The 72089-nt window shown below is 34.0% G+C and overlaps 1 protein-coding gene across 2 annotated transcripts; it reads right to left on the bottom strand.

The window, feature by feature from the left end:
- Positions 1–18552: 18552 nt before the first annotated feature.
- Positions 18553–69613, bottom strand: LOC105219382 (zinc finger protein 423 homolog). 2 transcript variants are annotated; one of them, XM_054234695.1, is made up of 5 exons: positions 69425–69613; positions 25935–26452; positions 22330–22472; positions 19851–22190; positions 18553–19794 (listed from the first exon to the last, which is right to left on the bottom strand). In XM_054234695.1, the coding sequence occupies exons 1-5, from the start codon at positions 69534–69536 to the stop codon at positions 19083–19085; spliced, it is 3825 nt and encodes a 1274-aa protein (XP_054090670.1). In that variant the 5' UTR covers positions 69537–69613; the 3' UTR covers positions 18553–19082. The 2 variants fall into 2 exon arrangements, with proteins under 2 accessions (XP_054090670.1, XP_011193784.1); XM_011195482.3 differs by lacking the exon at positions 69425–69613 and adding an exon at positions 34983–35589.
- Positions 69614–72089: the final 2476 nt, after the last annotated feature.

Raw genomic sequence — 72089 nt, 5'->3', positions numbered from 1 at the left:
TGTATAAATTCGCCTGGGAAATTGACTTTCGGCAATGTGCTCAATTTACAGTTTATTTAGCAAGGAGAATATCCGTAAATTGTGAAAGATGCTTTTCATTAAAATTTACGAGCGCGTTTCAAAGCATTTTTCACCACGTCATGCAGGTGGTCTTGCGAAATAACGAGTAAAAATGCGAATATGTGCAAATGGAGATTGATTGATGTTATGCATTCACCCTCATTCCTATGGGAAAATCTTTTGTGGATGATGGGTTGAGGAAGAGTTTTACGTACATTATTCCCAATATCCTACTTGAGATAAATGTTTGACATTGTGCATTTTGTTTTAATTTACTACTTGTGTTCGTACTAAAGCCTGGCTTTGTCGCTCTCTTTTGAATATGCTGGAGTCCTTCAATATACAAAAGTTTGCAAGTCAACGTTCCCATGTCATTTGATACAAAATTTGAGGGACACAAACATACATACGTGTACATAGTAGATACATGTGTATGCATTTAGGTGGATAGCGATGACGATTCATAGAATTATTTTAGGATATGAACCTATTTTAATTATTTATTTATTTATTAAAAATATATTATGTTTATTAAGTAAAAACCACATACCTTACAACTAGGACAAACTAATCCTGGCTTTGCTTGCTTCCTCTTTTTATACTCTCGCAACATAGTTACTAAGAAATAAAAGAGGGGGTAAGAAGAGATATGGGGTTATATACATATATGTATATACATGATCAGTATGACGAGTGGAGTTGTAATTCGGATGTCTGTCCATCCGTCGGTAAGTGCAAGCGATAACTTGAGTAAAAATTGAGATATCTTAATAAAACTTGGTAGACATATGCCTTGGCACCATGAGAAGGTATTGAAAATGGGAGAAGTCGGACCACTGCCACTATCTAGAGTCGTTTCGTTTAGCCACTTAGCGTATAAAAATACAGTCCAAAAAAAGAAGAAGTCGGATCATAACCTCGCCTACCTGCCTTATAAAGGTTATGTTGAAAACTACTAAAAATGCTTTAATTCAGTAAGGAAAAACACCAGAAACCAAAATTAGTACAAATATGGTCAAGGTGGTACAGAAGAGCTACATTCAAATTGGTGTACAAAATTTTAAATGGGTTAAATTTGGTTCAAAACATTTTTCTGGCTTTCCCAATAATATGTTTTGAAAATGGACAAAATCGGCTTACAACCACGCCTACTTTCCATATATGTGCTTTACAATATATAAAATAATTAAAAGAGAAGATATCGAAACAAAACTTGGTACAAATTCTGCATTTATAGTGTGGCATCGTCCTTCTAAAAATCTTCGAATTCGGACGATAAGTTTTCAAGGCCCATGTATCGAACATGAGGATCTCTGTGCTTCTAATAAATTTTTTAACGAAAAAATAGGTAAGTCTCTCAGATATTTTGAAGAAATTGAGAGGGAATATTTTTCTTCTAATAATATGTCTCCGTGCCAAAAATGAGTGAAATCAGGTCATAACTTCCCCTAGCTCCCATATACCTAATATTAGGGGTTATGTGAGATATATCAGCATTATTTAGCTCCTATATACTACATATACTGATTTTGTTTTCTAATGGCCGCACTTTTCTTGGAATTAAAAAAGAAAAGCAAAATTTCCGCAAATGTCGAGAATTTGGGTCAAAAAGTGACATTTTCAGTTGAGAATAAGTTTGGGATGCAAACAGATCACTACAAAATTTTGTTGGGTTAATGTTGACACAAATGTCGAAGATCGATACAAAAAAAATCGATTTAATCGACCACTGCTTGACCCTAGAGACATCTATTGGAAAACGGCGGAAGCAAAGTTGTAGACCTAATATAAATATATATTTATAAAATTAAATAAATAAATTGCGAGAGTATAAAATGTTCGGTTACACCCGAACTTAGCTTGTTTTAAACTATTTTTATTACACAATAGTAAATGTGGTCCCCTTAACGGTTTTGTGTAACGTGTTAAACTGAGCAAGACAGACATAGAGTTAAATGTCCAAATATCTAAAAATATCATGTAAATATCGGGAAACACCAATTACAGGAAAATACTATACTGGTTTCTTAAATGAACGGAAAGGATGGTCACTGGTGCGATGTTAATTAAAACACTTTTTAAAAATAAATGTATATGGGTCCCCCGTCAAATTCGTAACCAGCGACTCCGAAAACCCCAAGTAACGATTTAAACTCGATGATTTTTTAAAAAAATCGACCGCTATATTGGATCCGCCATTTTGAAAAACCGACAACGGATTCGTAATACATGACCCCGGTAACCCCTGAGTAGCTGTTCGCCATATTGCTTTTTATGGGATAAAATCTGATCTAATGGGGTTAAATGGACCTCGTATTCGGATTCAGCGACCCCAAAAACAAAAGGCACTCATATAAGACCCCAGGTCAGAAACAATTTTTTTGTTTGGCTTTGTTATTATAGTTATTTGCATTAAATTATGGTATTTGTTAACCAATAAAGTTATTCTTTTTTATTACATTAAAATGTTGTGACATTGACATTGTTGTAAGTCATAACTTTGAAGTGGTAGATGATTTCGTCTACCTTGGAACCAACATCAGCCTCGTAATCCAATGAGGAATAACTCTTGCCTACAGGTGCTACTATAGACTGAGCAGGCAATTGAAAAGTAAAGTCCTCTCTCGACGGACAAAACCAAACTCTACAAGTCCTTTATCATTCCCATCCTGTCTGAGCAGAAGAATGGAAGATGCCAACATACGATAAAACGGCACTAGGAGGGTTTAAGAGAAAGGTTTTGCGCAAGATTTATGGTCCTCTGAACATTGGCAACGGCGAATACCGCAGACGATGGAACGATGAACTGTACGAGTTATACGACGACATTGACGTGGTACAGCGTCATGTTGTCCGAATGGACTAAAGCATTTTAGTTTTTACAGTGATCGATGTAGTACCCGTTGGTGGAAGCAGAGGATGAGGAAGACGAATCACTATTAATGTCGAATTTTAAAAGTTGCTCACGCTTATTGTCAAATAGCACCTCCGCCTACAATTCGCACCAAATTGGTTTTGCACGGTCGGAACGAACACGGGTTCCTTTCAAAATGTTCTGAGCGTGTATTTAACACACCTTCGAATGTATTGAAAAGTATTTCATTACATAATGGGAGAAGGATGCCAAATGCTTTTTTATTTGTCTTGTTGATTTGTTAAATAATGAGAACAATTAATCGTAATTCATAACAAATAAACGACAACTATAATACCTTCACCACATAACTACAATACGGACATACATTTATTTGTATGTACATAAGTTCATACATAAGTATGTTTAACAAACTCGCATGCACAATAGCAGAAATTAAGAAATTAAGAACGTTCAAAATCATTTCGATGCAGAACACGATAGCGTACACAAATCTAAAGGCCAGCAGTAAGAGAGGCACTAAGACTATATTGTTTTCTTTACTATCTCATGTTAAGATCAAATTTCATATCGCTTCGGATAATCAAAAGAATTTAGAGGGTACTGAAGTGGCAGTCACAACCATTGAATAACCATAGTGGTTGTATAAAACTGCATATATGCGAAGTATGTTTCCATACCTATACATATTATATATTCACGTACACCTAGATCTGTACATTCGTATCTACCGTACAGTGAAGCATCAAATTCGTCAGAACTAAGGCCAATTCTACACTATAATTTCCAAACAAATCGAACTGGAGCTTCAAACTTATGCAAAATATCCAAGGGTTAGATTCGAAAGTTATCTTAATTTTTTCAAATTAAATATAACGGTCTACTTCGAATTCGTATTAACTTACTATACATATACTCGTATCTTGTCGAATTCTAACAGTTGAAATCTATGGCGGATGCTACACGTTCAGTATTCAGTATTTATTTAAAATATTTAAATATTTTGAAATCCAGATCGTAGATAGTGGATCGCCCGCGACTGCTAGAGGTTCAATGTATATTACGTCAATATTTATACGATGTTGTTAGTGTTTTCACAAGAAATTTTTTTTTAAATGTATTTGTTTAGTTTTGTATAAATAATCGGAAGAAAACCGATGAAAATAATGTTTGGCTCAATTCATTATATGCATCCAATTTTTGGACGTTATCAAAGAAACCTTTGGCATAGCTCTGGCAAATATTCTACTGTAAACATTATAATTCATGTTCATTTTATTAGAATAAAGTTGATTTTAAAATTTTGGAACTGTTGTCTTTCACCAATTTTGGCTTGTAAATCAAGCGTTCAATATTTATCTCGCAATCCACGATCTGCGATCTGGATTTCAAAATATTTCAATATTGTGATATGGATCGTGATCCATCAATATTGCATGCTAAACGTTCTAAACGTGTAGCAGGCGCCTTATACGCTGGACAGACGGCAAAGTTATTCCCGATTAACTGCGCTTTTAATCAGTTCCAATTTTGTGGGTGACAGACTGCAGTAAAGCGAGTTATAAACTCCCATAACAACTGATTGGCAATAATATTTCCATTTTGGTGAAATAAAATTGGATAGAAAACAATTATTGCGGTTGTTAGCCGCACAAATAGTACAAAATCACTAATTATTAAAAAAATATATATAAATACGTTATTATTATTACTTCTATTTTAGAAAAAATTAACATGCGTATGTTTTTGTTTACATTTAATAGAAAAACATCTGTCAGTATTGGATATTTTCATTCACAATAGATAAAAAGCGGCCATGTTTAACAATGTTGCCAACGAAAATGCCACGAACTCCCACTAACTCTCTAAAATTTTGAGGATTAAATGGGAGTTAGCAAACGGAGTTAACTGAGATAACTCTCAAATTAACCCCGATTAAAGCAGTTATTCCGAGTTAACGCCGCCGTCTGTCAGGGGTATTAGAAATAAAATTCTTCTGAACGTGTTTATGTCACTGAACTCCCCCTAAATGGCTGGACCGATTTGAATAAAATTTTTTGTTAGTCTTCGGATGGATTCGAGAATGGCTAATAGGCACTATTCGGTCCAATTTAAATAGTAAATTTAAATAGTTTTAAATTTTGGTTTTGATGTTCCATATTTGCCAAAAACTGTACTGAAACCGCTTAAAGGAATAAAAAATATATAACACTTTTTGATAGAAAGAGCTGATTTTTTTTTTAATTTGAACTTGTTGTAAGGAAAGTTCAAACAGGATAAAAAATTAACATGGACGTGAAAATGTAAATTAATTGCTGGCTAATTACACAGCCACACAAAAAAAAAAGTGTAATGCCCTGTCGCTCTTACTATGTGTACAATATATTTTTGTTCTGAATCCGAGGTCCATCTAATCCCATCATATCAGGGTTTTGAGATAACCATAGACAAAAAATATGGCGGACAGTGATTTTTAAAATTCATCTGATTCGCTTGAAACTCGCTATAAGAAATACCCTTTGGAAGTACCACCCATCAGGCTAGGTCAGTATGAAAGTAAAACTTTAAACCCCATTGTTTTTTTATTAGAACTATTTTTCCGACCCAATATATGAAAATTTGATCAAAAACCTTTTTCGAGTTTTCAGAATTTGTTAATACAAATTTCACAAAATATTGTTTAAATATGTATCTTTGAACTGCTTAAATGAAATATAAGATTGTATTTATTTAAAAAAAAAAAAATTTTAATACCCTTGTTTTTAGCCTCATCGAAATACTCCAAAACCACTAATACTTTTATGATTTGCTTCCTTACGTTTAGTTAAAGCAGACAGTACATTATCAATAATGACAATAAACACCTGAATTTCAAAACGTTGTCCACTGTCCGCTGAAATTGTCGTACTTTGTATTCCGTTTACTTCGCCTTGAAGTTTGTTGCTGATAATATTCACAGCCGGTCAAAACTTTGGCTTTTGTCTCAATATCTGAAAATGTGGATCGTATTGCTTGGAGGTAATCATTTCCTGTATTAAGGTCTTGATCAGACGACTGAGAATATATTCCAAAACATAGTGATAAAACCATATACAAGCGCCTTCGTAGCATCAGATCGGGCTGACTACCACCGATAACATATTCAAATTCGGAATTTTTTAAGTAGAATCTTTCAAAGCTTTCCTAAGAAGACCCCATCGATAGGTAGGAACCGAAATAAATGTAGAGGAGATTTTCAACGAAATCGAAGTAAGTAATCTGTACAGCAGTCTACAGCTCACTTAGCAACCAAATTTAATGAATGTGTTGTTGGCATTATCGTAGCTTTGTTTACGACAATCTTTGATATCAATGCCATATTCACTTAAGAAAACTAGTAAATTTTGGGCGAGTTTTTCATGTTCAAGAACTTAACGAATATTTCTACTGGTCCAGATGGTAGAACATAATGCATTACCAGAGTCAGATGGTCTACATTCTACTATTTGGAGTAAAATCTAATGAAACTGAGTAGTATTAGTTTCACTTAATTTAGCAAATAATTTGATCCAGTACGCTTGATGCAATCAGATGAATGAATTCCTCATAAGTTGTTTTTGATAAATATGACGTATGTATGTCCTTTTCCTTTATTAGCACGACTTTGAATATGTTGAGCCATAAAATCGTCAATTTTCATTACTACCCTGAAACGCGAGACAGGAGCAGACTTAAATTTTTACGATAAATTGATATTTTGTAAGATCGGACAGATGTTGGACCGCGGAGCCTCCGTAGTCGCGTGGTCCGTAGCATTAGCTACTCTTGCTACGTGACTAATCCAGAACTGTCAATAAAGGACGAAACTTAATATGGGGTATTTAAAAGAAAAGTGAACTAGAGAGGCGAAAATAATAATGATAGAGGTGTGAGGACCTACTAAATCCTATAGCTCACATAGCACAGAAATTTCACTTATATGGCGATGATGCGCAAAAAAATCATAGTCGGTGCGTCAAAACTTTCACTAATGCTTTGTAAAAATTAAGAAAGCAGAAAAAAATCTGAATATTATTTGTTATAGTTTCCACCCACAGAGAGAGATAACGTTGACTTATCCTTCTTTCCAAGATTTCTTAGCCCAGTTTTAATGAGTTTGAACATAAGAATAGTGAATTCACAGGGCACTAGTATTTTGACAGAAAATCGTGAGAGGAAATTTTTGATTTTTGGCCTATTGGCGGAACCACAGTGCAATGTTTTGAGAGATTTTATCATTATATTCACTTATATTGAGGTATTGTATTAGGATACCAAATTGAACCCTTCAAGTTGGCATTAAGTCCACTAGGATATATATAATTATATATGGTAAACATATAATATAATTCCAGGGCCATAACGACCAGATACATTGTATCCAACTTATCTTAATTTTGCTAAGATAATTTGCATGTTAACCAATATATACGAAATAAAGCCCACTAGAGTTTGAAAAACATAATCTTAGAAATTCAGAAGCCAAAAATTGATAAATTAGGTTAGGTAAATACTTCATCTAGCTCCACATGTCTAATGCCACATGGATTAAAATTTCCGGTGAGCTTTGTACCGTATATATCGGTTAATATTTGTGAAGTATTTACAGAATTGAGTAAACGTATAATCTTGGATGTAATGTAGCTCGTTGGTGAAATTGATTGAAATCGATTCAGGAATTACCACACTCATATGCAATGTACACACATATTTGCATGTATATGTATGTATAATGATTTTCGTTATTCGAGTGAACTTGATGCCATATACATGTATGTGTTTGGGTCAAATTGTGTGTTATCTGAATAAAAATAAAGAAACTAATTGCGACAGTATAAAATGTCCTTCCTTACCTGTTATATATGTATTTTTAATACACGGCTGATAAGATTGGTAACTAAATTTACTGTGGCAGTTTGTTCAGTTAACTGAGACACACCTACCATGCAGTTTGAGCAAACAATAGACGTTGTGGCTACTAATATATGCCGCCCATGGTTGTCAATTGTCAAGTTTCAAATGATTGACAAAAACGGTTAATCCCTACATGCTAGTTTCTGCGTATTGATGCCATAATAATCCATATATCCGCTTTTATAAAGGTAGACCGACAGCAACAAATTCAATGGTATGTTATGCCAACAAGAAAACTCGCACTTACTGACAAGTGAAGCCACATTTTGCCGCTTTAGCCGCAAACATTAATGACAACAAAAGCAGCCACCGCCGCGTTTTAACAAAAAGCCGCCAACTGTAGCGCAAATATTCGAAATTACCCGCATACCGCATACCGGGCGGTATCAACATCACCAAACTAGCTGCGATAATGGAAGATACAGTAGCATCATCAACTGCTATAACAACTATTTATGTGCCAATAAGTACACATGCAACCAAACCAGCGATGAAGCGCATGGGGCTTCGATTTTTCATAATCGATGGTATTGGTGCTGTTGCGGTTTCTTTTTACTATGGATTACAGGCTTACTCATTGCATGGCTACCCCACGAGAATCGCTTCAAGAAATATTGTAAAGTTGTACGCTGAAAATGCGAAGAACTCCTTGAAATTGAACTCTATCTGTCCACAAATATAATGAATCCACAGTTTATAATACTGTCAGGGGACCCGACACGCGTTGTTCTGTACACATGTCTTAAATTGGTATGATATGAATATTTGTATTAAAAAGTTATTTCAATATCTGAGGTCTTTGCATGTACATTTATCACAATTCGGCCATTCGCTACGATTCAGTATGTGTATACTTTGGCCTAAGTGAATTGAAAATGTTGTTTTTACATTTTACATTACAGGCCGTGAGAGCACGAATTTTGTATAATTTAAAAATTTTAACTATTGTAACTTTTTAATGTGCATTAATTGAATAACGAAAAACGCTAGAAGCATTGCAAAAAAAGGGTGTGGTAAGAAAAGATTTAAATTCTTGGTCTCCATACAACTATAATAATAAAGTTCAACCAATACCTGAGAATATTTCCAGACCTTCGTGGCTTTCAAATTGCCACTTAGCACTTCCTTACACGTTCGTATTTCTATTTACTAGAGGGACTTCGTTAATAGGATCATTGAGGAATTAAGAAGAATAAATGTTCCAAGAAAGCGGAAATCTATGAGAACCCTCTTAAATGTATAAGTGTATCAGTATCGAATGGACGAGGTGCGGAATCAACTTGTGAGCGTAAATATTTGTAGCTACATACGTATGTACATAGTAGGTGTCTTCAGAATCTGCCTTATTAGGAAACCTGAACTTTAAGTTTTAAATTGTTTGCGCAAGCCCGTTCGCAAATACATGTGCACGCGAAATTATATAGATAAGCGTTTAACGTATGTAATTGAATTGCAATTGATTTGCTTAGTTAACGCGATATCTATACACAGCGATTGAAGCAAAATTACTAGTCTCACCTATGTGTTTATTTCTCTGCATATGTATAATATGTCATATGAGAATTGGTAGGAAAGTTCACCAACAATTTTTTACCGATCTTCAAGCATCAAAATAGTAGAAATTACTAATTGGCTTATTGTAGTTTTGAGACCTGGGTGAAATATGTGAAACTCCAATGACCCTAGTCTTTCTTCATTAATTAGTGTTCAAGAAATCTCTTTTTCATGTGGGTGTTGTCAATGGAGGACGAATTCCGATTCTCCGAATCATATTTCTAAAATCAGTTATATTATAACATTTATGTATGTTTGAGGCTGATGGAGACACAACAAAAATATAGCAAATCAAACACAAATAAAATGGAACAGAACTGCTTCAAGTTTTTCACTAAAATAAGTTACTAATTTTTATACTCTCAACAAGTTGCAAAGTGAGTATAATAGTTTTGTTCACATAACGGTTGCTTGTAAGTCCAAAAGCTAAACGAGTTAGATATCGAATTATTAATATCAAAGTGATTAGGGTGGTGTGTAGAGTTGAAATCTGGATGTCTGTCTCTCAGTCCGTATGTGCAAGCGAAAACTTCAGTAAAACTTGAGATATCTTAATGCAACATGTATACTTTTCATGGTACAATGAGAGAGTTGGTATTGCAGATGGGCGATCATAGCTCACAAAATTAAGTGAATATAATCTAGCTTGATTGTGAAAATGAGTGAAATCGATTCAGAAATTATCTCAGCCTTCATATGAGTATACTATATATAATGATTTTCGTTATTCTAGTGGACTTTATGTCGAATATATGTATGTATACAATTGTGAGTTCTCAATAGCATTATGATTATAAATGTAAATTCTTCGAAAATTAAAATAGCACATCTCAAAAACGGTGTTTAATAGTAGTTTTCGAAAACTTTCAGCATTTTAGTTTTGTCAAACGTTTTTCTCTAGTTGAAGCCTTCACAAAGCAGGTGTTCGGTAATTTTAATTCGTATATAATGCTTAAAGAAAACACTTTTTATACCATTAAAACTTATCAACTGATTACACACAAAATTCCAATTTGGTACAAAGGATCAAAGTAGAAAGTGATCTACAACGGATTAAAAATATTTCAAAAAAATAAAACAATAATAGAAACATTTACAGTATTAATCCAAAATAATGAATATTTGTTATAACGAATACCGCTTCTAACGATTAGCAAATTTGTTGCATTTGGTATCGTAAAAACGAAAAATGAGGATTGGTCAGCACTCGGGTTATCGTAGGATTTAAAGAAAAGTGTGAATCCGTTTCCCAAAACAAGGTGGCGAGCCTTTTATAAAAACGTTCATGGACCCACTAATACAGCCAATAGGGTAAAATGCTTTTTTTTTTGCAAATAAGCATTAAGAAGTGATTGCACTTTTGAAAGGCATTTTTATTTTATGATGGAATTTCATGATCCCCATGAGATTGATGATGAAGTGGAAAAGAATGCCAAAATTGAAAACGTAATACCAAAAACATGAACATAAACATGAAGATGCAGTGAAATATTTCGAACAATATAGAAGTCACCAAATATTACTATGGTATTTCAATGAAACAAACGACGAGTAACCAAATGTTTAAATAGCTATAGAAACTTATATTATTTATGTACTAAAATTTTGATCTAATAAATTTAGACATCACAGCAAATATAAAAAACGATTTTTTTAAGAAGTCAATAACACTGTCCAACAGCATTTTTGGAACAGAATAGCGACCCCATAATTCTGAAAGGGTATGTTGAGTAGATCATTTTTGTAGAACAAACTTATGGTCCAGCACGTCTGAGTTTTTTTTTACAGTGGGTCAAAGTTTTCATTTTTTGGTCTAAGGGAGCATTATACAATATGAAAAAAATGTTGTAAGTTAATGTCTGAGAGAATTCTTATGGTCAGAGTTGTATTGTGGAATTGTATGAGGATTATTTTTGTGGAAGATCTTAACCCACTAACTGGTTTCTTTATGGGTCAATTTGACCCTTTTTTCGAGAAAATCAAAAAATATCCTTTAAAAAATGACATTTAAGGATTAAAATATTCTAAGAAAATGTTTGGCGGAAAATTTCAGTGGGGGTCACCAAAGACACCATTGTTGTAAATAAAGCTCTTTACGATTGATAAAAAAAATATAATTTTATTTTAATAATGGTTTATTATAGTATGTACATATTTATTTTTTTAATTCAGCAGTAGTAGGACAATGGATTAAAGATTAAACTTAATATGTGTATGTGATTGGCGTTGCAACCGTTTAGCCGGTTATAGCCGAATCGACGATAGTGCGCCATCTCTCTCTCTCCTTCGCAGTTCGGCGCCAGTTGGAGATCCCAAGTGTAACCAGGTCGCTCTCCACCTGGTCCCTCCAACGGAGTGGAGGCCTTCCCCTTCCCCCGTACAGCTCATCGTTCCATCGTCTGCGGTATTCGCCGTTGCCAATGTTCTTAGGACCATAAATCTTGCGCAAAATTTTCCTCTCGAAAACTCCTAGTGTCGTCTCATCTGATGTTGACATCGTCCAAGCTTCTGCACCGTAGAGCAGGACGGGAATTATAAGCGACTTGTAGAGCTTGATTTTGGTTCGTCGAGAGAGGACTTTACTGTTCAATTGCCTACTCAGTCCAAAGTAGCACCTGTTGGCAAGAGTTATTCTGCGCTGGATTTCGAGGCTGACATTGTTCGTATTGTTGATGCTGGTTCCCAGGTATACGAAATTATCTACGACCTTGAAGTTATGACTGTCAACAGTGACGTGGGAGCCAAGGCGCGAATGCGCCGACTGTTTGTTTGATGACAGGAGATATTTCGTCTTGTCCTCATTCACCTCCAGACCCATTCGCTTCGCCTCCTTATCCATGCGGGAAAAAGCAGAACAAACGGCGCGGTTGTTGCTTCCGATGATATCAATATCATCGGCGTACGCCAGGAGCTGTACACTCTTGTAGAAGATTGTACCTTCTCGGTTTAGCTCTGCAGCTCTTATAATTTTTTCCAGCATCAGGTTAAAGAAGTCGCACGATAGTGAGTCACCTTGTCTGAAACCTCGTTTGGTATCGAACGGCTCGGAGAGGTCCTTCCCAATCATGACGGAGCTTTTGGTGTTGCTCAACGTCAATTTACACACAAACTTAATATGCTTTCCTGTATTTAGCTTGACGTGAATGTTCCGATGTGTCAAGGTTTCTGTACAAGCCCCATACGTATTCAGCAAGCATTACAGTTTGGGATTTTCCTTTGAATCTTTCTTTCAATACCTTTATATCGTGTTGAAACCTTTCACCGTGTTCATCTGAAACCGCTCCAAGGTTTTCTTTAAAAAAAATTGAGATGAGAGTGCAGAAAATGCAGCTTTAGTGACATTTTAACGCCAATATTGTTAAAACCGATTAGCATGCTTTCAATATTTTCTGCATAGTTTTGTGCTTTTGAGTTTCCAAGGAATTCTGATATAACCAGCTGCATAAAGTCAAATGCTGTCTTTTGCATATCCGACAGATGACCATAAAATTCTTAATCTTGTAATAATTTTCTTATATCGGGTCCAACGAGCATTCCTAAAAAAGGTAGTTTACATTAAATGAAATAAATTATTTCTTAAAACCGTATTTTACCTACTTTTAATTTTGCTGCAGATAATCTGGGGAAAATTGTTTGAATGTGTTTGAAAGCATATCCTTGTGCATTTAAGCTTTTAATAAAATTTTTTACCACGCCCAACTTAATATGCAGCGGTGTAAGTATGACCTCATCTTTTGGGACAAGAGATTCATGGATTACATTAAAGTCACCAATAATATTTTCTTTATGTTCTTCGAAATATTTAATATGATAATGGCTACTGGTAGCACGTGAATCCCATTTACAAAGAAAGCACATATATTTTGTGTATCCTGTTTGCATTCCAGTCAATATTGCAATCATTTTGAAGTCTGCGCATACTTCCCATTTATATTTATAGTATTCAATTTTATTTAAGAGATTTGAAATATTTGCGTATGTTTCCTCCTTTTTTGTGGAATACGCAACCGGTATTGATGGATGCTGATTTCCATTGTGCAGTAAAACTGCTTTTAAGCTGTGTTTTGAACTATCTATAAATAGTCGCGGTAGAGTCCAGTGGAAGCTTTAGATATTTTAGAACCTCTTCAATACTGCAACAGTATACAAATTCTTCTGATTTTTTAAAATAACTTTCCAAATCGGCGTGTCTTTTTCTTGGCGATGTAATTTATGTTTAAACCACCAGGAGGCAAGTAACTTATATCTGATATGTTTTCAACCGCCGCTGTTATTTCTGTATTGGAGTATGTCATATTGGCCGAAAATGTATGTGTAGGCGGTTGAGGCACCGGAACACCTTCACAGCGCACTTCTGGTAAAATGACATTATTTGTTGCTTCGTATGTCATTATCGCGTCGTGCCTTTGGCTTCTACCAAATTTGTAATTTACGCAGAAATAGCATGTATCTTATTTGTGATCTTCAGGTTCAATCCATATATTAGGCGCAGAAAATGGCAGCGCCTTAGTACCGCCTTTGTACCAGGTCAAAAGACCACTTTCGCAAGTAGTACATACAGTTTTTGGTATCCAAGCTTCACATAAAAATCGTATTCCAAAGAAAAGAAAAAATGGTTCTTCAATTGTAGGGAATATCTTTCTTCTGCTTTGAAGGTGCGTAAAATATCCACAAATAAAACAAAACCAATCTCTTAATTTGCAAACAGAATCCTGCATGCTTATTTGAGCTTTAATTGTTCTTTTTTTATATTAATTTTAGTAAAAATCACACCCGATATGTACTGCTTAGTAAGTCAATTATGCTTAATTTTATCACACCCGATTTGTAAGTCACAGCTGACTAGACGCGAGAACTTAGTGTTTGGCCTGTCCGAACTTGACGATGTTTTCACCTACTTTGTATATGTTGGCGTGTAATTTTGCCAATTAATCGTAAAGAGTTTTATTTACAACAATGGTGTCTTTGGTGACCCCCACTGAAATTTTCCGCCAAACATTTTCGTAGAATATTTTAATCCTTAAATGTCCTTTTTTAAAGGATATTTTTTGATTTTCTCGAAAAAAAGGGTCAAATTGACCCATAAAGAAACCAGTTAGAGGGTTAAGATCTTCCACAAAAATAATCCTCATACAATTCCACTACACAACTCTGACCATAAGAATTCTCTCAGACATTAACTTACAACATTTTTTTCATATAGTATAATGCTCCCTTAGACCAAAAAATGAAAACTTTGACCCACTGTAAAAAAAAACTCAGACGTGCTGGACCATAAGTTTGTTCTACAAAACTGATCTACTCAACATACCCTTTCAGAATTATGGGGTCGCTATTCTGTTCCATTCAAAAAGTTTTATTTGTTGGACAGTGTAATTATTCCATGTAATTGGGACCTCTCCAAATTAATCAAAATAAAATAATATATGTGCAGTTGAACTTTCATTAATCGAACTTCCAGCATGCTATCATCAGACCAACCTAATTTTGCTGGCACACACCAATTGTTCGAGAGCTATTTTATGCACGTGTCTTTTGAAGATAAGGTCTAACACATGGCTAATTTTTAGTTCCGCTTTATGACTGTATGAAAATTTTCGGGTAAGGAGTTTCTTGGGAAATGAAATGGGGTTTAAACGCAGCCTTAATTTTCATTTTGTTTCATTATTATCTCTTTTATGAACGATTTGCTTAAAACAAATTCTATGTTATATTGCCTGCTAGGGTAACGGGAGTTTGTTTGTAGTGCAAAAACCTATGTTCGTTCCTAGATTTCATGCGATTTTTCTAATTATATGATAAAAACGAGGAAGACATTTGTTTAAACGCATCAACTAGATGTGTCATATTTTCATATTTATTAAGTTTTCATTAATTAATTGATGTAGCATTTTTATATTCTCGCAACAAAAGTTGCTAAAGAGAGTATTATAGTTTTGTCCACATAACGGTTGTTTGTAAGTCCTAAAACTAAACGAGTTAGATATAGGGTTATATATACCAAAGTGATCAGGGTGATGAGTAAAATTCAAATCCGGATGTGTGTCTGTCCGTCCGTCCGTCTGTCCGTCTGTCCGTCCGTGCAAGCTGTAACTTGAGTAAAAATGGAGATATCTTAATGAAACTTGGAACACGTGTTCCTTGGCACCATAAGAAAGTTAAGTTCAAAGATGGGCGGAATCGGACCACTGGCACGCCCACAAAATGGCGATAACCAAAAACACATAAAGAGCTATAACTAAGCCATAAATAAAGTTATGAAAATAAAATTTGGAACATAGGATCGCATTAGGGAGGGGCACATTTTAATGTAATTTTTTTGGAAAAGTGGGCGTGACCCCGCCCCCAAATAGGTTTTTTGTATATATCTTGCAAACCAATAAAGCTACATAAACCAAACTTTCTGCAGTCGTTTCTTCTAGCCGTTTCCTTATACAGTCTAAAAATGAAAGAAATCGGATAATAACCACGCCCTCCTCCCATACAAAGGTTAGGTAGAAAATGACTAAAAGTGCGTTAACTCACTAACGAGAAACGTCAGAAACACCAAATTTTAGATAAGAAATGGCAGATGAAAGCTGCACTCAGATTTTTTTACAAAATGAAAAATGGGCGTGGCGTCGCCCACTTATGGGTCAAAAACCATATCTCAGGAACTACTCGACCGATTTCAATGAAATTCGGTATATAACATGACACTGGTGGAATATGAGCGAAATCGGTTCACAACTACGTCTACTTCCCATATAACTCAATTTTGAATCCTTCTGATTCGTTCACTTTATATTGTATACATAAAGAACCGATAAAGATAGCGAAATAAAACTTTACACAAATACTGTATTTAAGCTGTGACATCACTTGTGGAAAAATTGTCAAAATCGAACCATGACTTTTCAAGGCCCCTGATATCAAACATGAAGAACTCAGTGCCTAAGGGTAATTTTTCACCGAAAATATAGGTAAATCTCTAAATAAATTGCGAGAGTATAAAATGTTCGGTTGCACCCGAACTTAGCCCTTCCTTACTTGTTATTAATAAATAATATATTTTGTGTCCATTTTCGGCGACAAAAAGGATAATTTTGCTTTACCTCTCTATTAAAATGCCTCCAAAACCATAACGCTGCCACCACCAAAGTTTATTTTTGACAAATCGTGTCAGCAACAACTGTAAAAGTCTGGACCATCTAAATTTAATATTTTTTCATCGAAAACATAACATCATCCATCTCATCTGTCCACAGCATGGGTTTCTGGGTGAAGTCTAAGTGCACTTGTTGGAATGAGGCTTCAACCAGGCTTGCACACCGGTTTCTTCCATTCTAACTAATTTCTGTTATGTAAAATATGAGCAATATGCCTGGTTGTCATTGGAAACCCAAATTACCTTTTATTTTTTGTTCAGTTCAAAATTTTTCCTTATGGTAAATATTGATTTGAGCTTTGTTAAGTCACCGAGGTATTTTCCCTCTGGAATCGTGATATAATCTTAAACATGTATATAATTATAACACAATTTTACTCTTTAATTAACCAAAAAATACCAATTATTTATTTTACGTAGCAATCCAGTTGTTTTTTTTTTCTTTTCAATCAAAAAAATGCTTTCGCTTTCTTTGCCAAGGTGCGTTTAAACAAATGTCTCCTCTTTTTTTATCATATTATTGAAAAAAAAATGCAATAAATATAACAACAAGAACGAACCTAGGTTTTTGCACTACAAACAAACTCCCGTTAGCCTGGCAAGCAATATAATATAGAATTTGTTTTAAGCAAGTCATTGATAAAAGAGAGAGAATGAAGCAAAATGAAAAATAAGGCTGCGTTTAAACGAATGTCTGTCACTGTATAAAACAATTGCTTTTTAATGAATTACATTAGGGGTGTGACTTTTTAGAAATATGATATCTGAAGAAAGTTGTGAAATGAATGTATCCAAATCTTATACAATGAATGTAATATTTTGGATGTAGCATAATAAAAATCACATCACGTTTTATAGCCGTTTATCGAAGTAGATTCATTATTATCTTCAATCTTCAGATTGAAGAAATAGGTGGAGCTGGAGTTACCGTAGAAGAAGGTATCTACGTAACAATGTTTTGAAACTACGTAGCACTTTTGTAATTTGAATTCTTTACAACAAAAACCACATTTTCTTCAAATGTTAAAATTAAAGAGTTTTTATGATATAAGAAGTTTTCTAATAATATGCTAAAAAATATTTACCAAAACTCTTGTTAAACGAGTCAAGTAGCAAAAAAAAGTATTTTCTTCGTATTATATTCATTTTAAGAATAACTTAAATATCGAGCTTGACACGAGTGTTTGTATCAATTTTACTTTGTCTAAATTTCACATGTAAATGTGTTCACTCCAGAAGACATAAAATGATTGGCCTAGCACCTTTTAGGAATGGATCGATTGATTGGAGTCTAAATTCTAAACTGATAACAGCTCGCTGAAACCGCTCTATTGACACTGGGACCAAAGTTATTGTCAAACTGGTTTCATTTGAAAATGTCAGAGATAAAACAAATATGCATTATGCTCTAAATAAACAACTGAAAAGGTCATACCTCTATTTTATATTTTTAACAGAATATGCATTTGTATGTAGGTTTAAACTTTATATAAAACTGTCATAAAAAGTTCGGCTAATTTCCAAGAGGAGTCAATGGTTTTCATAAGAAGCATAAACACTCACCTTTTTATTGTCACTACGTGAAAACAGCGGCAATGCGAGGTAAAGCGTTAACTATAGTCTGCTATGTGTCAACCGGCCGTTCCAGCTGACCAGTATTTGGTGCCATGCACACATACATATGTATGTACGTAGGTAAGTATGAGGATATCTGCTTTAGGTAGGGTCGACAATTATCGTTGCGCTGATTAACTCCTCAGAGAAGATCGCAAAGGCATGTGTGAAATGTGTACGTTTGTCTATAAGTACATACATACATACGTATTTATCTGATTAAAATAAAAATGAAATATGAGGTGCAGCGAAGCAATTGAAACCGCATACATACATGCATATATGTATGTATGTACATACATATGTATGTATATCATGAGTAGTGAAACAAGTTTGTTATAATTTTTTTACTAGTTCATAGTCACACTATTATATATTTGTTTGTTGTTGTTAAAAGTTTCATTAATACATATTTATAGGTTTCCTATATTGTATGTTGTATGCTGGTTTAAATGTTTAATAGCCGTACGTTTATGCTTACTGTTTCTAGATCTAGTTACGAATCATTTTTAAGTTGCGAAAAAATTAATTGGCTACAATTGACCTAAAGCTATCAATAATAATCGACGAAATGATAAAAATTTGCTTAAATTTGAACTTACATATTTTTAACTGTTTTACAAATATCTTCTTACATATTTTAAATCTGCCTAACTTTAGATTCCGGAATATTAACTTGCGTTTTTATACCAAAATCACCAAAACTTAAACAATATTAATGTTACCACTTGTGCAACGAATTTATAACTTCGGCTAAACTGTTAAAATAACTAACTGAACCATAAACGAAACAATAATAGGCTGTATATATAATTATTATTTTATGTTACACATATTTTCTAATAGGCATTAGGAGTACACAACTTGAAATTATTAAATACTGTTTTCTTCGGCACACTTTTACTCCAGTTCCGCCATTGGTAGACCTTCTTTATATGTGGCATAAGTTGGCTGTGGATTATTATATGCGTGCTGGACATCAGTAACATTTTCAATTTCGATGTACTCGTCCTCTTCTCCTGCGGTGTTTTTATCATCGACCGGCAATATTTCCTTTTTAACCTCAGTTAGATAGGACGCGGAGTTATCGTCTGCTTTTAGGAACGATAATTTATCTTTAGATTTTTCTTTATTTTTGGACTCAACCAACAAGGACTCCTGCTTCTCATGGGTTAGTAAATGATGTTCCAGTTCCGCACGGAAAAAGAACTTATCGCTACATAGATTACAGTCGTAGGGCCTGCTCTGCAGCCCATGTTCATGCATGTGGGATAGTAAGCCACTTGGCGCCGTAAATACAGCTGAGCATATGTAACAATTAAAGCCCCGCTCTTCACAACCAGCAAATGTATGTTCAACCAAGTGTTCTTGGAGTTTCTGAGGGCGTGGTAAGATCAATTTGCAGATATTACAACGACTTTCCAACTTCAATGTGCTTCGGCAAGATTCGGGGGCTCGTTCATAGAGGTCGTTACGTAAGCGTTTTACGCCAAGTTTGTGCTTCCGGCAGCATTTGTCACAAACCTTTGCTTCGCCGTTAATTGGATTCGGTATAGACTCCAAGCAAAGCGCACAGACGCTTTCGAGATTGTTTGAAGATTTAGTATGGAATCTAAAAAAAAAATAACTTATAATTTATATTTCAAAACAATTTAGTTATATCATTACTGTGCATGTAAGCTGATCTCGAAATCGGAGTGCAGCGATTGTCGGCAGCAGATACATTGCATTGGCAGCTGACTCTCATTATTGTGCTCGCTAAGATGTGCCTTAAATGCCACAATATCGTCCAAAGGTTTGCTGCAGTGCGAACACTTCCCGGATTGACCGACTTTAGAGTGTTGCAACTTGTGCTCTGCCAATATGGCTGGTGAGGGGAATATTTCATCGCAAATGAGACATTTGTGTTTTCCCGTAGAATTATGACAAGTCTTCATGTGGTGTTCCAACTCACTGCGTGACTTAAAATTTCCTGAGCAATAAGCGCAACGTAGACTAACGCCCGTCTTCATGTTATGCACTATTTTACGATGTGAGTTAACCTCTCCTTCCGAGCGGAAATCATTGCGTTCGCAAATATCACAGCTGTAACCCATTGAAGAGTTCGAAACAACAGTTGTTGGATTGTTTGACTCGACTGACGAACGAACTTGATTTAGCTCAGCTTGGGACTTTAAATGCTGTGCTTTTGGGCTGCTGTAATAGTTTTCCGCAATGGTTGGTTTCTCTATTCTCTGCTGCGCATACATCTCTATTAAAGTTCGGCTTGTGTCGAAATATCGGCGACTAAGGCCGTACATAAGACCAGGATGCTTCACTGTTCCTGTATCGACTTGCAATGAATTGTAAAACTTATCATCAGTCAAGATCGTTGCCACCGCATTAGGTCCAGGGAGAAGGCTCTTATTGAGGTGTGCCGCAAATGCAGTGTTGTAGTCAAGAACGCTAGTGTTGTTATTTTGAGCTGAAACCGGCATTTGCGGCGTTTTGCTAATCAAGGCATTCATATAAAGTGTGTTCATTTGACTTGGCATATTTGATGGCGTAGACACCTCTTCGTATGCAGCTTTCGAAGGTAGTGTTGACCTGTTATTACCTGTGTGATGATTTTGCATGTGCCGATCCAACAGAAATTCTACATGAAATGTTTCCGGGCATGATGGGCACTGGAATTGGCGAGCGTGTGCGGCTAAATGGAAATGCATCTCCAATTCATTTGAGCAGACAGTGCGGCAAAACATGCATTGAAGGGAATTTGGTATCGGCCCATTTAGTCCGGGATGATGTGATTTGACGTGTACACTGAACTCATTCTCCGAACGACACTCTGCCATACACGCTGAACAGCGAAATATTTTCGTTTCAATGGAATGTGTACAAGCAAAATGCAGCTGAATTGCCATTTTCGACTCAAGGAGTTCCGAGCATATAGCACACTTGAACATAGGAATTGCGTGCTGCTCCAACATGTGAGCCTGAAGCTCCTCGGGCTTTGACAACGATTTGTCACATTTATTACCCGCACAGTTATATTCAGAGCTCGTTATTAAATAATGTGAGATGACATGTCGTTCGTGTTCCGATTGTTCTTGTGATGCCAGACCACAATGGTGGCATATGAGATTTATGTCTTGCGTTATATGTGTTTTTAAATGGTTCCGAAACTTATCGAAATCAGGTAATCCAGCATTACATTGATTGCAAAAAAACATATCAGGCTGAGGTGACTCTTCTGGCAGTGGCACCGGCGTTGTTGAACGTCGTTTATTTTGACTAAGATCAGTGGGCTCATCTTCCTGCTTTTCAGCATGTACACTTCCCGTAGGTAAATGCTGTTCCAGCTTTATATTGCTCACATTTGTTACGTTATCTTCTCTTACAACTGGCTTGTCACTCACGAGACGAGGACTAAAAGTACCGGATGCAGCCAAACGATTGAAGTGCTCAAAATATGAATTGGGACTGGCCAAACGGTCGACATGTGCGAGGCGTATGTGTTGAAATAATGCGGGAAGATTTCCAAACTGCATAGTACAATATTCACAATGTAATTTGAACGGGTTCATATCCGAAATAGTGTTACTAGCAGAGAGCTGTGGCGTCTGTTTCTTTGGCGAAAATACATCTTGATCATGCTTTGAGTGAATATGTTCATTAAGCTGCTCGATCGTTTTAAACTCAGAATTGGTGCAATAATTACATGTCAATTGGTTGACAGTGCGTGGTCGTTTCGGCTGATCCAATCGATTTGTTTTACTATCAGCTGGAGCTAATGAAGTGCCATATCGCCTTTTATGGAAACTTCCACCACTGGATACGGAACCATTTGAGCGGGGACTGTAATTAAGTGATTGCGGATTCCCCCCTGCCGCTAAAATAGCAGCCTGTTTCTTATGGTTTTGCATATGCGAAGTTAATGCTGCCGCAGTATTGTAACCACGGTTGCACACAGTACATTGGAATGGTTTCTGATTATCATGCGTTTTCATATGGATTTTGAGATGATCGCTAAAATTAAAAATATTATACATATAAAAACATAATAGATACTATATATAATAAGGTAAATATTCAATCATAAACGCCCATAAATAGAGTACTAGAATACGTTTTACCTACTCAAATTCAAATTCTATATCTCTATTACCTTCGAGAGAAAGCTGCCTCGCAATGTGGACAGCGGTAACGACGATCTCCAGTATGCAGTTTGGTGTGGCGATCTCTGGACCTCTTGTGTTTAAATAGTCTAGCGCAATATTCGCATTTAAAAGGTAGATGTTCGGCATGACTCTAAAAGAATCCAATTTAACACAACCATGTAGCAATTGATACGATCTAGTTGTCTATGTAATCAATATAAGTACATATATAAGTCTATAGGAAACATGACCTTCGTATCCCTTCAGTTTTATATAGAGGAAATAATTCGTAAGCTCATGCATCATCACTCATTTTTAATGATTTTCTTCTTCCAAAGTTTTCATTAAAAATGGCTGAATTAATAATAAGAAATTAAAATTGTGTTTAAGAAGATTTGGGATTTGGGAGGATTCTACACTGCTGTTTTACATTTGAAAATTTAGTGAATCTTCCTTTAAATTATGTTAATTGCGACAATCTAATTTTACACTTTAAAAAATTAGACTTATAATTATAAAGTTGATAAACGTATTATAGAATATTTCAACTCAAAAGTTGTGAAATAACTTACTTACATATTATATTTATGTGTATGCGGTCATATACATACATATATACACATAATATTTACTTCTGTATGTATTACTCAAATACAAATTATGGAGCACATGTATAAATTCTTATATTTCGACTAATACTTTAGTATGCACCTCAGCAAAACTAAGCTTAAAGACACCACCGTATGCACGTGGTGAATCACAGTTTCAGCAGCAGTTCTAAGCGGCATTTTCGCTTTGAACAGTGTGGAGACCAGCTAAAGCTGACACTGCGAACGCCTTACGTACTCGCAAAATGAGCCAATTTGTATGCAGATTCATAACGCATATTGCACCATATGAACAAGTTATCGTGTTGGTTATGGTTTTTTAAACTGCTCACCAAATCATCAAGACATGAACATAAATACAGAAAATATTGCTGAGACAAATGGTAGTAGCAACGGAGGTGCTGTCGGCTAGTCAAAACAAACACAAACAGGTAACAAGTGATGAATTACATCAAAAGTTGACAGTGCAAAAATTTCAAAATGATAAGAATCTCGCACACTTTACTGCTGTCGTTCCAACATAACTATGGCACCAAGAAACGCTGTTTATGCAGTTGAACCCAATTGCGATCCCATGCCATTAACTACGCTGCCAACAACAAAGCAAGTTTCTGTAGAAGCAAAGATGATCGTTTTTATTAAACAAGTAAATATTTTTGCCCAGAGTTTGGCTTTTTTGTATATATGCCAATGTATATATTTCAAACGTAATTTCATTAGACTTGGTGAAGCGACGGTGCATCTCATGCTTATACTTATTATGCGTACGCATTGTATGCCTTGTTCATGATATTCTATATTTACTTAGTGAAAAGAAGTATTTTACTGTCCGATTTTATTTCGTTTGATTGAATTAACTTCGACTTTCAGACTTTTTGTAGTAAAGTACATGATAACCTTCAACAAAAAAATATGTACAGTGAAACCTCCCACAACTGGATACTGACGGTGTTTTGTGTATATACATATTTATATGTGCAAGAGTTTTGAAAAAATATTCTGTTTTATGAATCAATTTTCAAATTGACTTTCCATGTTCTGGCGTACTGGAATCCAGTAAAGTCTACACTTAACATTTTTAAATTTAATTTAATTTGACCCGCGTCGTGGGCACATTATTCCTTTATGTCCTTGTTCCTATATCAGATAGTACCTCAGTAACATGGCGACATTATTTTTTTTATTAACAATTTAGACGATTAACAAAATGTCGTCCGAATACTGACTTTATTGATTTTCATTTAAAGGTTTTATTAAAGCCGATAATGTTTTCAAATTTCACTCGCACTTTTGTGAAAAACAGTTTTTAATTTACGTCAAGTCTTAGTAAAACATACAATGTTCAAAATATAAAATGTTTTTGAATTTTTTTATTGAAATGTCTTCTACTCTTATCAAAATATGTGTGATAATATTACATCTGTAGTAAAATGGTATATAATGCCCTGATCGAGGGACAAATAGGTGTTCTATTAGCAGGTAGAAAGATCAACTTTAATTTATTCTCCAGAGTGGGTTGTTAAAATATTGAAATTTTTCTTTTCTGAAAGCCAATTTTTATCAAGCTTTAGCAGCCACTCGCACATAATTCCACGAGACATCCAAGCTTTCAGAATTAGTTACTCTACTTATTTCAATTATTGTTCTTCCTTGTCGGTAAATTAGAGCTTCACGTCCCCATATCAGAGATTTTTACCGTTTTCTTTACACTTACGTTCAGTAATTCAAGTTTGTAGTCCGTAATCGAGAGGTCCGCGTCCGCTTATGAGAGGTAATGAAAATAAAAGATAATGTTAGAGTGGAATTTGTTCTAAAAACACAACATAAAACGAGGTTCCTCAATTTTTCGGTTAATAAAAGGGTCCGCTTATTGAATGTGTCCCCAAGTAGAGCTTTCACTGCATAAGTTTTGTGTATTTGCATAAGCATCTAGAGTCTAGACATTTTAACTTAGACACCATAGATAGTATGATATTAAGAAGTTTTCCAACTTTGGTAGCTCTTCTCAATATCGGTTATTTTTACAAATTTTAAAAGTTTGATTTTAATGCCAAATATAAATTTTTGTAGTAAATCGGCTCTTATACTATGAAATGGTTACTTTGTGATTCTGATATATATTTTATCTTATACATATGTATACACTCAATGCCTCGTTCTTTGATAATACTATTCCTAAGAAATTCTGTAATTTTTCTCGTTAGTTGAAGTACATATGCATGTATGTAAGAAATTATTAAACTAATTCTTTTTTATAATATAATTAAGCATATTTCACGTTAATGAGAGAAGCGTGTTTATAACTTGAGACTATCAAATGGGATCACCTAACTAGGAACTTATGACATAAAATAACAGTTTTAATTAAATTATTAGTAATTACACTCTATTAAAGTAATGGTATATGTTGAAATTAAGATTACATATATTCGTTATTGAAATAATTGATATTCTAATTATCAACATTTTCATATTTTTAAAGGTATCTCAAAACGAAAATGTCAGTAAAACGAACTCCAGACTATCCAGTATTCTCAAGAACTCAAAAGCAATTAATAGACCTCAGAATTTAAGAGTAATTCGAGCTGAATGAAGTGAATGAGTGAAGCGAGTGATAGTATCTTTATAACAAATAACATTACCTATTACTGGCGCATTATAAGTATTGAAGTTTAGTAAACTTACAATTTTACATTCATGTTTTTTATTTACTGATTTTTTAAATATTGCTATTTTTTCTGGGTTAAAGTAATCCTAAGAAGTTTATATTTAGAGAAGAAGAAGTTCATATTGATCCCTGAAAAAATTGCTAATTCTCAACATACGTATTAATCAATCAAGGGATTAAAAAACATCAATTATGAATAAGTCCACAATTCAAGCAAATGTTCAAGTAATAAGAAGATGATTGAAGACATCTATGTCGAAATTTACAAGATATAGGTAATTGAAATTCTTTCATAATGTAAATAATTGATTAATACCTCTTCATTCCGTGCACTCACCTGTTCGTGTTTTTTTAAATAGCCAAGCCGCGGAAATGATTTTTCACAGAACTGACATTGATAAGACCCATCAACGCTGCTTCCCTTAATGCCGTCTCCTGTCAACTTATCAAACTTTGACGCGACTCTTTCAATTTTTCTCAGTTTGGTAACAAGTTTCTCACTGTTATACTCTCCATGGTGGTAAAGGTGCTGCCGATGAAAACGCGCTTGTCTCTTGTGTTGTATATCCGCGATAACATTGCCTTCTTCAAGTTTCGTTATGTCAAGTGTCTCCACCGAACTTTTTTCATTTGTTTTGCCATCTCCTTTACCACCCACTTCATTGCCGTCAATATTTACTTGTTTAGTTTGGTTTTCATTCCGACTAACATCTGCGTGCTGTGGAAAGTATTGCATAGTCTGTAGGTTAGCAAGATATGGCATCGTGTGTTCATGACTTTTTAATGAGTTTGGCGTTAAGGTGCCATCCGACACAGACGGCGAATAGTTTGAAGATGTATGTGTTGAGTACATATCTGCAAAAAAATATCAAATATTTCATTATGAAACTCACAAAATTTTTCAGAAATATTTTTGGTCGATTGGTTGGACATTTGACAGAGAACAAAGCATATGAACTTAGCAGTCAAAAGTATTTACAAACCGCAATTTAGCCTTTATCCTTGGATTTGGTTTGAGTAAAATATTAATAAATAAAATGCCGAAAAGGAATTGTCGATTGTAATTAGATCGGAACCCTTTACTAATTTTAAGACTCGTGTTTTTGCTTCGGAGTTCGTTAAAATTTATAGAATTTCAAGGATAATTTAATTAAAAAGAAGGAGACAAAAAATTTCGTGGACAGTTAAAAGTGAACTGAGCGGAAGCCTGCGATAAATCAAAGAAAATGTAGAAGACTAATAAGGATTGTTGTACAAAAGCACACAATAAGTCCTGTTAATATTGCAGCAACATCGAACCATCACATTGCAATAATAGTTAATGAAGCTATATTGCCTAGAACATTAAAATAAATTAACATAAATACCTACGAAGTGCATAAAGTGGTCAATATTGCCGAAACCAAAAAGCAATATGTCTCCCATTTGCCTTAAATTCAATCCTATAGCCTGTCGTGGACATATGTATAAGGCTAAATTTTAGTTCCAGTGCTTGGTCAGTAAACCCATTATGCATTTACCACGTGTGAAGAAGAATAATGGAGCTTAGACGCTAAACAGAGTCGGATGATGATTTTTTGGGGAAGTTTTCCTTACTTCAATTTTGAATATTTGGTACTAATATATATATATATATATATCAGAATTCACAAGACCATGCCATTGTAGTGGTTATTCGGTGTTTTCCAACTATTGACTACATTTCACAACAGGAAAATGCTCAATTTCAAGTGGGCTGCGCAGAGCCTCGACCTTAATATTATTGAAAATGTTTGGACTTTCGTTAAATATTAGAGTACAATGGATATAATGACCGCAAACGCAACAATTACTGTAATTTGGTATAAATTAACAGTTAACATAGCTTATTTTTTAAATACTACGAAATATGACAATTACCGTTAACTTTCTTTTTATTACTTTTAAGACCGCTGTAACCGAGTGGTGATGAAGGTTCATGCCATTAAAGCTCACGATTAAGAAAAACACAATTAGATTTTTTAATTAGATCTGTTCTTCAACAATAAATATATCCAACTTTATAATGTCCTTAATGGATACAATAACATCTTAACTAGAGGTATGGAGAAACCTGAAACCTTCATATTTTACATATGTTTCTAATATACAGTAATCCTCGCTTTTGTACCCCTTCTTAACATACAAGACTTTTAAGACACTTATAGGCTAGACAGACGGCAGAGTTATTCCCGATTAACTGCGCTTTTAATCAGTTCCAATTTTGTGGGTGACAGACAGCAGCAAAGCAAGTTATAAAGTCCCATAACAGCTGATTGGCAATAATATTTCTATTTTGGTGAAATAAAATTGGATAGAAAGCAAATATTTCGGTTGTTAGCCGCAAAACTAGTACAAAATCACTAATTATTAAAAAAATATACATAAATACGTTATTATTAGAACTTCCATTTTAGAAAAAAATTTCATGCGTATGTTTTTGTTTACATTTAATTGAAAAACAGCTGTCAGTATGCGGCCATGTTTAACAATGTTGCCAACGAAAATGCCACGAACTCCCACTAACTCTCTAAAATTTTGAGGATTAAATGGGAGTTAGCAAAAGAGTTAACTGAGATAATGAAGGGGGATCACTGTATAGTATATGTATGTATGCTCTTTCTTCAGTTCTGATACTAAAAATGTGTATAATTATAAATTGGCTCTATCACCTTTGTACTCTGTTTAGACCATTCAACATGGCTTACAAGTACATGTATGATATAACATAAACTTTGTTTGCGATATGCTTATAATGCATTCTATTTCATAAACTAATATTGAATTCTTCATATATATGTACGTATGTATGTGTGGAGATAAACAAAACTGAAGAAGTGCGAATTAATGATCTAATTTCCATATCCGTTTTTTTTTTCAAATACAAATGGATTCATACACATTTCCAGAACATGAATCACTTAATTACTAATTGCTTGGAAAGCGCATTTAATAACTAAACAGCCCACGCAATTAATTGTGTGTATCTACATACATACATACATACATACATACATACATACATATGTATGTACATGCATATGCGTGGGTGTCACTCACATCCTTATTAACTAACACCATATTAATTATTAAGCTTTCGTTAAAAGGCGCTAAAAACACAGGAAATCTAATTTCAACGAATCATGCGGGAGACGCATCAAGAAATTAATTTAATTAAAATACGCAGCGATGTACGAGTATGTATGTATCACATATGTATATATGTGTTGAGAATGTGCATATACTTATCATTGATGCACCCGTGCTTCTGTGCTTGTGTCAACAAGTCTGAATCACTAAACTAAACATAACAGTTAATGCAGAAAAAGTCCAGCAAAAACTACATACATACACAGTATCAAGTAGCAAGCGTTTGCAGCTATTCCGTTTATAGTGCCGTGCACTAATCAATGGTAATGAAACCCTTGGTTTGATTGGTCACGAGTATATAGTACATGCATATACAAATTACTTATATAAGCACATATGTATGTACATACATACATATGTCTGTGCGTTGCGTGAGTTTAGCAAATTTAAAGAGGATGTAATTGCTAGTGGCGACACTTAAAATACAAATTATCTGTTAGGTTATGTGCTTTTGTCGGCAGCATCTCACCAATACTTCCCCTTATCACCATTTACTTGTGTCTGCCTTTATGACATAATACGCACGACTGCAGTGATTATTACGGAAAGTTGGCAGTTCTCTTAAAATTAAGTGATGAAAGTGCAAATTGCTGGTTAAGGGAAACCGCAATTGTGTGTAATTAGTTGTATGTCAACGTATGATAGACGCCAGTCAGCGTTGTTCTTTGAGTTTTTGGCAATTTCATAATGGCTTTTGTATTGGTTGATACATAGATTTAATGTCGCATTATTTCATATACATATATACATATGTATGTACATGCACATGTAATATATTTTAAATAGTCAATATAAAAATATATTTGAAATCGTGTAAAAAAAAAAATCATTTTCCTAAATCTTTAGGAATCTTTGTTTAAATTTTGATTTTTATACTCTGACAACAAGTTGCAAAGGGAGTATAACAGTTTTTTTCACCTAGCGGTTGTTTGTGTCACCTAAAACTAAACGATTTTGATATTGAGATATACGAGGTATGTTCAAAAAATATCGGTAATTTTCTTTTTTTAAAAAAAAAAAATTATTCATTTACATAAATGTTGCCTTCTCACACTCTGTTTTTGGGATAGTCTTTAGCTCCTTCAGCGATTCCATTTCCGTTTTTAAAACAACGGCCTTTAAGGTTCTCTTTATTTTTTGAAAAATAGGAAAAGGTAACACGGAGTCTTGTCTGGCGAATATGGAGGCATCGTTACAGTATACGTATTATAAGTATATTAAGCCATGACGTGTGAGCTTTAACAAACGAAAACCTCAAAAACTCATAAAAACACGTCCAATCTTAGCGGCTGCCACAAACAAAGTAAGCAATGAATAAAACTGAAATTATATTCATACATTAGGGACATGTACATATATCAAGATAACAAAAAACTATTTTGGAAAATGGACTCTCCAAACCCGTGAAATTTTAAATTTTAGAACTAATATTGTCCAGTTTCACAGAACATTTTCATATTTCTGTAATTTTCAGATTTTTATCAGAAGTATGTCAGTCTGATAACAGTTCAAAACAGATAAAAACCTGTTGAGTTAAATTTATATTCTAGGGACAATTGTCAACAATTGTGAAATAAAGCATATAAATAAGATATTTTACTTCCACAGTATATTTTTTTTTATTTTTTATTTTTATAATTGTACCTAGTATACAATGATTAAATACGAACCACAATTCAATTCCAATAAGTTAAAAAAAAAAAATTAAAAGCTAAACATTAGAGAAATGCATTTGCTGCTACAGTTGGCTTGCTAAGTCTGAAGGCCTCTTACGTTTCAGTCGGTTTTCTCGTTCAGCAGTTCCGATGAGTCTGTATGCCTCTTCATTTACATGCTGTCTAATCCTCATTTCGTGAGACTTTGCAAGTTTGGTTATTTCATTTACTACCGAATCCACACCAAGATCACGGTGAAGATCAGCAGATCTAACATACCAAGGAGCATTAACTATACTTCTTAGTATAATTATTATTTTGGAAACACTGAATGCAGGCAATACAGCTTTGACTTGAGCAACCCCATAGTTGAGATCCATAGGCCCAAATTGGCTTTAGTACTTGATTTTATATAAACAGCTTGTTTTCAATTGAAAGCGTGGATCTCCTACCGACTGGATGGTAAAACTTAGCAAATTTTAAATCAAGCTCACCCCTTTTTTTCTTGACATGCTCTTTCCAGCGAAGCTTCGCATCTAAGGTGCCTAGGTACTTAGCATTATTGTGATGTGGTATAGGAGTACCATTTATATAAATGGGATGGTATGATGTCTTTTTTAAATTGAAGTCTACATGCATTGATTTGGAATCGTTTAATTTAATGCGCCACTTGGAAGCCCATTTAGTAATTGCATTGACTACTGTCTGCACTCGAAGGGTAGATACTGAGGTTGACTCTCTTGCTGTGTCATTCGCAAATGTCGCTGTCACATAACTTCTGTCAGTGGGGATATCACTTGTAAAATACTCTTCCCTGGGGAACTCCCGCTTCTATCGGTTACAAGTTTGAGTATGCGTCCTCTTATTTTATGCGGAAGTGTCTATTTTTTAGGTAGGAAGCAATATTTTCGCAATATTGTTTGGGTAACATGCATTTCAATTTCAGAAGTAGACCCGAATGCCAAACCATCAAAAGCCTGAGACACGTCTAAGAAGACCTCCGAACAAACGTTCTTTTTATACTCTCGCAACATGTTGCCCAGAGTATTAAAGTTTTGTTCACATAACGGTTGTTTGTGTCACCAAGAAATAAAGGAGTTAGATATGGGGTTATATATATATATAAATGATCAAGATGACGAGTGGAGTTGAAATCCGGGTGTCTGTCCGTCCGTCTGTCCGCCTGTCTGTCTGTCCGTCCGTCCGTCCGTGCAAGCGACAACTTGAGTAAAAATTGAGATATCTTATTGAAACGTGGAACACATGTTCCTTGGGACCGTGAGAGGGTTGCTTTCGAAAATAGGCAAAATCGGTCCACTGCCACGCCCACAAAATGGCGAAAACCAAAAACACATAAACTGTCATAACTAAGCCATAAATAAAGTTATAAAAGTAAAATTTGGAATATAGGATCGCACTAGGAAAGGGGTATATTTGGATGTAATTTTTTTGGGGAAGTGGGCGTGGCCTCGCCCCCAAATCGGTTATTTGCATATATTTAAAATCGACAAAAAGGTGGTGTGTGTCGATCCTCTTTTCACGGGTCTTCTCCAAAATTTGGCGCATGGTGAATATCTGGTCAGTTGTCGATTTTCCAGGTCTAAAGCCACACTGATAAGGTCCAATCAGTTTGTTGACGGTGGGCTTTAGTCTTTCACACAGTACGCTCGATAGAACCTTGTATGCGATATTTAGGAGGCTGATCCCACGGTAATCCCACGGCTGATTGTGGGATCTCCCTTTTTATGGATTGGGCAGAGTACACTGAGATTCCAATCGTCAGGCACGCTTTCTTCCGACCATATTCTGCAAAGAAGCTGATGCATGCACCTTATCAGTTCTTCGCCGCCGTATTTGAATAGTTCTGCCGGTAATCTATCGGCCCCCGCTGCTTTGTTGTTCTTCAAGCGGGTAATTGCTATTCGAATTTCTTCATGGTCGGGTAATGGAACATCTGTTCCATCGTCATCTATCTGCAGGCCAATAAGTGGGTCTCCCTGTCGAAATAACATTGCATCCAATAACTTGTATAGCTTTCAGAAGTTCTCTCACTAAAGTCACCACCCATGATGTACCTTCCGTCATATTTTTTTAACAAACTCGTATAAGTATCAGTTCTGATATGCCTGGGCGGACTATATAGAGCAATTAAGTATAATGACTGACTGTGCATTTTTACTGAAATTGCTGTAGCTTGAATTTCTTCAGTCTTAATCTGAACTTCTTCGAAATGTTTAATAATACTTTTGATTAAAACCGCGCTTCCTCCTCGTGCTTAGCTGCTATGTGCGGAGTGTGGTATAAGTCATAATTTATGAATTTTAAAAATGAATGGTTCGTAAAATGTGTTTCGGACAACAAACATACATAAATATTTCTGTCGTTTAGAATAACTTCCAATTCATTTTTACTTTTGGAAAGACCATTGGCGTTCCATAGCATTATTTTCAAAGAGTTACTGTTCATCAATAAATGGTATATGGTATTCAAGAGCGTTGAGCCGTTGATTAATGGACTTAAATAATTTTTCTTGTTCATTTAGTTTATCCAGAATTTGGGATAACGGACTACTTTTTAAAACTGTATTTGTCTGACCACGGTAGCTTGCAGGATGAGAATCACCGCAGTTGCAATATTTGGCAGGATCTTTTACGGCTTTCAGTCGTAGGATGTTTGCCTCCATATTTCACACATCTCGATGGCTTACCGCAGAAGTTTTTTGTATGTCCAAAAGCTTTTGATCTGATAAACTTTCTTAATGTCCTCGTTAGCATCGAATGCTACTAAAAACATATCTAGCGGTTCTTTAGTCTTCCACTTAAGTTTGTTGATTGCATTTAACACATTAGAGCCTTGATCTTTAAGGTCGTTCAAGATGGATTGAGTATCACATGAGTGGTGTAAATTTTGTATCATTACCTTTATTGGCCTGTTATGTTTGCTCTCGTAGCTAAATATAAAAGGTATATTTTCGTTTGACAAGAATTTTGAGTTGTTCGATAGTCAGTAGGATCAAATGTATTTAGTTTTAAGGCACCGTTACTCAAAAGATACTATTTTCGGAAAAAATTATCCATAGATACCAAGAATGGCATAAAAATTGCTCACAGAGGAAGGAGGCGGTGGCATTGTCGAAAATTTCATTATAACTAGACTGCAGGTCGTTTTTATTTTCATATCATATTTTACTAGAGTTAACACACTTTTGGATGCAAGATTAAAAAAAACGGATTCGAGCAAAATACAAATGTTGAAAAGGCAGTTAAACCTTCGGATAGACATTGAAGGCATTCAAATGAAACATGATAGTAACGATGAAATTTATGACAATGATACAAATTCAGAAGAAGATAGCCTAAAAACGATCGTATACATATTTTACGATTCAAAGGGGACAATGAAAAAGACGGATTGCTAATATTAATAGTATCTTAATTCTGAGACAAAATCTGATATAATATCTGAGGGAGAAAATTGCGATGGCAATACTAATTCGTTAATGTACTGGTATTGACACTTTTTTCTTTTTTTAATTGACACCTGTTTCTAATGTATCACATTTATTTAAAGATAAATGCTAAATAAAAATATTTATTGGCTCAACTAGCACGAAAATATTGTACATGCCGTCCTCTTCAGTAGAATCTATGCGTGTTTTTAGCGCAACTGGATTTAGAGGCAACGATCGGTCGTCAAATCTCGTATCTTAATAAAAAAATTATATTTGAAATTGAAATTAATCCGCTGTGACTATCACTTTAAAAATTACCGATGGTATTGAAAACTCAACATCTTATATGATAAGATGAGAAACTCATCGAGCATCTATCAAATATGTAAGGGTTCTAAGTACTTACATTAATAAATATGATAACTAATTAGATTAATAATTATATATAACTCCCGTCCTTCCCCTTAGAAAATACCGATATTGTAACCATTCAGATTCATTCATTCAATGTCCTCTGTATAATATATGCTTATCATTCAGAATACTAATGGGTTTACAACTTTTTGCATGTAGTTCTTATAGGGGTACTGAATATGTCCAGGAACTACAGATTTAGGAAAACGTTATATATAATACAACATTATTACATTCTCGTCGGTAACATTGATTGCAGTGAAACGTCGATACTTTGGATTTGCTTAGTAAAATAATAAAGTATTAAGGAGCTCATCCAATTTGTTCGAGAAAATATAAACTATTCTTGCCTTATATATACATATCTTGCCTTTCCAGCAAATATGGATCACAATGTTCGCACGAACATCATTTGTGAAAAGTTTGATTATTTTATTAGTTTTATTATTATATATAGCTAAAAATACAAAATTATTAGGAGATTATTTATTATAGTGTAAATAATAGCTGCCATCGATTGGTCAGCAGTTAGCTACAGTCTATAGCAGTTAGCCAATCGTTGACAGCTAATATAAGCGAATAGTAGAAGTGTGAAGACTCGGTCCGCTTATAATGGTGATACGTTTCTCGTAGTGTCTATTTACCGACTTCCGAGTTTTCACAATACAATCCAATTTTACATCGTATAAAAGCTTACCTGCAGTTCCAATTTCCTTTGTAGCCTGTATCTTTTCAATTAAATTTTCAAGTCTTGAACTTGGTCCTCGATAGAGCATCTTTACAGCCATTATATATGTGTCATGTGTTAACTACTTTTTTGTTTCACTGTTATGTATGTATGTTTAGATAATAACTTATCCGACATACATACACTTGTACATTTGTTTATTCACTATGATTAATCAATTATGTATTTGTTAAAAAATTATTTTTATTGTTTAGCCTGTTTTGTTAAAATTTTATTTCAACTTATTTAAATAAATTCTCCGATTTTTTTATCGAACACTTAGTTCCACGAACTCCCAAGACACACTATTTTAAATTTTCAACGAAGCAAATGATATTTGGCATTACTTTTTTATCTCTGCACACATACTTGCACAAACGCCCTAAAACGGTTATTTGATTGAGACTCGCTCTAAGGCTCACAATTTCTTAAAATGTTGATGTACAATATTTTTAATTTTTTAATATTAATAAATTAAACGCAATAAGCGTAAAACCAGAATAAGAACTGGCACCAGAACGCGACCGTTAAGTACGAGCGTTCGCCACCAACTGATGAGTTTGGTGGCGTTGCAGTTTTGCTACAGCTGGTGGCGCAATGGGATTGGGAGCGAAAATACACAGACGCCAACACCTATCTGCATAGTGGAGAAATTAAAAGAAGAAGAAAACGCTTTTTGCTACTCGCAGCGTTAACGAGCCCGACGAGAACCGGATTCATAAGCGCAGCGGCAACATACAGGTTCAATTGGTTGTTCGTCGGTCAGGGCGCGTTAGCGAACACTATTTGTTGTCGTACACAGAGGGTGAACGCATACAAACAGGATGTTAGGGCGGTGATGTGAGTGTCAGAAACTGTTAAATGGCGCTAGCGCCCACACATATTTGCTGCTGTCGGCTGCAATCGGCAGTAGCATTTTTTATAATATATCATCTAATGCGACGCTTCGTGCAGTCACGGTGTTGGTTTTTGCACTGAAATCAACGATGTTATTGGTGTGTTCATTCGTGTATATTCCCCTTTGCTTTCAATGCCATGTACATTAGTGCAAAAGAGAGATAGCTATGTCAATTCACAATTGTAAGTCGCGCTGAGCACATTCTTGTACTTAAACATACTACATAACTGTAATAAGTTCAATAATTTACGTATTGTATGTAAGTTTTTACAATATGTACAAATTTAAACAAATTTAGGTACATATATATATTTATTATACTTATGCAGATATTTTATTTAAATCTAAAAATTATATATTTTTTATATTGTAGTTAAAAGAAATGTATTATTTATATTATAATATAATGGAGTGTAATATTATTTATTATATAAAATATAGGTTTAATAATACTAAGCAATTACGGAATTTCCATTTCTTTCAATCGTAATAATTGCATTATTTCGAAAATTAACATTTCAGGAATATGTTAAAAAGTATCTAGTAGTTATTAATTCTTAGGGATTAGGGAGTCTTATTCGTATGTTAACATTTTTGTCGACTTTTACACCTTTTGATAGAAAGTTCATATTAACATAGCTGGACTTCTTGATAAATTTTAAATGAACTTGAATGGATTCCATACATATTTCTGCACTACAGCAGATTGGTCGGAAAAAGTGAATGATAATTTAATATTATCTTTGTTATGTATTCTTTTGCAGAAAATCTTTTCAAAGTGAATAAATACAGTATACTCTCGAAAAGTAAATTCTCAGAAAGTAAATAATCGCGGAAAAGTTAATCACCTTTAAGATTACACATGCACCTCGAAAAAGTAAATTTTTTAATTTACTTTTCAGAGAGTGTGATAAAAAATTCGAAACGAAGCAAGCAGCGTTTTTTACGATGTTGCAAAAACACTTATTCTCTTGTTTATCGCGTCTTTTTAGTAAATAAACTCTCCTACTTGATCCACTGGTTTAAAAATCAAAACGATGCAAATCAGGTGTCAGACTTTTTGAAAAGTCGTACAAAAATGGTCAGAAAATAAATTGCAAAAGAAAAAAAAAAAACAAAAGAATATTCAAGATTTTTTCTCTTCATAGTAAATACATATGTATGTATGTAAATGTAAATATGTTTTTCATGTAAATCTATATGTTTTATTGAAGCAAATAAATGAATGAATTTTTTAAGTTTAAAAATGCATTTAATATTATAAAAACAGATAATTTATGTATATATTTGGAAAAGTAAATTATTCGAAAAAGTAAATTACCCAAAATACCAATCGATTTACTTTTCGAGAGTATACTGTATATGTATGTGTAACTGCTGAAACTGTAATGTTGGACTTTAAGTTTCGCGGAAAGTATATACATATGTATAGAATATGTATAGTATATACATATGTTTCTATGGATATGTAAAGTATATTCCGATTTTGTGAAATGTAAATATTTCTCTCTCCAGATCAAATTTTATGGGCGATTGGAGAAACTTATAATTAATTTATATATGTATTGTAATGATAATTTTTCATAAATAGTTCATCTAAATATGTTTAAAATTCAAACTTTAATTCAACAAATCTTCATTGCAAAGTAAAAATTTAATTAATAAATCTGGAGAGCTGAAAATTCATTAAAAGTTTGTGTTTTTTTAATACCACAGTTTAATAAATATAAATATTTGTTTGCGCCTTTTCTTCCTTTTCTCTTTATACCGACGAAACAGCGTATTTCTGTGTGATCAATTTTCAATCAAGTTTTGCAGATAACTGAATTTTTGTATTTGGTCTTGAAGTCAAATTTTCTATGGAAGTAAACTAGAAGTCAGAATTTGCTTTTACATAACGTATTGTCCTAAACCCCGACCAAACCAATTAGCATTTCTTCGTATTACAATTATATAGAATAAATGGAATCTGTTGTCAGAAGTAAATAAACTACATTGAAAAATGTGTATAGATATATGTTTTATTGAAATGCTATTAAGGTAAAACTTGGTACTGAGGATCATACTAAAGGGGAGAATGTTTGAATACAATGTTTTCAAAACCTCTGTTATTTGCAAACATGATAGATACCAATGTGCCAATGGATAATTTTTTACAGATAATATTAGATATTTTATAAAAATTCGGAGCGAAAATTTTTCTTCTTTTTCTTTCTTCAAAAATAGGTAAATATATTAATTACTTCTCCTAGCTCCCACATATTACTATTATTACTATTATAACTACTATTAGTTTTTGTTATGAAGATATTTTATGAAATATTAATTAAATTAATAATATTGAATAATTTTAGCTTGGTGGGAAAAATTAGTGAAATCAGTTCCGAAATTACCCAGGCCTCATATTTTATATTTAATGGTTTTCGTTATTATAGTAAACTTTATGATGAACATCCAAACATATCCCTTCTCTTGTTTTATAAATTTTAGCAGACAGTTTAATGTACATATGTATATGTATTGTTCATATATAATATTCAAATTGCATTTTCTTTAAATTTGTATGCATTGTATTTCTATCCCAGGTTTTACTATTTCATTTTAAGTATTAGTCATAAAGATTTGAGAAAAGGGCATGCGAAATGCGTAATTTTAATCTTTAAAATGTATACTATATTCATTAAAACTAATAATATTAAATTGCTTATTTTAACAAATTTTAAAAAACTTTTCATTAATATTACTTTAGATAAAAAAAACATTAATAATTTATTTCAAATAAATTGTAATAATAATACTCCCTTGTATAGACAATAATCGCTCTTGCTACGCATTTAAAAAATTCTCAAGCATTATGGGATATAGTGTTCACCCGAACAAACGGTATCAATAATAAGTTTTTGTTAATAGAAGAGTAAGGCTCCTTTCTATACACGATTTAATACTTAGTACATATTATAGACTACGTACATATATACATACATACATATGCATTTACATATCTACATATTCTACGCCAGTCAAGATTTGCATTTACATGGAATAAATTTGTGTAAACCTCACGCGCCTCATGCGGCCGCTACAACTTTCAGATCCATATCGACATAGTTATCGCAAAGTACTTCTGTATGTCGGTAGTGAGACATTTATATGTTTAAATAGAGACAAATGGAAACAATTAAAGCATTTTGTAAAACATTATCACCAACGTTTATGCTATTGTCAATAAGCTTAACGCTGATTGGCCAACGAAGTCTCTGCCTCGTTTATATACTGAGTTCGATTGGCCTGCCTAATCAGCAGTGTGATTATTCGAAGGTGGAGCGAAGCATGCGCAATGGCAAAGCGTGAACTCTCTCTTTGTTTTGATAGATGTGTTTATGCTCAATATGTGTGTGTAGTGACAATGCAGAGAGTAAACGACTCAATGAAAATATATATGTTTATAATATAATTTATATACATGTACATAAGTATGCATGTATGTAAGGCTAATTGGCATACAGGTATATAAATGTTAACATCTAAAGTCTATACATGTTGCTCGCTTAAGTCTTTTGATATTGAAATGAACAAAAAATGCTGTTTGTGAGTAAGTACATGTACATATATCCAAACTTTAATTATGATCTGTATGCATTTATGTAAAGATTTAATATAGTTTACCTACTCATATACATATTTGAATATACTGGACATGACACTTTAGTTTTTTGTCTAGCCTTTGTTGGGATACTGTGGACGCAATAAAAAACACAAATCTTGTGCGCAAAAAAGTGTTTAGTGAATAGAAGGAGGCTGCTACACCAAAAATATTTCGTGGTTTCTTTGTATACCCAAACTGATTGAAAATATATGATCATTCAACAGAAATAATATATATTTGGTTCTGATGACTTAAAATATTCTCTTCTAAAGTGTATTTCTCCTATAAGCAAATAATACTTATTTATCATAGAAGAGCATTTCTGATATACACTCACTGCGATTTCTAATAAAATAAATAAATTTACATATATATATATATATATATATACAGTGGAACGTCCATAACTCGAACTGCTCTAACTCGAAGTTCTCCATAATTCGAACTATTGAATTGGCAATAGAAGTCAAAATTCATACAAATTACACTGTATCTATATATATAAGTACCTAGAAGAAGCTTTTTATTTTTTGTTCACTAGCTGAAAGATTACTAATATTAACATACAAAAAACAATTGATTCAATCTGATATCATACATGTTTTAAAACAAGTTTTACATACAATTTTAATAGATGGACGGAAATTAATTTCTATGTATTAATGATTAAAGATGCATAAAATATCTCTGGGTTTTGTAGACTTTTTTAGATTCATGTAAATTCTTGTATGAGTAATATTAATTTTCATGAGCTCATTGTGATTATTTTGCTATAGGCTGGTCCTCAAGACGTTTGGTTTGACGTAGGCAAGTTTTGATCTTAAAATCAGCTTTGTAAACTCTTAGTCGTTCTTTTCTTCATTACTATAGAATTCTATATTCTTTCTTTTAAGTTTATGTTATAATTATAATAAATAAACTGAGATTTATTAATGTTGGATTATCCCTATCCCTTTATACAAAAATAGCATTATACAACACCGCATGTTCGAATATCCCTATTCGGGATAGTAATATTACACAACACTACGTAATTAATAGGTTGGTAATACTTTTGAGTTTTTCGTTCGAACTTGTTGTTCGCTTCATTCAATTCTAAATCAAGTTAAAAATTAATTTATAAATATAATAATTCTAATAAAACAATAACCGGAAACAATCTTCAAGCCATCAATGCTATTACATACGATGACTTTTTAATGTCTTACAAGGAGGTCATATAAGAACTCATATTACGTCGCAGTCCATATTTTCTCTCGAGTTAAGGTACTCAGATAATTATCATCTACGTAGCTAAAAATTATATCAGTTTTTAAACATCTATACTATCTGGATATACAACAGATAAAAACAAGTAAGGAAAGGCTAAGTTCGGGTCCAACCGAACATTTTATACTCTCGCAATTTATTGCTATATTTTTACTAAGATAACACACAATTTGACCCATACATTCGCAATAAAGTCCAATAGAAAAACGAAAATCCTCATATATAGTATATAGGCTGAGGTAATTCCTGAACCGATTTCAATCATTTTCATCACCAACATATATTATATCTAAGATTATATGCTCATTTAATTTGGCTAATATATTTCACACTAGCTGACCCCACAGACGTTGCCCTGCGTGAAATTATTTGTTTTTAAAAGGAAAGAAAGTTGAATTTAGATTGTATTGAAAAAGCATTTATTTTCGATTTTTGTACTTTTTTTCAGTGTAACGCAGCTTGATAAACAACATTCTTTGTTTTCTGTTCCGGAGAGTAAATGTACAGAGAAGATGTTTTTTCAACCCGTGAATACTCCACATATAGCTGACCGTATGAAAAACATGGCATTTCCAGATTTATGCCACACATTTCCAGCAACTGTCTGTGTAACCTGTTGATTGACATCGCAAATGCAAGTTTCAGTGGAAACTAATACGTTTGAACTGAAATGGCAAATCGTTGGAACTCAGAGGAATTGGTGGAATCAAGCATTCTGCCTCTTGTAAGTCCCTTTCAAAATTCTTGCAACTGTCACATTATTCGATGGCTGCGTCACCATCAGGGTTCAATTTCACAACATAATTACATAATAATGACGAATCCAACTTTAAGATGTAAATGATGCGGCGGCATGTCAAGCAAATCCAAAAAATTTAGAAATTCAACACACAAATCTCCTTGAATTTGACTTGAATCGTATAGATTAAGTCATCAACATCGGAATTTTTAACAGCTAAAATTGCGCGTGCTCTCAACCAATCGTAGTTACTTATAATTTTGGCAAATGTATTCAGATATACATTCGTCTTTCGTTGAAGTGAATTGACAAATGCCAGGTGGAATTGATATCAAACCATTGAAAAAATCAACCGGAATTTGTCAATTTACAATTTTTAACAGTTCTTCTGTGGTGCTATCCTATTGCAGGAACACTCGCATATTAATGGTCAATCATATGGTTTTCACGTACCGCCACAAATACTATGACTTGAGACATTCAATTCATCCGCCGCTGTTGATTTTGGAATAACAGGAAGTATTTGTCGAAAATCGCCAGCTAACGGTATCATTGCGCAGCCAAAGCGACGATTATTATTCCACAGATCTTTCATTGTTTTGTCTAGAGAATTGCACTTATCTCATATTGTTGCCAAAATCAATATTATCTGTTCCGCCGTTGTTGTCAACTTAAATATAATTCTTTTTTATTATCTTTCTAGCAAATGTTCAATATTTGTTTACTTTTTCCCTGTACTTCCACGGAGATTTCAATACTAAAAAAATAAGGAAAGGCTCAGTTTGGGTGCAACAGAACATTTTATACTCTCGCAATTTATTCCTATAGTTTTATTAAGATATCACACAATTTGACGCATATATTCGGCATAAAATCCAATAGAATAAAGAAAATCATCATATATAGTATATAATACAACTCTAACAAATAATTTCGACCAAATTAGTTATCACAAAAACGGTACTCACGGACTTTTTTTTAGATCATTAAAAGAGAAATAATTCTTTCATACATAACTTTTGTGTATCTTGAACCGCTTTGGCAGCGCAACGAACGGAAGCCCTTAAAGATAAATAATTTCCCCCGTTTTTTACACATTTACCACTGTTTCTTCGCTTTATCGTTATTGGTCGCAGCGTGATGCTTTATAGCCTATAGCCTTCCTCGATAAATGGACTATCTAACACAAAAAGAATTATTCAATTCGAACCAGTAGTTTCGGAGATAAGCGCGTTCAAACAAACAAACAAACAAACTCTTCAGTTTTATAATATTAGTATAGATATTAACCGATTTATAAGCTATTAAGCCCGTCGTATTTTTGAAAATCCTATAATCCTATAATTAGGTGTATGAGAGCTAGGGGAAGTTATGACCCGATTTTAAGCATTTCTGGTACAGAGACACACTATTAGAAGAAAAAGATTTCCTCTGAATTAAATTACGATATCTGAGAAATTTACCGATATTTTCAGTGAAAAATTACCCTGATACTACGTTCGGACCGACATTGAAAACACAATTTGTGGATTGTGGAACCAAAGTCGTTCTGACCGACATTTTGTATTTTCGATGCGTTTTCATTGACAATTCACAAATTTATTTGTTTGTTTACATTTGAGCATTTTTATACTTCCGCAACGTGTTGCTAAGAAAGTATCAACGTTTTGTTCTCATGTTGTTTGTAAGTCATAAAACTAAACGATATAGGGTTATAAATATCAAAATGATCAGGATGACGAGACGAGTTAAAATCCGTCTGTCCGTACAAGTGAAACTTCAGGAATTACACCATCTTTTATATAATGATTTTTGTTTTCTAGTGGACTTTGTACCCAATACATGAGTCGAGTTGCATGTAATTTTAAAGCGCATTTTTCTAAAAAAATTTTTGAATTTATTCTGCCCTGTACTCTAGTTATCAAATTGTCAGTGAGAGATGACCATCATAATAGGCTGACATTTTTTTGTTCTTTAATCATGTCAAAAATGTTGCACATTCAAAAAGGTAATGCAGCATGTGTATAATGTTGAAATATAAAAAGTCAACATTCGAGAAAAGAAAAGAAAACGTGCTTAATAACATTAAACAAATAATTTGCGAAAGTATAAAATGTTCGGTCACACGCGAACTTAGCCCTTCCTTTCTTAATTTTATTTCTGTTTCTCCATTAGTTTGACAAAGTAGTGGAATTTGTTTACAATATCAAATGACAATTTAGAGATGGCAAAATATGTCTTCCAATAATATCGACTAAACTAGAGCAGGCACCGATTATAATGAGTGGAATGTAAGATTTTAAGTAGTTTTCAGCGAAAACTGTGATTTCGTTTGATAGATTTTGCATGGATGAAAACACAAGTTTGCGTACGAAAACCCATTTTTTCTATGAAAACATGTTTTCAATGTCGGTCCGAACATAGTATAAGGCACTGAGTTCTTCATATTCGATATCCGGGGCATTGAAAAGTTATAGTCCGATTTCGACAATTTTTTCACAAATGATGCCACTGATAATTTATTCCGCTATCTTCATTGGTTCGTATGTATATATTATAAAGTGAAAGCGAAATTGAGTTATATGGGAAGTTGTCGTGGTTGTGAACCAATTTCATCCATTTTCTACACATGTCATCAGGGTGTCAAGAACCTTGCACCTTTTTTCCTTCCTTTTTTTGGTGGGGTACGTAAGGAAACCGGCTGCAGAAAGTTTGGTTTATATAGCTTTATTGGTTTGCGAGATATAAACAAAAAATATATTTGGGGGCGGGGCTACGCCAAAAAAATTACTTACAAATATGGCACTTACTAGTACGATCCTTTGTACCAAATTTTACTTTTATAACTCTATTTAGTTATGATTTCGGTTTCATTTTGTGGGCGTGACAGTGAACCGATTTTACCCATCTTCGAAACCAACCCTCTCACGGTCTCAAGGAACATGTGTACCAAGTTTCGTCAAGATATCTCAATTTTTACTCAAGTTATCCGTAGCACGGTTTTGGCTCGTCTCGCCACCCTGATCATTTTGATATTATATATATAACCCTATATCTAACTCGTTTAGTTTTATGACTTACACACAACCGTTATGTGAACAAAACTATAATACTCTCTTAGCAACTTTTCTTGCGAGAGTATAAAAACGACAAGCGAAAAATGTACAATATAATAAGATTTTTTTTTTACGAGTATATATATTTTTTTATTTACTTATCTTACGTCTTAATATGTGAACAGATTTCATGCTTGTAATTGATTTGGTACTTTTTTCCATATGAAGAAATAGCACCTGTTTAAGGCCTTGTGCTCCTCAACTAATAAGTCAGAAATGTCAAGAAAGAAATTGGGTCTACAGAAACGTTCATTAATCTTCAAATAGTATAGTTAATTTGAGAGTGAGCCAAATGTTATATTTCGCTCCCAGTTTGTATGTGTGTGCTAATTTTCGTAAGAAATAATGTCATTGATGAAATATTTTGGAATGTTAATTACGCTTGAGTGGCATATTGTGACAGCGCAGATAATGCTGCCACTTCCAATTCCACTTCCAATACTACGCGCCTCAAACCTTCGCTTAAAAACTTTTCACTTTTTGAACTGCAATTTTTGTATGTCAAAATAAAATCAAAGCAAATTATCACATCCCTTTCAATGCTCAATGCCAGCCTACCGCAAAAACCGAAACGTCGACCATTATAATTCAAAGTAGTCACTTCATGTGTCACCCATCAGACACCAGCTACTCGCTAACGATTTTAAATTTTTAATGCGCGGCTAAAAGTGACGCTTCAACACAGAGAATATCTTCCTCCATCGGCAACGGCAACAATTGCCAGGAGAGGTAATACACCGTTTAATACGTGCAACGCTATTGCCTACTGTAGCAAGTGTATAAACAAACCGAAATATATACATAGATATATGTATATTTATACATTCATATGTATGAATACCGGTATATTGTTTTCGAACCCACCCTGTGTGTCATTATCTATACATTTATTGCGCTGACTTTTCTATTCTTGTTGATATGTTGGCCTTTTTGGTTGTATTGTGTGTTTTTAAAATGTCACTAGAATTTAAGTGAGTACTGGCAGATTTTCCAAACTTTGGCAAATGGAACGAAAGGTCGGCTAAAAGTTACTTTTTGTGCATATATAAATACGAGCGAACGAAGTAGCTTGTGCATAATTAATAAATAATAAAAATGTTCTGCTATCCAAAGCTAAACACCCCAACAAACACCGGCTGGTCCAAAACTGTTCGGTGAGTAACCGATCACATGTGTCACTCAACATGTTCGCTATCAGTGACATTCATGAACTTGAATATGTGATATGGTCACGTGGTACTCTGGGTATGCTGAGACTGTCAACAGCCACTTTATATGACCTCACACACACACCTACACAAAAGCTGTTAGCGTTGCAGACGAGTACTACTTTTATGAAGTCCGCTTAAGTGAAAGGTCCTGTACACACAATAGATTTACATACCATAAATATCTGTGGACAAAGCGAATGTGAGTTGAACAATGACCAGCCGTTAATTTAAGTATAAAGCTCAGTTGCATGTCAGTGTCAGTCAGATAATAGTCCACCTAGGCAATACATCCGTACTCACCGCCACATTTTTAGTGTTGCTTGCTTGAAATATTTTTGCCGTTATCAAGTTGTTTAAGCTACAACAATTTTTTTCAACAATTAAAATTGGGAAAACAACGTTGCCGTGATATTTATGGGCATATTTATTCTTATACTAAGAATGCAACAAGACAACATTGGTAATAATTGCAATCTTATTCTGTTTAATTAAGGAAAATAATACCGCGCCGGTATTTGCCGAGTATGATTCCATCAATTCAGTGTCAGACATTATTTTATTTTATTTTCTTTATTGAACATTGACCAATACTGTAGTTCACTTCAGTCCAAGGGAAGCGCGTATGAATAAGGAATCTGGTGATCTAAATGCGTCTTTACAGTTTATGAATACAAAAAGGATATAATTCATTAACATTTAAAATAATTTAAAATTTATTAAATACTAGTGGCCGGGCCACGCCTTGCTCTGGATAAGGTATGTGTATGTTAAATTCTATTCTGTTTAACTATTTGATAAAGTGAAATTAATTTTATAACTTGAATTGTAGCTTCCCTTTTTGTTTAATTACAATTATACAATTATTTAGATGTTGCAATCGGACATCTATTTTGGCCAACCTTCTCATAGTATCAATGTTTAAGTTTGAGCTAAGTTATATTAGGATATCCCCAGATCAAATATCGCTTGACCAAATGAATGACACGATCATTTACTTAAAAATGTGTAAATCCTAATGTCCTTCCGAACTGTGAATATCTGTTGCAAAAGTCTTATTTGTTTTTAATTTCTTTTTTATTTTTTGCATTTGTCTGGTTTTGCCTATCTACAATACAATCTCATATTGCTAATTGTAACGTGTACAAAGTTTTATAAAGATATGTAGATTGCAATTCAAATTATCGCTTGAACGAATGGGCAGGCGGCGATTAAAATTTGAAATACATATGTATAAACTATCCTATCTTTTAAGTTGGACCAAACATCAGACGTCTGCAAAATTTCATTAAAATCGGTTCAGTAGTTTAGGCGCCAATCCCGGACAAACAACGTTACATGACATTTTTATATACATACATATATAGATAAAAAAAAAATAAAAATTAAATTTATTTCAAAAATTTTATACTAAGGAAGATTACGGGTAAAGCTAAAATACATCTCAAAGTTTGAATATCTAATATTGCAATTGCTTTAATTTTATATTTGTTTGCTTGTTTTAGTTTCTGCTTTTTACCTGATTCAGCTGTGTGTAAAATTACCAGGTGCATAAAATTCATAAGGAAACCGCAACGCAACACGAGCCTAACCACACCGGCTTTCGTTGTCAATTGTGTTATAAAAAAAAGAAAAATAATAATTACATATTGGTTGATTGATTCAATGCTCCGAAAACCGTTTGTGAATGCATACAATAATTGAAAAAACAGCTAAAGGAACAAAAAGTTGACAGTAGTAAATACAGAGGTTCTGGAAACCCACTATATTAGTTTATATGTACATACATATGTATATACTACTAAATTTCAATTGTTAGCTTTCTCATTGAATTTCTGAAATATTTAATAAATTAAAATTCTAAATAAAAAACATTATAATATTATTATGTGATATTATGAACCGTGTGCCATTTAGTTGCCGATAAGACTGCGACACTTTTATACTAATCATCTGTCCTTGATTTTTTGTGAAGCATATATAGTATATATAGCATGCCTGACGATTGGAATCTCAGTGTACTCTGCCCAATACACAAAAAGGGAGACCCCACAATTTGCGCCAATTACCGTGGGATAAGCCTCCTCAACATCGCGTATAAGGTTCTGTCGAGCGTACTGTGTGAAAGACTAAAGCCCACCGTCAACAAACTGATTGGACCTTATCAGTGTGGCTTTAGACCTGGAAAATCAACATCAGACCAGATATTCACCATGCGCCAAATTTTGGAGAAGACCCGTGAAAATAGGATCGGCACACACCATTCTTTTTCGACTTTAAAGCTGCTTTTGACAGCACGAAAAGGAGCTGCCTTTATGCCGCGATGTCTGAATTTGGTATCCCCGCAAAACTAATACGACTGTGTAAGCTGACGTTGAGCAACACCAAAAGCTCCGTCAGGATCGGGATGGACCTCTCCGAGCCGTTCGATACCAAACGAGGTTTCAGACAAGGTGACTCACTCTCGTGTGATTTCTTTAACCTGATGCTGGAGAAAATAATACGAGTTGCAGAGCTTAATAGAGAAGGTACAATCTTCTATAAGAGTGTACAGCTACTGGCGTACGCTGATGATATCGATATCATTGGAAATAACACCCGCGCCGTTAGTTCTGCTTTTTCCAGACTGGATAAGGAGCGAAGCGTATGGGTCTGGTGGTGAACGTGGACAAGACGAAATATCTCCTGTCGTCAAACAAACAGTCAGCGCATTCGCGTCTTCTCGACGAACAAAAACCAAACTCTACAAGTCTCTCATCATTCCCGTCCTACTTTACGGTGCAGAAGCGTAATACCGCAGACGATGGGACGGTGAGCTGTATGTGTTATTCGACGACATAGACATAGTCCAGCGAATAAAAAGACAGCGGCTACGCTGGCTAGTCATGTTGTTCGAATGGATGAAAGTGCTCCAGCTCTGAAAGTATTCGATGAAGTACCCGCTGGTGGAAGCCGAGGAAGAGGGAGACCTCCGCTCCGATGGAAGGACCAGGTGGAGATGGACCTGGCTTCGCTTGGTATAACCAATTGGCGCCAAACTGCCAGAAGGAGGGATACGTGGCGCGCTGTTGTGGACTCGGCTATAACCGCGTAAGCGGTGTCTACGCTAGTCAAGAAGAAGAAGATATATAGTAGCGAAAATGTATGTGTGTATATATGCTTAAACAGTGACAGTGACAGTGCCCATGTAATTATTAAATTAGTATTTCCAGAGCAATAATAAATAAGGTGGCCTTATGCATGGTGATGGCTGTAAAGGATGTGCAAAGATTACACATTCTGAGCGCTGCAGCAACATCATTAAAGTGACACATTGCTGTCGGGAAGAGCTACCTGAAGGTATATATTTCAACATCTCATCACAAAATACATTAATAACAATCATTGCCACCTTTAAGCGAAAGGTTTAAGTGGTTAATGGTTCACGATTTTTTTGAAAAGATCTTAAACGTTGATAAGATGGCACCCCGCAATTGACGACACTTCAGAACCATTCACGCTTGTCAAATTTTAATTAATTCCTCCGATAAATTGTTTATTCATTGATAAAAAAAATCAGTAACAGAAATGTCAGCATTTCAGTTTTGTTTCATTATCCTTTAATTTGTAAATAATTACCTTTATTGGTTGTCAATTGATTATGGCAGGTAGAGTGAATAAATGTTCTTTCGAGAAAGAATATGAAAGAATTGCAGCATTGAAGCTTTTGCATTAGACTAAACCTAAAATCATGCGATACAGACTGTTTTGTATGCTATAAGCTTTATTAAATAACGGAGTATAATTTCTTCGTCAAACATTTTATGCTAAATATTACATACATACATTTGTATGCATGTTTGAGGATATATGGAAGTGATAGAACTGCATTGTTGAAATTATCGCCAACTTTTTCCGCATATATTCGTACCTAGATGAGCACGTATTTATAGTTCACTTTTATATTCATTAAATATTAATATAATTTAGTAGTTACAATGAAATTACAGTAAAAAGACGCTAATATTTTTATGCCTTTCGAAATGACTATTCATGTTTCGCAGTAAAACTGGTTGGGTTGGGTTGGGACTCAAACTAAGCAATGCATATGAATATAAAACTTATGTATGTATGTATGTATATGTGTAAGCGTGTGAGTTTTCATGAATCTTTTGAGCATGACTATAAGCGCTGACAGATGCAAGGTAATCGATTTTACGACCACCAAATATGTAATTTGTGAATAGTTGCCACAAATAGTTGCACGTCCGAAATAATAAAATAATAAAACCAACCAGAAAATAAAATGTGTAATACTAAGTTATACTTTAATTAAAGAATATGATAGGTCAATAGAAGGAGAAAGTAAATGCAAATATACTCTTACATACATGCTTATGTAAGTATGTATATTTATAAATGTCGCTTCGAAAGGGTGGAAGTTTCGCAGCAAACTACACAGCCATGAGTAATTATTTTATGTTTTCCCACTAAAGTTAAATAATAATAAAATGTACGAGTATACTTGAGTACCCTTTCTCATATTTTCCATTTATTTCACATTTTTAGATGTTTTATATAAAAAAACTGAAACGTGTTTTATTATCATTTTCACGCATACTTTATGCTTTAGAAAACCAAATCGATCACTTTGCAATCAGCAAAAAATGGCGACACTCTCTGTTGGACGTAAGAGTCAAACGGGGGGCAGATATAGACAGCGATCACCATCTACTCTTAGCTACATTGCAACTAAAAATTGCGGCTGTAAACAAAACGCCACCCCTCAGGTCAAACAGATTCCAGATAAGCGGACTCAAAGTGGAGGAAACAGCGCGGAAATATTCAGAAGCCTTGAAAAGCTCCCTATCTTCGCATGCAGTAGAAGAACTTTCTAATTGGAGCACGTTGAAAGAAATTTTCATTAAACCAGCTGAAATGCTGATTGAAACACCACAAAGCGCGCGGAAAAAGTGGCTATCAGACACATCTTGGGCACTGATTGCACATAGGAAACGTATGAAAGCAGATTTTTTGAAAGCAGATCTTAACGCCGCAAGAACGCGTAATATAAAAGTACTGCTGCAAAGGCACTATTCAGCAGCGCGAGATAAAAAAAGAGTGCGCGGCGTGACAAGCGAAAGTGGGTCGATGACATCGCGAAGAAGGCTCAAATTGCAGCCGTGACGAATCGCAGCAGAGACCTCTACATATACACAAGACAACTGGCTCTATGTTACTCCAAACCAACCGCTAGGCCCCTAAGAGATAGCAATGGCAATATCACCACATCAAAGGAAACCCAGCTTGAGATCTGGTCAAATTTCTACACTAAAACCTTAGACTCTACTCTTGACAATGCACACCGTATATGCAAATGCAAAGCACACATAGATAACCCCCTTATATCCGTAGAATGTCCAAATGTAGCCGAGATCACCATGGCTATAAAATGTATGAAAAACAACAAGGCGCCTGGAATTGACAATATACCCCCAGAACTGATGAAAGCAGATCCAGTGACGAGTGCCTCTCTGATCCATGCACCAACTCATCCACCTCTTGTGTGAAGTCTCATTTTACCACAAAACGGGAATAGTCTGCTGCAGCCCATGGACCAGGGTGTTATTGAGTGCACGTAATGACTTTACAGACAACAGCAGCTTCGCAAATTTCCTGTAACTGAAGAGAACGACGAAGACTTTTGGTGCATGATTTCAGATTTCATGGTTAAAAATGTTTCACTGAAACAATCTTGGAATAAAATAATTGGTACATCAACAAAAGAGCAACTCGAGTTAGAATAACAAGCGAAGAGACGAGAATCAACCGCTGAAGTTAATGAAGACGGACAGGAAATACCGTCGGTGGAAGAGTTTCTAAATATGGCTAATTAAATCGCGGGATATACGGAGTATGTTGTCGCTGATATGGAAGATTGTTTGGACTGTGATAAAAACGATCAAGGGTTCCAGAGACAGATACAGACAGACGATAAAAACGCAGAGAAAGTCATAGACATGTGGATCGAATTGTGTGTTGTCTTAATTACATTAAGTAAATAAGTTCCTTACTTGTTATGCTTTGTGTTTTTGTTAAGGCCTCATGGGGTTGCAGCTTACTTTGATTGAGATGTTTAAGTGACCGTTATTGTAGAACTGTTTTTGTTAAACTTAATAAAGTTTACTCCATGTTTCGTAGTTCGTTTTCCTTTTTTATCAGCCCATATCTGATTATCCGAGTCAACTCCGGTCCCAATCGGATGATCGGCGTTCTACTGTATTTTTTTCTTATTTTCTAGATCTAACGGATATTTTATTACATCAAGTAGCAGTATCAAGAACCCCACGCCAACTTTTATCAAGCGCATACAAATTACAAGCTGCATTAGAGTCACAGCTTGTGCCATACAAATGTGTCTTGCTTTACAAGACGCGTGCCGCGTTCACGAACCCAATGACCGAAAGGTCGCCATTCCAAAAAGTAATGAAATTAAAACATGACAACTATGTAGTAACACAACTTTGTTGATGGTATATGTTGTGTTTAAGAACACAATATGTATATATGTAGTATGTATGTTCCGTCGCACTAGCGTAAGATTAGTCATTTGACCGACTGACTATTTTGCCATCGAGTAGGAACAAATTTATTTCGGTACTAAAACCAGTATAGATACATGCTAGCACAACTTTTTGTTCAATTTTTCATAATTCTAAATTTCTAGAAATCAAGTTTCACACTTACCGGACTGAGTTCAAGTTGTCTTATATGTATAATTGTTTTTATGTTAACATATCGCACTTTGTTAGGTCACAGTTCTACGAATCCCTTCGATAATTATGTCAGCATATGTACCTAAGTATATACATATGTTTGCCAACGAGACCTGTTTTTAATAAGTTAAATAAGCTGCTCCAATTTTATCACGCAAAATTAGACAACCAAATTGTTTTTGAGCACCTAAGGGCTATATCGTAAATAATTGACTTAGTTTAAGTGATTTTATAAAATTCAGGGTAGTTTTCTAATATAACTTTTAAACTATCGTTCAAAAGATAGTGCTCTTTAAAGAGAGTGCCCTCAGGGTAATTTCTACATATTAAGTACAATTGTACGTAATTATTTTCCAACGCATACCTTTAGTATACAATAAAGTGTTAGTTTGTTCCATTTTTATATATTTAGGATATAATTTGAGATTGATTAGTTAGAATTGTTAGAACTGATTTAAAAGGTAGGTTTTAAAGGTTTAAAAGGTGTTTAAAAAATAGTGGCACAAGTCACATTCTCCTTTGCGACTAATCTGGAACTCTTTCAGTACGTAAAGAATATATTTTGTACCAAATCTCATTAAAATTGGTGAGGTAGTTCCTGAGATATGGTTTTTGACCAAAAAGCGGGCGACGTCACGCCCATTTTCCATTTTTTATACCAATCAGAGGATATTGAGGAGACTTCTCAATATCGCATATAAGGTTCTATCGAGCATATTGCGTGAAAGAGTAAAGCCCACCGTCAAGAAACTGAACGGCTGTGTAAACTGACGGTAAGCAATAACAAAAGCTCTGTCAGGATCGGACTTCTATCGTGCGACTTCCTTAACCTAATGCTAGAAAAAATAATTCAAGCTGCAGAGCCAAATATAGAGGGTACAATCTTCTATAAGAGGAGGCAATTGAAAAGTATAGAAGTATTCTCTCGACGAACCAAAATCAAGAAAGAGTAAAGCCCACCGTCAAGAAACTGAACGGCTGTGTAAATTGACGGTAAGCAATAACAAAAGCTCTGTCAGGATCGGACATATATCGTGCGACTTCCTTAACCTAATACTAGAAAAAATAATTGAAGTAGAGCCAAATAGAGAGGGTACAATCTTCTATAAGAGTAGGCAATTGAAAAGTAAAGTCCCCTCTCGACGAATCAAAATCAAACTCTATAAGTCACTCATCACTCCCGTCCTGATTTATGGTGCAGAATCGTGGACGAGGTCGACAGCAAATACGGCTCCTAATGTGCTTTGAACATTGGCATTGGCAGACGATGCAACGATGAGTTGTATAAGTTATATGTATGACGACATTGACATAGTTTAGCGAATGAAAGATAGCGGCAACACTGGCTAGGTCATGTTGTCAGAATGGACGAAAACAATCGAGTTTTAATAGTGTTCGAAACAGTACCTACCGGTGGAAGCAGATGAATAGGCAGACCTCCACTCCGTTGGAAAGACCAGGTGGTGAAGGGCCTGGCTACACATAGTATCTCCAATTGGCTCCAAACAGCGAAAAGGAAAACCGAATGGCACCAATGATGTCTACGCCAGTGAAGAAGAAGAATAGATTTATTTAATGAAAACTTTATTTGTTAAGAATAGTGCTTGCACAACAATAATATTTCAAGTCAAGAAAAAATTTACTCGTTCCTCAGTCCCTTACTCCAGTCAATGTAAATCAACAGAGGGTGCTCTTTTTTATTTACACGGGAAAACATATTTGTGCTTTCGCACTGTCTTCGTTTACTTTAGTCGTTTTGGTTCACAACAAATGTTGACGGAAAAGTTTTTGCTAACTTAAACGTATGCAGAAGGGAAATTTCAGCATATTTTTATTATCCAGAGTATTGTGATTTGCGTAATCAAACATTGGATTCTTAGCTTTATACACAATTTCAAATTAGTGTAGATTGTCACGAATTTAAATAGAAAGCTTTACTTTAAAATTTGTAATTTACTTAATCACCAGAGTTTCTCACAAAAAAACGTATGCATTTTGTTAGAATAAAATATTCTATGTTCAGTCGTACTTTGTAGTGGTATAATTTATATAAATATACATACATCTATCCACCTCACAATATATTATTCTTATCCTTTGTATTGAAACTAGCGCTTAATAAAAAGTTGAGCAATGAACAATTCACCCAAACCAATTTCACCCATTACTTTAGTCTGTAAACTTGTTATGTGTCTGTACCATAAGTTAAGTGTCTTGAAGGTCACAAACAGTAACTGATCGGATCTGTCCTGTGTTAGTATCAAGTTAATGGTATTTCTTGGATAATAATACAAGTAGCAAATATGGCTTTGATATTTCTTAATTCATTAAAAATTATTTGTTGTTCGCGTACTTGTGAATCTGTAAAGAGGGTTTCTACAATGTCGCTATTGTGCTGGGTTCTAACAATGTGGTTTGCTCTTAGGTGTAAGCGAATTTTTTTGAGCATTTCTTGGCTGCTAGTGTCAGAAATTTTGCACCTGAGAATGCTTTTGCATTTCGGAAACTCGCCAATAGCGTCTACCGCGGCATCGTGGCGCTGGCGTGAATATTATTTATGGGTTTTCACGCCTCGCTCAGTTTCCTTTCTGTTTTGTTTTCAACTGTCTTAACCAAGAGCCACAATGGGTTTGGGTAATAACAAGAGTAAAACTATTTACAATAGTGAAAAAAATGACTAAACAAAGAAAAAATGAGAAAGTTTATTTTAAGTTCCCATGCCAATCTCAAGAAATATGTAGACTTAGCATTTCAATTGTAATACTAGCAGTAGATTTAACATGCATATTTACAAATATTGGGCTGTGATTTAATGTATACTAAAGCGGTATTGCAACGGAACCTTATCAACTTCTTAGTGTCTGCTCCATGCTCGTTGTTATTCCTTTAAAATTCTGTAGAGCAATTTTTTGATTGTTTTACTATGTTCGAGGTAGTCGTTGGAGATAATTCTATGTGGTTCCCAAAGAACATCAGCTAAAGCAGCCGACTGTTGTCTATTCAGCGGGATGTCGGTTGGGCTCAGGTGCATGTTGATGTTGATGCAAATTACATACAAACTCATAAGTGCGAAGTATTGAATGATATATCCTGCGCACTATTTTAAAATGCTAATTGTATGAATATAATAAATCAAGAACAAACCACGATATTCCCTTATTTTCACTGTAAATAAAAATAGCAGATATCTGGAGAACGATTGAGTCACGTATTTTTGTGGAGATATCTCACATATTGACCGATAGATATGGTACAAATACAACGGGCAGTTTGAAAATCTCCATATTAGTTATTTGGGGATAAGGAAATTACTGAACCGATATTAACTATTTTTAATACCAGATCATATTATTATCAATAAAAGTTATCCATCGTTTACTGATGATACTCAGGTCCTCATATTTAGGTATTTGAACTCTTACAAAATTATGGACTAATTTCGACTATTCTTAGATGTGAAGTGAAAGGATCGCATGGATTACTTTTCGGTTAACGGAATTTTGTATGCGTGGTAATAGTCCGAGTGCCAAGTTTCATCAATATATCCCAATTTTTACTTCGTATCCGTTGCACGGCAGACATACGGACGGACAGACAGAATTCTGGAATTCAACTCGTTTCGTTTATCCTGGCAACTTTGGCATACATTTATATACATACATATATCGTTTAAATTTAGGTACTACACACAACAAAACTATTATACTTTGCACATTATGTCGCACTGAACATGTATTCAGGAAATTTTTTTTTGTTAAATTAGAATAGCCCATAAACGTAGTACAGTAGCCATTTCATCAGATTATCACACATTTTCTTTAAATTATCTTTAAACCGTTAAATGTCAAACATGCGAATGGGTCGCACCCGCTACTCGTCTATTATAAGTCGATTGAGACGAAAAACCAAGAGTGATAGAATACAAGATTACGATTTTACCATATTTTCGGTAAAAAAAGATTAGAAGCACCCAGGTCCTCATGTTCGATATATGGGGCTCTGAAAACCTATGGTCCGTTTTCGGCGATTTTTAGAAAGGGGTGCCACACTATAAATGCAGTATTTATGAAAAAGTTCTGTTCCGATATCATTACTGGTGCTTACTTTATATATTGTAAAGTAAACGATTCAGATCGACTTCAAAGTTGTGGTATGTAGGAAGTAGGCGTGGTTGTGAACCAATTATGATGAAATTTAAGATTTCTGGTGTTGTTCCTTGCTTAATGAAAGCATTTGTAGTCGACAGTAGAGAGTTTGGTTGATGTAGCTTTAGTAGCTTACAAGATATATATTATATAAAAAATCTATTTGGGGCAAAAATGGCTAACTTTTTGTAACAAAACACATAATTTTAATTATAAATATGTATTATTATATTAGATCATTTTATAGATGATGATTTTAAGAATCAAGTTCATTGTGATACTTTATCTGCACATGTGGTGCACTATGTTTTACATTTCCGTTTTCGATTTGACAATTCTTCTTCATTCTGGGTCCTGATTACGTCACTATGTCGTAATCCTGACTTCTATCATTCTAGACAAAAACAAAAAAGCGTAGTGGAAGTGCGAGCCCATTTTTCGAAACGAGGGTGTTCCGATCGCTTTAAATTTTATTTATACTGCCGAAATATATGTATGTTAATGATAATAAACAGCAAAAATTTGAGAAAAGAAAACACAGTAGTTAATATATATGGTATAAACCCATATTTAGGACTAAGCATTATTGCTATATTTTCAGGAATTATTATTTATCTGTAGTAAATTGAATAAATCTGATGGAATTTATGGGAAGTAAGGTTGGGGCTTTATCATCGATAGATCGAAACTCAGGGAGAAGGGAGCCTTCTACTCTAGTTTTCGACTGCCAGACTATTACAGAGTCTTGCAGGCAGAAATGGCTGTCATTAAGGTAGCAGTGAACATACTGCTCCCATATGTGGCCTCCTTCAGTGAGGTGTGTATTCACGACAACAGAGCGGCAATCTATGGTAGTTAGAAAGTGTCTAACATCCTTATAAGTAACTTCGAATTACTTTGTAACCCGACTAGTTTGGGTACCTGATTACCGCGGAATCGCTGGAAACTGCATAGCGGGCCAACTTGCAAGATAGTGAAAGGGTGTGGGTAGTCCTTTGTCCTCATGCGCTAGAGCGCTGGTAACACTGATTTCGAGTTCGCTAAACGCCAGCACCTGTGCAGTAGCGAGGACTATCTGGTCCGAGGTGGACTGAAAACGTCCTTCAAACTACTGTCGCTTAGGAAGGCTCATCTCGCTACAATTATTGCTGTGTTTACTGCATAGTGTACTATCTTGAATAATCGCGACTATCGATGCCGTATGCCAGACTGTTGATATTATTTAAAATAATATTATAATAAATATTTTTATATTAATTTTCGTACGTTCGATATTGAGTAATAGTAATAGTTTATGTGTTTACTAATTTATTTCCATTTTTTGTTGAAGCAGACCAGTTTATCACTGAAACAGCCTTTGTTGAATCTTCTGAAGAGCAGGTATTGAAGTGAGGAAAATTTATTGTAACAGCAACCATAGGATTAATCAAAAACAAATAATAATTATATAATAATTAAAATATTTTTTGCTATAATATGATTAATAACTCATATCTTAACTTCATTGAATTCCATTGTAAGAAGAAGAAATAATACTATTCTACGATTGCAATTATCGATAGTTTGCGAACTCTACAGTATTCAATAGGCACACAGGTGAGGTTAGGGATAAAGCCAGACACTAGTCACCAAAGGTGATTGGAGAAATGCGAAGAGGAATCATCCAAGCCCTTCTTCCTTCAATGTCCAGCATTCGCCAAGCTAAGCTATGGATCTCACAAAAAACAGTCGAAGCTGTCTAAGTGAGACTGTCTGCAGTTGCGGATCTACCATTTGACCTAACTTAACTTAAGGTTGTGGTCTGAATGTATTCGATAAATATTTCAGGAAAATTCAATACAATGATTTGTATCAGGAATATAGGGGATTATGCTTAAGTGCTGGCAAATTGTTGTGAGATGTATAAAGTACGTTAATTTCCCGGAATAAAAAATAAAAAAGGCAGTGTACAATACTTAATAAGCACAATAACATTAAATCGTTGTAGTTTCAAGCGTGATTAAGAATTTCAAATGTTGCAAAATGAAAACATCATAGGTTTTACTGTCATCTTGATTTGTTTGAGTACTTCCTTTAACTTCGCTTAACCTAATTGTATATGGTTCTATTTATGTACATGTATTCATATGCACCTACCTACATACATTTGCACTCACATATTGTATATATGTAAGTACATACGTTTGAACGAGTATGCGCTTGTTTAATGCCGCAAATAAAAGAGTTGCGACCGCCGGAGGTCTTGGTAAAAGAAACACCGCTTATATCGCTTAGGAAATACACGTAGTTTGAGTTTAAGTTCAAGTGTGGAAAGCAGGTTACCAACCAGACGCATCATTTTGAGTACTTCCACTAGTGGCAACGTACGGTAAAATTTGACATTGCTACGCCAGCTATTTGCAGGCACATAAAGTGCTTTATTGTTTTTAAAAAGCGTGAACCCATTCATGTTTAAAGTGTAATCAGTTAAATGTGAAGAAATCAAATGACTGAGAAAGCCGCAAGCCGGCGCTACTGTATCATTGTTGTTACAATACTTTAGTGATTTACAAGAAAACCTGATAACATCTCTGAGATGTTTGAGTTTGTAAAGACTACACAGTCGCGGATTGGCAGGGGGATCTGAAATTATCTCGTTATACACTAAAACATGTCAATGTACTTATAATGTTACGGTCGCTTTTACTGACAAAAACAAACAATTTGAAAGCGAATAAAGCTGCTGAGCGAGGAGTTAACGTACAGCGACGAAGACACTTAAAAGGAAACAGATATGCTAAAAACGCGAAAATTTCGTTACTAAAGCTGAGCATAGTCAGACAGATTCGAGTATTTCTTTCAGCCTTTCGGTGGTTATTTATTGTCGGTCCCATCCGGTGATATATGTATATACATACACATACTCATATGCAAGCGCTTATATGTTTGTATTTACATAGGTATGTACATATGTATTTTAGTACGGTTATACAGTGCTCACATCAAGTATTTTATACGTTTCGTCAAATGCGATATTACGTTCATTACCCAACAAAGCATGAAGTTGTGGTACTTAGGAGTTCCGCTGGACTTCTTGCTGCTGTTGCTTAAAGTATTCCCAGTCCCCTGTGACGGCGTAAGGAGTTTATTTGTTGCTTAGTACAAATTAGACTAGACAAGTTTTAACCGTTTGTCTTGTAAGACAAATATGTAATTAATTACCGGCTATTAAAGGAATCAGAATAACTCTCACACATTAGCAGCCATGTCATACGGACATAAGCACATACGAGTGTGCATGCAAGCAAGGCATTACACACAAATATACATACGTTTACAAATGAGTGTTTTACTGCTCTACTCGGTTTTACAAGCGTCTGAAAAAGATGTGTTTACATTTCCTTAAACTTAAATATTAGTATGTCTATTGCTGGATTTACCAGGTTAGGCATGTGTAAGTTATTTCAGGATGCGTGAAGACGAAACATAGTTGCCTTTCTATTTCCTTTTCCTGTTACAGATAGATATGTTTAACAAAGGAACGAAAATTGCACTTACGATTGAGACTTTAAAACAGAAAAAAGGCAGAGTATAAAGCAATTTAAAGGAGGATGTGAAGAATTGGATAGCCAAATTTATTTTAAGCTTCGTATTCCGAAGCATATACCTATGTTAATTTCATTAATAAATCATGATGAATATGAACAGGGCTAAGGTAGACAATTAATTTATTCATTTTATCACTCGAACTCTTATATGTACGTACATATATGTCCAAATATAAACATATAGACATATTTATACGGTTAAAGTCGAGAAAGTTCTTTATTTTTTCGTTTGTTATCCAAATATTTTATATGCACTCATTATAAGGAATTCTATCGTTATCTCCGTGGATATAACCACTACCAAATCGTGAGATACCTTTAGTCAAATACAAATGGGCGAAAGATCTGTAAAGTTCGCTACTTTAATTGGCGTTTGGCTTTAAGTCAATGTGAAAGATGTCACATCTCCGGTTTCGATTAAATATGTTTAAGAGTTCTATATTATACGAACAAGTTATGTAAGTAGAACAGTGCACTACTTAGCACATTTGTGCCAACTCAGATCACACGTTCGCTTACGCTCTATCATTGTCGAATAGGCATGCAAGTCAAAAATATACATCGACGTTTTTTCCGATAAGATGCGTCGTTACATTTCGATGTATCATATAAATACATCGATACTTTCGATGCATCAAATAAAATTGCCAACAGATTATTTCAATTAAAAAAATACATTATGCTAATTTTACAAAAAATGATACCAGAAAGTATCTACATATTTATTTATTTACAAGTTTATAGCTTTTTTCCTAAGGTTTGTAGAAATACATTTTGCCTGCAGTCTATTTACTTTTTTAGTTGGCACCATAACGAAAATTCGAAATATGAATATATCGCTCATTTACTTGAACAGTGTCACACTCAAAAAACACGATTTTTGAGTTGAGTATGCAAAAATGTGCGCAATTTCAGCGTCCATATTGTATAAAAATTTCATTCCGATGCGTAGAAAAATAAACCGTGAAATAAGAATGTGCCGTTATTAAACTTGTTATGTTGGATTATTTTTTAACTACAATAACGACAGTTCTCAGTTGTGCCAGAATTAGGCATGGATTTTTATCTGAAAGAGAGACATATTTTGTGTTACAACACATATTGTCATAGAGTGAATTTGGTTTTATTTTCAGAAAGAACGACATATTTTGTATTACAACGATATTGGTGAAAAGAAATTAAATTTTTCGTATTGATTTTTTTCAATAAAAACGACACATTAGACTTATGACGGCGATATTGATTTATATTTTTCACAAATAACGACACAATTCAAAATGGGTCACGATTATGCCCAAGAAAAAGCATTAGTACACTCTATTTGGTCCAATTATGCTCAACATTGTATTTAATATATTATAGGCCACTAGATTTGTCAATAAACAGTTGGAATTTTCTATATTTGCTAAATAAGAGACAATTAAAAACTTTAAATCGCTCTCCTGAAAAATCTTTTTTGAGTTGAGACACTATTCAAGTAAATGAGCGATATGTTGTTCGCGTCATAAGAAAATCGAGCAGAAATATAATTAAACGATGCAATGGAAAACTTTATTATACCATCCTACGATTCCATGGTTAAAATGGGTATTGTTGAATAGAGGTAATTCTGCTTCTCTTCTGATTTGCTTTAAATAAGCATTTAACTTTTTACACAATTCTCAAAAGGGTTCCATAACATAAATAATGTAGCGAAGCGTTAGTGAATAATAAGTTCATAAAATAAATGAAAAATACGCTATAAATCGAGAAATCGCAAGAAAAAAATGGTCAAATTTTCAACTTAAATTGCGAATAAATAACTATAAAATTCTGGAGGCAATAATTACAAATATTCATATTCTTGAAAAACACATATATGTATTTAACCATACACTTTTTAAATCTGAAATTGTGGAATTGTATACTAAGGCCGACTTCATTGCTATACTCTCACTCTTTTACAAGTACTAACTTCCTCCAATGAAATGTGCTCCAGTCGATTTTTCTCTAATTATAAATGGTCTGCCTATCCTAGCGCGATCGTAGATATTGATATATTAAGTGACGCTTGCTGGGCTATAAATATGTCTGATGGGTCTAATCATAAAGTACAAGCAGTTATAGATATAATGTTGTAAACGTTGTTATCCACTTACTCTTTTATTCAAGTTAAATGTCATGTATATGCTGCTCTAAATATTCTTTAAAACTTTATTATTTGTGTCTCTACCACAAGCCGATACTTCCAAATATTCTTTAGAAAACATTATAAATAGTCCAAGTACACTACAATCACAAGTCGATGCATCGAAAAAATACATCGATATATCGATGCATCGTATAGCAAACATCGATGTTTCCGATGCATCGATGTTTTCTCTGCATCCCTATTGCCGAACCAGCAATGAATGAACATCGCGCATGGCTGTGACACTTTGCATACGTGCCCTGTTTAAACTGTTTAAAAACAGTAAAGTTAAGGCTTTTATGGCCTACTATATTGGTTTTAATAATAAAATAACTAACACAAAACTTATGTTTTATGAAAAAAAGGAAACATTCTCAAAATGTAAGGTTCCAGAATTCTCACTGGGTATCTTTTCTTTCGTGCTCACCTACACAGTCACAATTCCTCTCGTGCCGACCACTGAAGTAGAAGGACGCCTTAATGGGTTGTAGAAATGAACGAAAAAAATACTCTAACTCAACGGAGAAGGGCTGAAAGCAGTAGCATATCCAGACGACATAGTGTTGATAGTATCAGTCATGTCCCCTTCAATAGCCAGTGGATTATGGGAAGAGACCTACGAAAGTTAAACTTATGGACCAAGAACAATGGAATAGGTGTTAACCCTTATAAAAAAGAACTGAACTATTCACAAGCAGAAAAAAATTCCCCAATTTCAACTTCCCGTACCAAAATATACAATTCTCTCTCTGTTCCCCACAGCTAAATACTTAGGAGTTGAGACTGACACCAAACTGAACTGGAAAATTAATATTGAAAAAAAAAAGCAAACAAAGCTTATAGCTGATGTTTGAGAAAAAAAATAAGGCTGCACTCTTACCTACCTATATTCGACCAATTTAGTCATACTAATTACGTAATTAGATAACAAAAGTCCTCGATCTTACACTGGCATACCGCGGATTGTAGGTAGCAGAGGCAGCTGATATTCAAAAGGACCGTGTTAACAATATATTTTTATACACAACTTCTTTCCCAGCAAAAAATTCGATTATCCAAAGATAATTCTTAGATCGCTTACGTCCTTACGAGGGATCACTCCTTTTAAACTCCAAATGGAGTGCAAACCGAGCATTCTTTTGAGCTCTTTTTGCTCTCCGAATCGAGAGCAGTGGGAGTAATCTTCTTTGTCTCTAGAAAGAGCACGAAAAAGAGCAGAAATCCCACACACAAAAATATAAACGGTCTTTTAAATAGTTGAAAATTTTTATTATTTTTAAGATATAGGAAATAGTAATTCACTTTACAAAAATATTTGAAGTCGGAGTAGATTTTAGTGAATCTATCTATAAATCTATAAATGGGCATTTCCGCCATGTCGAACGTGATAATCGTACACCTTTAAACTAAAAAAAATATGAACTAAAATGTTTTTTAATTTTGACAGTAGGATTTTTTAATAGCTATTCATTAGCTCTACATTTAAGGTAACGTTGATTTTGGAACAATTTTCATTTTCAAGATAATTGCAAAAAACCAAGGCATTCGCACGGGACAAAAAATGGAAGTCGTTTTTGGGGACAACGATTCAAACAGCGATTTCAGCGAATTGTGAGACAATATTCAAATGTTTTTGATTGTAAAATGTTGCGCATTGATGGCCTTTAAAGATGGTATGAATTTCATCCAAAAATAATGTATAGTTTTTTATAATTAATTATTTACCACATTCGCACGGGACATTTTTTTTCGTCATAATATTTATGTTGATTTTGTTGTTATAATACGGAATTATTTAACAACAATTTCAATAAAATGGCTTAAAAAAGTAGTAAATGTATTCATTTATTTATTTATTTTAACCAACATCCAACGAGAAACACAACAAAAATTCTATAGTATGAAATGAAAATAGTATTATGAATATGAAATACAGTTTTTTCAGAAAATGCTGTCCTCGGGTATACAAATTTTTGGATTTCGTTATCTGCTAGACTTTCCTTTTGATAACTGCTCCCAGTCCATCGGTTCCTTGCAAAAAAATTATATTCTAATGAAGAGCATTTTAATTATTTTATACAATCAACCAGGCTTGAAAATATAAATTTGTTTTTAAACTGAGAGCAGTTACCTTAAGGGGGGGTATGGGATAAACTTTTTTATTTGTTAAATCGAATGTACAACTATTGAAGAATGTTGTCTCAAAATTTCAGCTCATTCGGAGAAAGATGGAAGTCACCACCGGCCCAAGTGCTCACGAATATGTGAAAAGATTTGACGAATCCCAATACTTTGAACGCGTTTTTCTCGAAACGCCTTTTCTGAAGTCGGTGTCCACGATAACTCAAAAAGTTATGCACAGATCGTATTGAAATCTTGCACTCTTGTGCAACATAGAATTGACTCCCAGCCAACGGTCCCATTTTATTTATTTTTTGCTTCTATTCGATTTTACAGCCACAAAATGGCGCATTTTTAGGGCTAAAAACGTACTTTTTAACTTCACCGACCGTTGAAAAAATGAAAAAAAAAATTCTTTTAAAAGGGCACCGTTGGCTGGGAGATATACTTCTAAAGAACTAATTTTTTTTTTTATACCATGTGTTTCAGATTATTCTACGATCTTATATCCGGGACACCGCAATGTGCGGAATTCCGTTGAGTGCCTACTTCAAGTGGCTGCAACTTCGTTGATTTTCGACATTTTGTAAAACTGATTTTTTGTAAAACATATTTGAAATGTCACTGAATAATATGAGAATAAAACTATTCAAAAATATTCAGTAGTTTTCTCAAAAAAAAATCTTCAAAAACGCTTATTTTTGGCCCGTTATCCCATAATATTTGAATAGCTATTTCAGTGGAATTTAAAGTGCGGTTTTTGCTCATATGTAAATAATTAATGTAAATGTATCTATTTACATACTTAAGTCAATTTTATAAGACAAAAAATCCACACCTACGATGTCGCACGGGACCAATTTTAAGTAGTTACCAAAACCACAAATCTTCTGATTTTTGAACAAGGTTTTTTTATTTTAATTGTATACAAGTTTACTGTTTATACCCAAAATTTGGCGAGCTTGCTGCTTATATTTGCGATGCAGTGGGAACAAGTGTTGTTTTTTGATGTCGCACGGGACATTAAAATATAAGTTAATAAGAGAGCAAAAACTTACAGTTATTTGCAATCGCATGCTTTCTTATGCATTTTATTTTGCTCTTTGTACCCTTATAAAGGTTTTACAAAGCAAAAAATTATACATGATATGTTTCTTTAAGAATTTTGACGAAAAAACAAATGCAGTAGAAAAATCGAAATGAGAAAAGTAGCTCCTACGCGACTTGGCTTTCGTATATCTCGTAATTGGTTATGAATTAATTTAAAATTAATTTAATATAAATAAATTTAAATATTTTCCTATGAAAATATGCAAAAACTTTGTAATTCTAATAATGTTTAATACTTTGTCTGTGGTGGATCTTCTGGCGGAAATGTCCAAATGCACTTTTTTATCTACAATTATTATAAATAGGAGTTTCACTCTGATTATTTAAATGCATTAATGTCACAAGTTCATTTGGTTTCGACGCCTCTCATAAGAAGCTTCTCGATTACTCGATTAGACTATTTTCAATTTATTGTTTCACTAATTGTCTTAAGAATAAATATATTCACAAATTTAATAATTTTTTACATATTCGCGGCACTTGATTCACATTCACGCGTTGATTGCAAAATTCAAACTAATTAGGCGTTACGCTTTACATTTTTTGTATAAACCTGGTTTATTCCTCCAAAATGTGTCAAAAAGCGAGGAAACAAACGATTTTTGTTAAAACTAACGAAAATGGCTTTATTGATCAGTTAATGCTCGAAATGGATGAACAAGTCATTACTGCTTTATTACTCGATTTTGGTATTAATCCAAATATTTTTAACTGGGTTCTATTTCCACTATATCTATCTACTTATTGTATTATTGTGTTCATATAATTACCAATAAAACAATACAACGGAGCATATGATTCTGATTAGCAATATGAATGGGTTAGAAAATTGGATAAAGAATGCCAAAGAAGTTATTACTACTGCAAATAAGAAACAATTAAATGTACATGTACATGCTTGTATTATATGTACCATAAGTACATATTGTATGTACATATATATGCACCCTAAACATATGTAGACATATACATATATGTATGTACGTACGTATGGTGCTTCAAAGTTTGTTATGACATCAACCGGTGATGATAGCTGCCTGCGGCTGGATGTTGTAGGTGTGAATTACTGTTTTGGGATTTTAAAATGCAGTTAGGATGCCAAGCAAAGTGAACGACTCCCGTGGCACGGGTATAGTGTACTCTAGAGTGTCGTGGTCAGTTGTATACGTCACCCTCTACAGCAATTTTCATGTGTATATGGAATTTTTATAATATTCAAGCAATATGATAAATTTATTCTCTGCAAAAATAACATCAAAAAAGCTAATCCAAATGAGTACATCTCCTACATTTGTACAAGTATTTTATTTTGTATACACAAAGCACACATTCATATGTATTTCCATCAATGTTATTTGAAAATGTGAAACATATTTTTACTCGTAAGTACATAAAAAAACACCCACATGTAATGTAGTATGACGATTTTTAAACACTTCAACAACTATATATTTCTAGATTTTGCAATATATAATATATAAATTATACCTAATTTGGATATAACAGATTTGGAGTGTTCATGATTACTATAGCAGTAGATGGTATTTTTTTTGTAAACCTTTAGTAAAAAAATAAATTTAAATGCATCAGTTAAAAAGAGGTGGCGAAGCAGGACATACTACTTCTGGTGAAATACCCTTGGCCTAGCAATAAGATAAAAACTCCATTTTGAGTAACTGATTCGTTGTATTGGTTCTCTAACATTTCTGTACCTATTCGATAGTGTAATGATTAAAAACTTTCAAAATAGCCAATTCATGAATGATGGCGTTCCTTTGAGATGCAAGTGGCGTTAACTATATGGGTATAAAGGGAGTTATTGGACTTTCCAGTTCTTTCAGTGTATTAATTTTAGAACACTTTTGCGATTTTATTTTCTCAATCCTTATTACACTGAAAGATGATTGATTAAATTTTTGTTTTTAATTTGCAACATTTACGAATTTCTTATCGATACTTGGAATGTGGGGTTTATATAGGCTATGATTAGGACAATGTTAATAATGACTTGCTGTAGAAACTTTGACTTCGCAGCTGCAAATGACGCGTTTTTTATTGTAAAGGAAAATTTCTTTATTCTTCGTAGATGGAACTCTACTAACACAAATGTATCTTAAGAAGTGGTTAGGGTAAAATTGTTTGGGTTTTATTAAATAGGATATAAACATGCTCGTTTCTCAGCGAAAAGTATTAACTATTAGTTATTTACAGTTGAAATAGCTAAATCAAGAGCTTTAATGAAGGCCGAACGTCGTTACTTCGATTCATATCACCCTTAGTACTTACGCGATCTCAAGGCTCTCCTGGATTGGAGTGAATCGAAAAACATTTAGTAAGCTTGATTCAGCTGGAACTCCTGATTAGGTACTATCAAGTATCATAAACACATTAAATATTAACATGTAAGGAAAGACTAAGTTCGGCTAAGTTGGGTGCAACCCAACATTTTATACTCTCGCAATTTATTGCTATATTTTTTTAGGATCACACACAATTTGACCCATATATTCGGCATAAAGTCCAATAGAAAACCGAAAATCATCATATATAGTATATAGGCTGAGGTAACTCCTAAACCGAGTTCTTCATATTCGATATCCGGGGCATTGACAATTTCGACAATTTTTCACAAGTGATGCCACGGATCATATACAGCATTTGTGTAAAGTTTTATTTCGCTATCTTCATTGTTTCTTATGTATATCTTATAAAGTGAAGAAATCAGATGCTGTGAACCGATTTCATCCATTTTCCACACGTGTCATCAGGGTGTCAAGATAATATTATATATCGAATTTCATTGAAATCTGTCGAGTAGTTCCAGAAATATGACGCCCATAAGTGGTCGATGCCACGCCCATTTTCCTTATTTTTATCTGAGTGTATCTTCTTTCTGCAATTTCTTCTGTAAAATTTAGTGTTTCTGGCGGTTTTCGTTAGTGAGTTAATGCACTTTTAGTCATTTTCAACCTAACCTTTGCATGGGAGGTGGGCGTGGTTATTATCCGATTTCTTTCATTTTTGGACTGTATTAAGAAGTGGCTAAAAGAAACTACTGCAGAAGTTTGGTTTATATAGCTTTATTGGTTTGCGAGATATATACAAATAACCGATTTGGGGGCGGGGCCACGCCCACTTACATCCAAATATGCCCCTTACTAGTGCGATCCTTTATTTCCAAATTTGGTGTGGCAGTGGTCCGATTTTGCCAAATTTTTCGATTTTGCCTTCGAAAGCAACCCTCTCACGGTCCCAAGGAACATGTGTGCCAAACAACCGTTATGTGAACAAAACTATAATACTCTCTTGGCAACTTTTGTGGCGAGAGTATAAAAATAAACATAGCGTTCGTAAATGCCCGCTGAAGTGTAAATAGGTTTAATTCGTTTAAAACATAATTCAATTTTTTAACCCTTAAACGACTGGCGGTTCCTTCAGGAACCAACCGCTATTTTTGTAAAATTTTCATGTATCAGATTTACTTTATATTTGGGTTTACATTTTTTTTATCGCAACATTCAACATGTCTCATATAATAGTTCGGAATGATAGTAACCAAAAAGACTTTGGCATTATTAAATAATGTCTGTAGGTATTTTTTAAAGGAATTTGCATTTGAATTTTGTTTATTTTTCGCAAATAACTTACCGGAATAGAAACTATCCAAGCTGTGTAAATCATCCTCTTCAGCGTCTTCAGTGTATTCTTCGTCATTCAAATATTCTCTATCTTCGTTGTCTGATTCTCCTACATGATCCATGGAAATATTACTAGCACAGTCGTTTTCAGTTTTTGTAATCGGAGTATCGAGATTTGTATCCTTTGTATTCTTTATAATGTCATTTGATGTTGATTCTACAAATATTAAATAAAGAAATGTGTATAGTAAGATCCTGGCTGTTTGGTAGAAATTAAAAATATTAATTTTCTAAAAGGAGATAATCAACACTTTTTTCTATAATTTAAAAGACGATATATAATATTATGTCATGGAGGGGTCATGGATAAATGTTCAAATAATTTATGCCCTTAACTTTTTAGTTAATTTGGGATAATTTATCATGAGAGCCGCTCGTAAGAAAAATATTTCACTCAAATAAGAATGAGATGGAAACGAAGATCTATTCTGAACACCTCAAAATTTTACACTAAATTTGGAGGACTGTTACAGTAATTCCATTACTATTGATGGAGATTATGTTGAAAAATATAGACATATTTATAAATAATTCAAAGAACAGTTCTTCCTTTGTTAGGCCGAAGAATTTTCAACCTCTCGATAAAAACATGACGCTTCACAATATCACGCTTTAGTATTATATAAATTTGGACCAATTATAACAAATTTCGGTTAATATTATGATATTCAATTAACACACATAACCTCTCAACATAATTATTAAATGAAAACTAATGAAAGCAGTAAAACAAAATGAAAAGCAATTATTATTATTTCTATTATTCCATGTACTGAAAACCGCCCATGTTGTTTTTGCAAAAGTGTTCAGACAATTCAGTGAATTTTAAGGAAAAGGTTTCTTAAGCTTCTGTCACAATTAATTTATTCAATTTAAAAATAATTTAGTTATTTATTATAAAATTTATAAATTGCTAATGTGAATTTGAATATGGAAGAAAAACGATTTTTCTTGTTGGCTGTGTATTTTTGTTTACTAATCCATGTGTTGGTATGTAGACTTGTATAAAGTCGGTATGTATGATTGTATAAACACATTTATATGTACATGTACATGTAAGTATGTGTATGGCTTAATGCAACATGACGCCGAAACAAGCGCTCCATTCTTAGTAGCTGCACATCCCAGGTGTAAGGAATTTTGATTAGTAAAATCTCAAGGGCCCCATAATTCCCCCAAATAAGTATGCGTTGCAGCATTACACTGAGGCAAAGCAAACAATAATATTAAGAGCGGACCAACAACAACGCTAACATTTCTTTCACTAAAGCTCTCAGTTTCTCTTCATTTGTTCGAGTCAGCTGTTACCTGTGCATATAGTATGTAGGTATGTGACATATACTAGGTCTATCCTTAAATTCCAGAGCAGTTATATAAATCAGTATGTATAAGCATACAAATGTCCATTATAAAAATCCTTATTTAAATAATATAAAAATACTAACTACTTCTATTTCAAATGAGAATGGCATATTATACTTTAAACATATGGGCGCGTAGTTTCTTTAAAATTTAAATATAAATTAAACCCCTAACATCTATATTAAAACTTACCAAAAAAAGCCAAAGAGATAAATTGGCTAAAATTTGTACATCCAAATGTTTAAGTGAATGTTAATAACGGGTTAATGCCAAAGAGAGCCATCGGTACTATCACGTATATAGTAGAGCATGCGCATGGGCAGTACTTGACAATATTTAAGAGACATAAGAGCGCACAACTATACGTTACATTCAAATTGGAAGTGCATCAGCTGTTTAGCACACAAAAGCACGTGCTCATGTTTCGAGGCACCAAATTTTACAAAAGTTCTAGTTTACGGAATATTGTATAAATTCCAGTAAGTATAATTATTACCATATTGTTATAACATAACTAAAATATTAATATTTTTATGTTTTATACTTATACTACTTCAATATGATTCCTCAGGCACCTTTATAAGAATCTACAAGCAACGTCATTCCATAGCATAATCAACCGAAATCCTAACAATAAGAAATGACCTTATAAAGTACCAAAAATTCCATACAAATGGAAAGATTCAAAGAAATCAGGTGAGAAATAATACAATATGCCACGTTCTTACATTACTGAAATTTAGTAAAAATTGATTTCACATTTGAATCAAAAATGTATCAAAATACAACTAACCATACGACTGTTAGTTAATATTTTCCACCAAAGTTGAAAATATCTCAGCTTAAGCTCCATTTCAAACTATCGGTCCACAGTTCCTGAGTGTATAAAATTATTATTTTCGATTTTAGAGTTGTAAACAAGATCTGATTAGGAAGTTCTTACTGTTTAGATTAGTTAGTATTATTAAATTAGTTTTAGATACAGTTATAAACAAAATGATGCATTCGTTGGTCGGGAAATATTGAGTGTTTTAGGGAAATTATTAGTGGACTTCGCGGTTCTTAAAATCACTTAGTTAGCAACACTCGAAACTAACGGCAAAATAAATAAATATTATTTGCATTGACAAAATATATATTGTAAGTATATTTCTGTTTTGAATTTATAAAATGAGCAGGGAATTTTAATGAGGTTGTTTAGACATGCCACATATAAGATATTGTACAGAAGAGGGGCGTAAAATTTGTCAAAA

The sequence above is a fragment of the Zeugodacus cucurbitae genome, chromosome 6, assembly GCF_028554725.1.
Source record: "Zeugodacus cucurbitae isolate PBARC_wt_2022May chromosome 6, idZeuCucr1.2, whole genome shotgun sequence".
Lineage (NCBI taxonomy): Eukaryota > Metazoa > Arthropoda > Insecta > Diptera > Tephritidae > Zeugodacus > Zeugodacus cucurbitae.
This window is presented reverse-complemented; position numbering and strand designations above follow the sequence as displayed.

Bases quoted from the DNA above. Each gene is read 5' to 3' on its own strand.
- LOC105219382 (XM_054234695.1), bottom strand. From the start codon at position 69,536: ATGGATCATGTAGGAGAATCAGACAACGAAGATAGAGAATATTTGAAT. The intron at 26,453-69,424 runs GTAAGTTATTTG...ATTTTTTTGCAG, and splicing joins CTTGGATAGTTTCTATTCCG to ATATGTACTCAACACATACA. The intron at 22,473-25,934 runs GTGAGTGCACGG...GGATTCTTTTAG, and splicing joins ATTTAAAAAAACACGAACAG to AGTCATGCCGAACATCTACC.